This window comes from Sebastes umbrosus, chromosome 19 (assembly GCF_015220745.1).
Source record: "Sebastes umbrosus isolate fSebUmb1 chromosome 19, fSebUmb1.pri, whole genome shotgun sequence".
Lineage (NCBI taxonomy): Eukaryota > Metazoa > Chordata > Actinopteri > Perciformes > Sebastidae > Sebastes > Sebastes umbrosus.
Genome location: NC_051287.1, coordinates 13,105,395 through 13,157,877, shown reverse-complemented (window position 1 = coordinate 13,157,877; position 52,483 = coordinate 13,105,395). Strand labels below are relative to the sequence as shown.

The following is a 52,483-nucleotide window of genomic DNA, read 5'->3' as shown; positions in this document are numbered from 1 at the left end:
AACATTAGAGAGCTGGGATGTGCAGCTCAGTGACTGTGGTGCTTCTTGTTGTTGAGGAACAGTGTTGAAAAACTTCAGTCTGCTTTGGTTTTAATTCCACAATTTATATTTTTTCACATACTGTACATAACAATCCTGTCTATTCTAGCCTTGTTGTCCTTGTTCCTATAGCTGTTATTTCTGTGTAAGTACACTGAGAGAGGTGCATAAAACCAAATTCCTTGTAATTGTGGCGAATAAATCTGATTCTGATTCTAAGATAAAAAAGCACGTAGTTGCAGTGAGACTTTAAGGACCAGCAGAGGGTGATAAAGAAGAGTAAACCCGCAGTTGGCTGAAGCCTCCAACCCACTTTCCCTCTCTTTCCGTGGGACGGCAGGTAGAGAGGCGCAGTGCGGCGGGGCTGCAGCACTCTCACACAGGAGTTAACCTGTTGGACTGCTGCTGCTGCTGCTGCTGCTAATCCACTACTCCCACTCTCTGTCTGCCAACAGCTGGCTCTCCTCCTCTCTCTCTGGATTTTGTACACTCTTCTCACAGTTTTTATGAGTTGGAATGACATTCTCCTGAACTGAGGCTGCTGTAATGAGATGTGAGTATTGTTGCTGGTGTTGTCTGCTGTGTTTTTACCTCTCTGATCCTGAACATAAAACTGATTTTGAAACTGTTTTTGTTGAAGCCTCTGTCCTAGGATCAGTGTGTGCTCTGCTCTTGCTGTTGCGGGAGCCTGCATGCCGGGGTGATGAGGTTACCTCCAACACAGGTAGGTGAGAGGTCACTGGGATGTTGTTATGCCTGCATTGTAATAGCTGTTTGCTGCCACGGGTCAGATGAGGGGAACATATATGAAGAAGGATGTGTTTTTCTTCTCCCTGTGGCTTTTTATCAAGGCTTCCTCTTTACTGCAGCCTTCTAGACATTCCCGTAACCCTGATAACAAAGGCAGGCCCTGGCAAGTCTGCTCCTGGCACAAAAGCAGGATGCATCCATGAGAAGAGGCAATACAAAGAAAGATGATTTAGCGTCATGATTTACAACTTCTCAAGTAAATTATAATGAGGACAAAGTAGCAGCAAGAGGCCTAATTATGATTTTTCCCCTGAATCATATCAACTTGTTGCAGTGAGATCATTTTATTTATCTAATAAAAGGAGTATTTGATCTTTTAGTTCCCTAAAAGATACAATTTCAAGACTCAGCGCCTATCAGATTCATGAAATTGGATGCATGCCTTCCTAGCAGTGAAGCCCCCAGACAGACTTTTCCTGCCAGACCTGTAGAAAACCCAAACATGCAGTCTGACCTGTACGGCTTCACACACCCCCTATACCATCCTGCCCCTTGGGCCAACGTTATCAGCTCTCACACACTGTGAACAAACAGTTTCACCACCTTTTTTTCCTTTCTTTTTCTGAATGAGATGCTGTGTTATTGTGGAAGTAAAGGACCACACAGGACGGGGTTTTTTTTTTTAGACGAATTCAGTCACAGGAGAGTAAACTGTTGACGCAGTGACAGTGATTTATGTAAATCTATGGTTCAATAAGCTGCGTTGCATGTGAGATTTAAACTCACTGTGACCTGTGAAATCAGATAGTGCCTGTGTAGTTTACATAGCAGTCAGATGAGGTTGCTGATATGTTGGTTGTGCAGCTAGGAGACGGAGAAGGATGGGGCTGCGTGGGCAGAAAGAGGCATGTTTGTGCATGTGCAGGGAGAGTTTTGGCTTATAAATGATCTGCAGTAATGGGTTTTTTTTGTCAGTGGAGCCTGCCCTCTACCTGGATGAGTTATCGTCCATCGCACGGTTCAAATATTTGTAATGCTTCACCCTGACATATTTCTATAATATTATGAACTTGTAATAATCCATGCATAAATTTTAGGATGAAGGAATGTGTGATGAAAACAGAGCTGTAATTTAAGAGGATTTAGTTTCTCATATCTTGTCAGTATATCTGTTTAGACATCCTCTCCCATCCTCCTGGTTCTGTGTGTAAGCACAACGGCCTTTTCATGTGGCTCACTTGATTTTTTCCCACACTTATTTGAACTTCATCTCTTTCCCTAAGATTTGTACCAACTTAAATAGTTCTTTCAGGGAGAGTTTTATTAAATAACAGACCTGTAAAACTGTTTTTCTGAGTACGACATTAGGGGGCCTATTACACCACTTTCCAGCTGAAATAAACGTTATTCAAGATGCTGAAAAAATTTGATAAAATTCCTGAAAAACAAGTGCTGCACTGGGAGCAGGCGGGATTCAATTAAATGATCTCACTTTACACGGCAGATGTTTTTTTAATGAAAGTGGGTCCTGGCGGCTCACTCTGACTTCCCGTCCGGCCTAAAAGACAAATGTTTCCAGAAGTGATTAAGCTTGTGCTAACACAGATGTTTTTCTATAAATCACTGTTCAGGAAGTAACGGTGTCAAGTCAATATTTATCTCACAATGTCGCAGCGTCATATATGATCTGCCTGTCTGAGTTTATGTCTAACAGTCTTTGACATGAGTTCTCTTTCTTGTTTCCCCACAGTGAACCCCTGCTGTTATTTCCCCTGTCAGCACCGGGGAGTGTGTGTAAGGTTCGGTGAGGTCAAGTATGAGTGTGACTGCACTAATACCGGCTACAGCGGAGACAACTGCACTGTCCGTGAGTCCAGTTATGTCCTCATATCCTCCCTTAGTATTGCACTTTTTCAAGAATTTGATTTTATTCGTTTGTACACAAAACGGAAAGGATTAGATGTCAGGCTTATGGAAAAGGCTTTTTCATTTTGTTGTTGTTAAATCAGGAAATAGAGCAACATAGCTCCTGGCTCTCAGAATTAGGACTTCTTGTCTAGACCCAAATATTTGGAAACACAGAGACCAGCTGGATCAGAGCTGCTTCTGCTGGTCTCTTTATTGAACCGCCTACTAACTCTGCCTCTCATTAACAAAGACCCATCACATATTGTTGTCCTTAATCAGATGTGATGTGTTTAGATGACAGTTATGCAGTTACATCCCACACACCAGGCATATTAATAATTAACACTTTGATTGTGCAAAGAGAAAAAAGAAAGGAAGAGTGGGAGGAGAAGGAAGGAAAAGTCAAACAGGAAAAGGGGAAATAATGGGATTGAGTGATAACATTTACTTAAAGGTCCCATATTGTGAGATTTTCATGTCTTTTTTTATTATTATTATAAAGCAGGTTTAAGTACTGTATAAATACTCTGAAAGTATTGAAATGCTCAATCCATGGAGAAATGCACACAGCCCGTATTCAGAAACTGTAACTTTGAAACAAGCTGTTAGGATTTCTGTTCATTTGTGATGTCATAAATCTACAATATATAGACATTTCACAGTTTTAAATGTAAACTACAAAAAAAAGTATATTGCCAAGAAGTGTAAGTCAATTGTTCGTTGCATCAGCGCCCAGCAGCAAAGCTACGCTTCCGCCATTTTGGACTGAAAGCGACTACCAGACGGCAGTAAAACGTTTGCCTAAAAAGTGCCGTACAAAAGTAAAACACAATTATTTCTATTCTATTGTCATATTCTACCAAAATGGCCTGTGTTGAACAATAAAATATTATAAATATAATTAGCGTTTTCAGTCCAAAATGGCAGCAGTGGCTGTTGAAAAAAAACCCATTACAGTTTAGTCCCTTTGCTTCTATACTCTTTAGTAAACATGCTAAATGTGTCCTGGTTTATTTCTAGTTGCAGTGTATATGAATGACATCAGCTGACAGGAAGTAAACATGGACCCAAGCTGTTGCCTAGCAATGCATTTCCGTTGAAATGCACTAAAACGGACGCTTCAGATAGAGGGTAACTACAGTATAGGCATATTCAGGCAGACAGTGTGAGGAACATAAAGGGGGTTGTTGAACATTACAGTATATAAACATAGCTTCGTCATCCTGAGTGAATTTCCATTTTGGTTTCCCAGCTGCGCTGACTTCCAGTAAGAACAGATTGTTTTTTCATGTGTTCTCCCATCACAGCGGAGTTCTGGAGCAGAGTGCGCCAGTTCATCAAGCCAAGCCCAGATGTGGCAAATTACATTCTCACCCATTTCCGCATCATCTGGGACATCATCAACTACACCTTCCTACGGGACGTCCTCATGCGGCTGGTTCTAACAGGTGCAGAGTCAGCTGTTCATTCACTCAATGAAATTCATTCATGGCTGCCGCGTATTCAATGTGTCTAATAACTTATTAACTTTTCTGAACAGCGAGGTCCAATTTAATACCCAACCCTCCAACCTTCAACTCAAAGTATGGTTACCTCAGCTGGGAGTCGTACTATAATCTGAGCTACTACACCCGGATTCTGCCCCCAGTGCCAGAGGACTGCCCCACAATTCTGGGGGTCAAAGGTTAGCCACTCATTTATTTTTATTTAGGTATCGATACAAGTATTGTTTTGGTATCCTATTTTTGCGATCAAATTTTATTGGTTTTAAAAATATGCATTGGAAATTATTTTTAAAAATGACATATTTCAAAATAAAACATGAATTAAAAACAATATATAAAATAAATAAACAAAATATTTATAAATAAATGGAATCAAAATAATATTAGAATATTTAAATAATAATAATAATAATAATAATATATCAATAATAATGATAAAAAAATACCCCCAAAATAAATAATAATAATAATGATAATAATAATAATAATAGATATTTCGATATCTGTACCAAAACCCAAGTATTGTATTGGCAGTAACATGTATTAGTACTAAAAACACTCAAATACTACCCAGCCCTACCTTTTCATAGTAATGATACATATGCACAATATATGTTGTATATTATTAGGCAGTTTAAACTAGTTTAATAGATCAATCTGTATTTTATAAGATGATCTTATGTTTTGGATAAAAAATCGTTGATTGAAATAATAATAATAATAATAATAATAATAATAATAATAATAATAATAATAAATAATATTAAAATAAATCGAATAAACATATTAGCTGTGTGGACAAAAACGTAAAACGTACAATATTTCCTTCTTCTTAAAATGTCGTACAGTAGAAGCAGCATAAAATAGAAATACTCAGGTAAACTATGAATACCTTAAAATTAGATTGATATACAGTACTTGAGTAAATGTAGTTACATTCCGCCACTGCATAATTTTGGTATTTCACTATGAGGTGCAAATGTGTGACGGCATCAGTAATATCTAATGCAGAAAATGTACTTTGCGCACCACAGCACGATATGCATGCAGATTACTGACCTTGGATGGATCAGAAGTGCAGTGTGTTGTGTTCACTGACGCACTGTTTCAGTGTTATGACTAGAGGCGTGGTGTATCTGTGTTGTGTTTGACGTCGTGGTGTTTCTGTGCAGGCGAGGCTGGGCTGCCTGACCCTGAACTTCTGTTTGAGAGGCTGCTGAAGAGAAGAACGTTCAGACCCGACCCCCAGGGCTCCAACCTCATGTTCGCCTTCTTCGCACAGCACTTCACCCACCAGTTCTTTAAGACCTACAATCGTATGGGTGTTGGCTTCACTAAGGCTCTAGCGCACGGGGTCAGTCCCTTTACAGCTTCTGTTCTTTTAGTAATCACAAACTTTATTTGGATAGAACTCTTCTCGCTTGTGCTTTCCTTGAATTTAACTTTGGGGTTATGGTTGGTCTGGGGAATTTATATTTTTAAGGGGAGGCTATGTGGTCAAGAGCTTTGCATTCATGCTTTGAATGAATGAATAAATTAATGTCTTTATTTATTTCCTCTCATTCTCTCACTTGCAGGTGGATGCAGGGCACATTTATGGAGACAACCTGCAACGTCAGCTCCATCTCAGGCTTCACAAAGACGGAAAACTCAAGTATCAGGTGAAAGAATCAAAACTGTGAATTGAGGAAACATAATGCATAAAGATGTATCTCGACACGGAACAAGGGCAGAGTGAGAGTGTCTTCAGCCAAATGTTACTCACTAACAGTGCTGTCCATATTTTATCATTTCATTGAATCTGCTTGTGTTGTCTTCATCATTAAAGGGACAGTGTGTAGGATTTAGTGGCATCTAGTGGTTTGGTTGCAGATTGCAACCAACCGAGTACCTCTCCGCTCACTCCTCCCTTTCCAAGACCGCGGTAACATGAGCCGCCGAGTTTAAAACTGTGGTAACGCCGTCCAACTCGCTCAGATTTGGCGGCATCTAGTGGTGTGGCTAAAGTGACTAACTATAGTGGATTTGATACCAAAAATAAAGTGATGCCAAGGGGCGTGATAAAGCGGCGTTATGTGACGAATTGGGATGAGAACATGTTGCGCTCAGAGGCCATCCTTACCTTAATAACACTACTTTAGGAGCAACGGAAGTCAAACAGCGGCTGGCGTTACCACGGTTTTACACTCTGCGCTTCATGTTACCGTAGTTTCACAAGCATGTCGGAGAATTACAGTGGCTTTCAAGTCACGTAAAAAACGTGAAAGTCTCTCTCTAGAGCCATAATCGGGTGATTATACACTAATGAAAACATAGTTTTGAATATTATATTCCATTTCTGCATATAGATCCCCCCAAATGTTACACACTGTGAGAAGCATCTGCCAAATATCATATTCCTGTTGCTGCAGGAATATGGAGTACTCTGTACTATACTGTCAGATAAAGTGAAGATGGTTGGGAAAGACAGATTGTGCATTGAGTTGTAATGTATTATCATTATTACTTTTCAGTTAGTTGACGGCGAGATGTACCCTCCCCCTGTAGTTGATGCACCCATTAAGATGAGCTACCCACCTGGGATCCCTCCGGAGGGTCAGATGGCTATTGGTCAGGAACATTTTGGACTCCTCCCTGGTTTGGGAATGTACGCCACGCTGTGGCTGAGGGAGCATAACCGAGTGTGTGACATCCTGAAGGCCGAGCATCCCACCTGGGATGATGAGCAGCTTTTCCAGACCACACGCTTCATCATCATTGGTGAGCTGGACAGAATTATGAAGGAATAGTTAAACATGTTGAGAAATACTTCCTGTTCCTTAACTATTATTAATACGTCGAACTATTCCTTTAATGCATTTATAATTTTAACTTTTTAATTGTGTTTGTCTAGTGCTGGTGTACTTTTTAACAACAGTTCTAAGCTCATGGATGATCATTTTATTTGAGTCATCTTGAGTTTGAACCTGTTGAGTCATGACTTAATACCTTAATAAATCTATCTGCCGTCTTTGTGTCTGTGCATGTTTCTCTCAGGTGAGACAATAAGAATAGTGATAGAGGAGTACGTGCAGCACCTCAGTGGATACCTGCTGCAGTTGAAGTTTGATCCCACCCTGCTCTTTAACACCAACTTCCAGTATGGCAACCGTATCGCTCTGGAGTTCAGCCAGCTCTACCACTGGCACCCGTTGATGCCAGACAGTTTCTTCATTAACGGAGATGAACTGTCGTACCCGCAGTTTATCTTCAACACATCTGTTCTCACAAACTACGGCATTGAGAAGCTGGTGGACGCCTTCTCCCGGCAAGCTGCTGGCCGGGTAACAATCCAAAGAACATCATAAATTTGCAGCGATAAATACATTTGTTTTTTCTAATGTACAGTTGTTTGTAATTTGGAATGGTATAATCTGCTACCTTCAAATATCCATGTAAAGTATTTTTTGGCATTCGTACTTCACGTCTTCCTGTTTTGCTGGATTTGTATCCTGTAAGTGACAATTACTGAGGGTAATGTTTTGGTACAGTTGTGTGACTAACTGAGGGTGGTTGGGAGTTTTATATTTATATTAACGCTTTATCTTGGCCTCAACCCAAAGTACACCTTTTAAAAAGGAGGGAAGACAATGTGATAACCGTTGTAGCTACAAGATTTATATGCTTAACAGAAACAAACATTGTTTTTGGTTGCCTGCCACATAAGGAGATGACTGTACCAGCCCGTTCTCATTCCCATGGCGTCAAATACCAATGTTTTGTCACGGCCATTGGCATTCGATACCATCCGACGCTTAAGAAGACACCCTTTAGCAGCAGTATGTTTTTTTCCTAAACCTAACTAAGTGGTTTTGATGCATAAACCTAAGCAACTGTTTTTGTTAAATTCATAACATTAAGCATGTGTTTACTGCGACCGAAAAGTGGCGCTGAGGGGTCTGACAAAGTGTCAGTATGTGACGAGTTGGAATGAGAATAGGTTAGTGTGTACTGGCTGAAAAAAAAGTTTGTTAATAGCTTCACCCGATTTGACTGTTATCGGCTCATTAAATGCGCATTATCAGTCGTTATAAACCTCATAGATGTGGGTCAGTAGGGGCCTGCTACACCTTCTACGCTGTAAAAGTGAAAACGGATCTTAAAAGCAATGTGGCCTTCTTTAGTTTTAGGCAACAACACCACTTAGTTAACTTTAGGGAAAAAGATTATGTTTTGGTTTTGCTGTCGACTTTCAGTGATCGCCCATGTGAATCGATGACAAAACCTACTAGTCAGTGTAGTAGGCCCCTTTTGACCCACATCTATGAGGCTTATACCGACTGATAACGCCTATTTAATGACCTAATAACAGTCTAACCGGCTGGTAAAATTACAGTCTTCACATAGATCATTACATTTACTAGCCTACATTAGCATACACTTTTGACATTTAATCACAGGTAATCACATACAACCGAGCCGCCTCCAGAAAAATAACAGCACATCCACATGAGCTGCTTAGCACTTTATATAACGTAAAGATGTTGTCTTTTTTTTTTTAAATATTAGATGCTTTATTCTCAAACTTTTGTCCTACAGATCGGCGGTGGCCATAACATCAATGCTGTGGTAACCAAAGTGGCTGTTGGGGCCATAAAGGAGTCCCGCCAACTGCGCATGCAGCCCTTCAACCAGTACAGGAAGTTTTTTAACCTCAAGCCGTACTCATCGTTCCAACAATTCACTGGTAAGAAAAACAGCTCTGTGTGCAGACCACGCAACACAAAGTGCAACCTTCAGAGCATGTGATATTTCACTTTTACAACTCCGTGAGAGCAGCCGAGCACACATTCTTGAAATAAACGGCATCCACTCCCTTCGAAGGCATTTTCTTAAAGACTATTCCCAATTGCTATCATTGTCTATTGTCTGCAAAGTTATAGATGATGCATTGTATTGTAGATATTTTATTAACTGTGCAATACTTGATTACCATTTTGCAGATAATGAGGAGATAGCCCGCGAGCTTGAGGAATTCTACGGTGACATTGATGCTGTTGAATTTTACCCTGGTTTACTGTTGGAGGGAACACGACAGGGGGCCATATTTGGAGAGAGCATGATAGAGATGGGCGCCCCCTTCTCTCTTAAAGGCCTCCTGGGAAACCCTATATGTTCTCCAGATTACTGGAAGCCCAGCACCTTTGGAGGCAAAGTCGGCTTTGACATAGTGAAATCTGCCACGCTGAAGAAGCTGGTCTGTCTGAACACCAGGACGTGTCCCTATGTGGCGTTCAGAGTACCAACAGAGGAGCAATCACAAAGTGGGAATGATGACAGTAAAGTAAGGACTGATGAGCTGTGACTCTTTGCAGACAGCAGAAGGTTATGGTTTGAGATGAATATAAACAAGATGTTTGTGTGTGGAGAATGTACAGTAATGGTTGTTTGAACAGCACTGGAGAATCATACAGGACTCAGAGCTCAGTATGAGAACTCACCTCTTCCTTAACTTGCTCACACTCATAAACAAACACATCAGTGACAACATAAACATGTACATTTTGCTAAATGCTTTGTGCCTGAAGACTGAAATACCATCATGTTTACACTGTCCAGTAATAAAGGTCTGTTAGATTTATTTTAAAGGAAATGATTGCACTGCAATATTAACATTCATTGAAATAAAACTATGGACACAACGTGGATTATTGTTCCATTCACTTAAAATGTGTAGTGATTAAAATCTTTGTCTTGACTATCCATTGTTTTGTACCTCTCATGAGACACTATTCCCACCCACTGCTTCTTGTGAATCCTGTGTTTCTTTTGGCTTGAGGCTGAATACTGATGGGAACATGAGAAGGACTCACAGGGTGTAAATTGCACAGAGAGGTTTAAAAAACACATAAGATTTAAGCACGGTTACATTGACTCTTAGAACATTTAGGTAGATTAGGATACATGTGAGATTATTCATGTCAGGGATCAGCCAGAAAATAAATCCACACACATTAGATTCACATGTGCTATCTGTCTTTTTAAATATTTAAATTCTGTAGTGATTTGTATTAACAAAAGGGAGAGTGAACCTATAATTATACTATTGGATTCATGCTACCTTTTGTGGAAATGTTTTTTTGTAATTTGTCATTTTTATTTAATTTCATTTGAAAATTGATTTTTAACATGTAAAATACAAAAAAAAAAAAAAAGAAAGAAAAAAATGATCATACCAACAAGTGGACAGTCAGAAACAAGTAGTATTTTATATACAATGAAAAGCATAAGAAAAATAAATTGTCAAACACTTGATGCCTTGATTTACATTTTCGAAAAGGAGTGAGAAGAAGTAGAAAAACTTATTTAATCCCACCCCTTCTCCATAAATCAATTATTATTTATTAACCAGCTTCCTTATTGAGCCATACATATACTCTAATAAAATTTTCCTAAATTTGTTTAACTATAATTATTATTATTTATAATTATTCTAACTATAATTATTACCTTTAATCTGTGTCATACAGAAATATAAATTACTGATATAATTATCCTTATTATCAATCCAGAATACCAATGAATTACTTAATAGTAATAGCAGTAGTAGTAGTAGTAGAAGTAGTATATACTGTATATTATTATATTTTATAGCCATACTGCCCTCTAGTTGTGAATTTGTGAACTACATAACACTTCCAGCATCTTCCAACATGTCTACGTCATTGGGATAAACCATGGTAGCGTGTTACCTTTACGTGCTCTCAGTAAAACTCGAAACTTATGGTACAATCACTTCAGAATGTGACCCAATTAAATATCATACTTTGAAACACAACTTTGAATGGCAATAATAATAGTAATATAATAATAATAATAATGAACTGTGAAGCTCAACACTTTTGAGTGGCTGTGTCTGTAAATTGAGTTATTTGATAGGCCTACTAACTAAAAAGTGCAAATATGTGCATTTGGAGCAATATTTGTGTCTACAATGTTTAAAAAAGCATCAAAGATTGAGCCATAATAATTATTGACGCGGTTTCTGGTATGTCTACCTCATTAATATAGTAAATATAGTATATATATTAATATATCTTAACCCTTGTCGCTAAATATCGCTTGGTTTATTATGATTACGATATTTTTGGTGAACTGTGAAGGCATCATACTCTGGGAGGCTAGTGTTTTGCGGCAGCAGCTAAACTAAACTGGCAGATTAGCTGGAGCTGTGAGCAGTGGGAGATATTTTACTAACAGTTGCTGGTCTTAAAATCAAGGTAAGACTAAAACCAATCATTCACAAGTACTGTGACTTTCTTTATGTGGTGTATAATGTTGGAGAGATTCATCTACACTCGGTTTATGGCGAGCTAATGTGTACGATTGTCACAGGAAGTCAGTGTAAGAAATGCTAGCACTAATGCTAGCTCACTTTCACAAACCTTGTCCTACTTCATGAACGAGATAATAGGATTGTCTCTATCCTCTCTGCAGCAGCGTTTAGATACCTGAGGAAACGGCAATAACAGTTTGATGACCTTATAAGTAGTTAACTGTTATTGTTTTAGCTGTCACACCTCTATAGGGATTCACAGGCACTTCAGGTGTTGGCTGTAGGCCTTAGATCTTACAATAGCAACAATATTAGATAAAAGAGATGTAGTTAGGCTGATTTCCTCTCTAGGGAGGGAAGGGACAAAGGAGGACGGTCTGCAGGACAGATAATAATGCAAACTGCACTTTCATAGACTAAACTACTGGAGTTACCCTGCACTACATTCACTTTTAACAGTCTCTTCTGCACTACATTCACTTTTAACAGTCTCTTCTGCACTATATTCACCTTTTAACAGTCTCTTCTGCACTACATTCACTTTTAACAGTCTCTTCTGCACTATATTCACCTTTTAACAGTCTCTTCTGCACTATATTCACCTTTTAACAGTCTCTTCTGCACTACATTCACCTTTTAACAGTCTATTCTGCACTATATTCACCTTTTAACAGCCTCTTCTGCACTATATTCACCTTTTAACAGTCTCTTCTGCACTATATTCACCTTTTAACAGTCTCTTCTGCACTACATTCACCTTTTAACAGTCTCTTCTGCACTATATTCACCTTTTAACAGTCTCTTCTGCACTACATTCACCTTTTAACAGTCTCTTCTGCACTATATTCACATTTTAACAGCCTCTTCTGCACTACATTCACCTTTTAACAGTCTCTTCTGCACTATATTCACCTTTTAACAGTCTCTTCTGCACTATATTCACCTTTTAACAGTCTCTTCTGCACTATATTCACATTTTAACAGTCTCTTCTGCACTATATTCACCTTTTAACAGTCTCTTCTGCACTACATTCACCTTTTAACAGTCTCTTCTGCACTATATTCACATTTTAACAGTCTCTTCTGCACTATATTCACATTTTTTAATAGTCCTGTATCACAGCTGTTACCCTGCACTATATTCAGTTTTAACAGTTTTCTTCATCTACTTGTATCTTTACTGGTATATTTTTGTACTTTGTACTTTGAACTACTAATTTTTTACTGTCTTTTTACTAACATGTTTTGCACTATGGAACTGTGATGCTGGAAACTTGAATTTCCCTCGGGATCAATAAAGTTACTATCTATCTATCTATCTATCTATCTATCTATCTAATATTATCTTCTATTTTAACCACTGTCAAATGGGTGGGATTTATCAGCCTGGGTCTCTCTCCATCTGTGCACATTAGTTGGCTTACATACAGTTCAGTGCATCACTAAAGGCCTCTCAGCCCAGGTTTTTGTTGACACACTTACTTAGTATAAGCTCTGTACAGTGTAGATGTCCCATTTTTTTTTTTTTAAATAAACCCTTTCTATCCGACCTACGGCAGCTTGAATGGCTGTCAATCTGGATTATTATGCTCCACTGATTATAGTGCTTCTGCCATACTATTGTGTGATAAAACTGTTGTTAATCTGTAGAGGTTTTATCTATTAAACATAAAGCAGTATTGTCTCACTGTCAACTGCAATGCAAATTATTTGTCAACTTACCCAACAAAATGCAGGTCGGCGTGCTTATTTAAACACAAGCTGTGTGTGAATTTAAGCTATAAGTGTACTAGATTACTTCATATTGATGTTGTTCAATACGGACTTCCTTCTACGTGCAGTACAAAGATGAAGAATGAGCTCTCAGTCATGTTAATAAGAAGAATAAACAGAAACATAATGATACCATTGCATGTGAAAGCATTAAGCGTAGCGTTGTGTCCTGTACAAAGCTGTAGTAGTGAGTTGCATTTGTATCTTAACAAATTGATAACTGCTGCCCTCAGGTGAGCCGTTGTCATGACGACTCTGGATGACAGAATTCTGGGAGAGAAGCTGCAGTACTACTACAGCAGTAGTGAGGATGAAGGCAGCGAAAACGAGGATGAGGATGGGGAGAACAAGACCATCCGGGACGGTACCGTCAATGAGCCTGAGATAGACTACAGCGCTGATGGAAGTGCTGTCAACACAGGTATTAATACAAACACACACACACACACACACACACAATCCTAATAAGACCACTATGCATATATGAAGTACAGGGATAGTGACTCGGGCTATTCTGTCTCAGGACCAAAGGGTGTCATCAATGACTGGAGGAAGTTCAAACAGCTGGAGGTGGAGCAGAAACAAGAGCAGAAGAGAGAGATGGAAAGACTGATCAAGAAGCTGTCGATGACCTGCCGCTCTGACCTTGACCTGGAAAAAGACAAAGAGAAACAGAAAGAGCTGGCTGACAAAATCAAAGGCAAAGTAAGTAGGATGAGGACAAAATACATACATGGTGAAAGAAGCGCTTGTAAAATCTTGTTCCTCACTCCATCCTGTCAGTACCTGGGTGACTCCCTCTTGAAACTGTGCCACACTTGCTAATGGGACACTTGCTGTGGGAAAAGGCTTAATACAGGCAAGATGTTAATTAAGGACAACCTGATTAACATCGTGGAATCCCTGCACCTTCATCCTCTAATTTGTGACTAATTATAGATCAGTAAACTTAGTGACATACTTGGTTTCACTGCCTACAATTTGAGATATAAACGTATCTTATGTCCTGAGAAACACGTTTATCCTTGTCATTGAGTGAATTTAACAGTCCAGAGTAAAAATTGGATTCATCGGAGCAGGGGCTTAAATACAAACATAAGTAAATATAAAATAGTAATGTAAATGTAGATTTGTAATTTAGTTGAAGACAGTATTTCAGATGGGAAAACTGAATGTAAACAGGATGTAGTATGTATATGCAGGATGAGAAGTACTATATGTACACATAGGTGTAAACAGGAATGTAGTGTGTAATAATGAGAAGTACTAAAAATATATATACAGAGGTGTAAACGTGAATGTAGTATGTATAGAGAAGTAATAAAGGTAAATTCACCATCTCATGGGGTGGCTATGTATTGGACTATTTTTTGGCTGGGACCTGTAACTTCCTGGACTATCTGCTGGTTGCCTGGCAACTAGTCCTGGCCAGGAATTATAATTTAATTCTCAGCAAGAAAGCATATTTCTGTTCCTTTTACTAACTGTATGTGTTTTTCTTCTTCGTTTACCCTACAGATGACCATGCAAGAGTACAACATGCTCCAGGAAGAAGAGGACGACGAAGACTTCCTCCAGCATTACCGTATGCAGCGCATCGAAGAGATGCGGCGCCAGTTCTGCCGCGGCAAACGCTTTGCGCAGGTCTACGAGCTTAGCAGCGGAGAGGACTTCCTGGAGGCTTTGGACAAGGAGGACCAAAGCACACTGGTCATGATCCACATCTACGAGGCCGACATCCCGGGCTGCGAGGCCATGAGCGGCAGCCTGATGTGTCTGGCTCAGGAATACCCGCTGGTCAAGTTCTGCAGCGTGCGCAGCTCGGCCATCAGCACCAGCGCACTGTTCAGAGACAGTGCTCTGCCCGCTCTGCTGGTTTACAAAGGAGGGGATCTGATCGGCAACTTCGTGCGGGTCACAGACCAGCTCGGGGAAGATTTCTTTGCCGTAGACGTGGAGGCGCTGCTGCAGGAGTACGGCCTGCTGCCGGACAAGGCCCCCATCGTCTCGAAGACGATTCGCAACGGAGCCATCGTACAGAACACTGTGAGCGATGATGACTCTGACCTTGATATCGACTAGAGCCATAATATCTAACATGCATTATATTGCTTGGGAATCACAGTCTGCATGGACTTTAGATAATTTTTATGTATGTGGACCCCCCGTAGTGATGACGGACTGAGCCAGGATTGCCATGTTACTACTCTCACAGCATCATAAGACCAGCATTGAAGCAGAACCAAAAGTAAATGCACACAAAAAACATCACGGCCCAGTGAGTTTCATCATGACATCAATCCATGGTAAACATAAGTTATAATTAATAATTAAAGTACATTTTTGTTACATTAATATCGAGGAGTGAAAATGATGTAGATTGTTAGTTTAAATGTTTTATTTGAGCTGTGATTGTCAACTATTTATTTGTTGTGTTAAAAAAACACATTCCCTTGTTTTGTTTCATGTGCATCGTCATTGAATTTAATGCGTCTCACTCTGTAGAATATGAATCCTGCAGCCCGAAACTGACTTTTAGTTAATTTTATAACTTTTATATGTGCTGTACCATTTCAAATAGTGAGAAAGAATAAACACATGTTTCGTCTCACTGTTGTCTGCCTGTTCTATTTTTATTTATTAGAGTTGTCCAAGGTAGGGATGATGGATAATAAAACAAAAAGGACTGATTATGGGTAGTGTATAAGGCTTGTAGTAACGAACCCACAGATAACTGTCACCCAACTCTGCATTTCCCTTCAGCTCCACAGGACATTTTAACGTCTTTAGGCTCAGGTGATTTTGGTTTTCCAACCCACAAAATCTGCTCTCATCAACGTCATTTCTAGCAGAGTTTTCAGGAAAAAAAACCTCTGATAAACCCGTTGTATGCTACCTGCTCAGCACCAAACAGAAAAGAGACACAGTTAGAAACTAGCTGGTGAACATAGTGGAAGAGCCAGATATTTTATCTATTTAATCTTTATTAAACCACACAAGTCAATTAAGAACAAATTCTTATTTACAATGGAGGTCTGGATATTTACCTCAGGAGTTGATAAGACACCAAAACAAAGCTAAAACGGAATTATTTAATTTAAGTTGATGCTAATGTTGCTCCTTATGTTGGATGTTTAAATATAACTTTTTGCCAACATGTTAAAAAAAACAAACTTTTATAAGGTGATGATTGTCAGTGTTGTGTTTACAGCTTCTTCTGTCCCCAAGCAGCCAAAGAAAGTTGGTCAAAGTTAATAAGATCACAGATCAGCTCAGACGAATAGTACTTGCAGACGTTCTGACTCGTCAAACACAGGTGTAATTAATGCTGTTAATTTGCTGGAACAGAGCCAGCGTTAATGTTATTAGTTCCACCTGTGCTTTTCCTGCTAGAGCAAGTTGAAATGTCTGCTGTGGAAAAAAAGGTCTAACCCATGATTATTCCTCCAGGAATCCAAACTACTTGATGTTTCTCAGTATTTATAGCTGAACAGTTGAAATAAGTCTGAATTACGTGGAAAAATAACAATAAACGTCACAGTTTTGTTAACATCTTTTTAGCCAAAAGTTGAGTTTTTTATGTAATAATCCTATGGACATTTTGACTTGTCAGAGTAGGAAAAGCACAGGTGAAATTGATAACATTAACGATGGCTCCCAATAAGCTATTCCAGTGGATGCACAATATCAGGGCCTCCCCTGTGCTATCTACTATGACATGTCAAAATGTCTGCTGGGAAAAAGGTATTTGAGCTTCCTCTGTGGTAATACACAAGCATCAACAGGCTGCTTTCCACTCCAGTAAATTCCTCAGAGGTGATTTGTCTAACACAGACTGTGGATAGGGTAACTCATCCAATCCTTTCCACTCAATATGCCCGTTTCACAGCATGTCACTGCAGGGTAAACACAGGTGTAATTAATAACATTCATCCATTGAGTTGGGCCAGGTTCCCTAGTATTGTTCGTGCTGGCTCACTGGAATCGCTGTGACACACCAAATAGAACAATTAATGTCATTAATGACACCTGTGTAATTTACCTTGTTTACCCTGCAATGACGTGTGAAAATGGGCTGCTGTGAAAAGGGCATATAATCACTCTGAACATGAAGAGCCAAGGCCAGAGCTAATCCCTGCAACCATATCAAAACTCACTATTCAATTATTTAAAAAAATTACAGTTTGCACTTATCCCCATTGGCCACAAGATAACAACTTGTATGACAATTGAGCGACACAGACAACAGCTCAAGTTTGTGTGTAGCTCTTCAGTGGACACCCAGGCTAATGTATCCTCATCATCATCATCAGCAGCAGGGTGAGGCAGGGTAACGCCAGCAGCAGGAGGGCTGTTCCTTCATGGAGGGGAGCCGCTGAACCGTGCAGGTCATGTCCACAAAAGGCATGCTCCAACAAGAGATGGGTGTCTGCACTGATGCCTGCCAGGAAGGGAGAAATACTGTCACTTACATAATATGCATGCAACATATACTGTCCTGCTAGAAGGCTCATTTGTGTGCAGAGTTGATTAACATTTCATTATCCCTCTGGTGCTTACATGACCCCGTAAGGCTAACTGCAGCCTACATGACCGTGAAATCAATGCCAACTAATACTATGGGCTCTGCCACAACAACACGCTCAATGCAGTGAATCTGCTGGAAGCTTTGAAGTGTTGTAGTTAGCCTTAAGAGATCAGGGTGTTGTGATACACACCGTGTTCTGACCATTCGTCCCACAGATGCCGGGCATCCTCGTTGTGATGGTCACGGTGTTCATGATGATCTGGGTCTGAATTAATCACAAAACACACACACAAAAAAAGTCATGAATAAATGTCCTCTTGGCGAGGTCAAACAACAAAAAAAGAGAAAGCTGTATAAGAACATGAATGAATGGAGACAGCATGGAAAGGATTAAAAGAAAACAAACAGGAGATGAGAGTAAGGGAAAGAGCAGGCAGCTGTTTTAAAAACACAACATTTCTAAAGACTAATATGCATTTCAGTAGACGTCCCACAATGTAGTAGTATACACTCTGTGTCTTGAGATTAAACTTCAATTCAAAGGTTTTATTTGCATATACACAAGACATATGTGTACTAGTGTGCAATGGATCATAATATCAAGAGTAAAATGATAATTAGAAAAAAAAATAATAAATAAATATAAAGGAGGAAATTCCAAAGTTCTTTTTAAATCTGAAATATTTTCTTTTGCCATTTCATGTGTGGATGAACCTGTCAAAGAATATTAAATACAACATGTTGTAATAATAATAATAATAATAATAATAATACATTTTATATGATTTACACAAAACTAATAACTTCTTTTTAAATTTAAATTTGGTCGAGCCTCATATTCTTTAAGTTTGTTTTCTATAAATATGGTGAGTCTTGAGGAATCCTCTGAATATTTTTTATTTTAATTTCTTTTTCATAAATAGTTTCTTTTGCCATTTCATGTGTGGATGAACCTGTCTAAGAATATTAAATACAACATGTAATAATAATAATAAATGCATTTGATTTACACAAAACCAATAAGTCTAAGCCAATGAGTCTTGAGGAATCTTCTGAATATTTCTTATTTACATTTTTAATATTATTAAAATATTACTCTGAATACTGTTGAATATCTCAGTTTCTAAGTGGGCTCTATGTTGCACCCTTAAAAAACTTTCCACTATAATTATTGTTCTGTTAAAGCTTCTTTTACTCATATTTGTATTTATACTGTATGCATAGGTGGTAAAGGACTCGGTACCATTTGAGTGATGCAAGAGCATCCGTTTGAGTTCCCTGAGGGCTTGTGTGAGGTTTTCCAGCTGGTCATGAAGGTGGATGTTCTCCTCTATCAGTGCATGAATTGTATCCTGTAGTTCAAAGCTCCGACTTTGCAAGACCAGCAGAGCCAAGGGCATGAAGAAAAGCACCGGCCTTAGTCCCCTCATAGCGACCGCGGCCTCTATCACATCCTCACAGACGCCAAGCCATCCCTCTCATAGGTACGTTCCAGTCCTCTGTGGAAGAGATTCACTGCACAAATGATTGCTGCAGTATAGTTGTATCAGCTTTAACTCAAGGGGAGGTGACAACCGTTTATTTCTTTCCACAGCCATGGATGGAAAGCTGCCAGTGGGCTGCTTTCAAATCTATCCAATGTTTTACACATCAGTGCTCACTGTGACAAAAGTAACAGGGACCCCGTTTGCGTCAGGACAACCTACTGCAAATGAAATTTCATGTTGTAAACATATGCTGTGTAAACAAATATGTGTTCAATTCTGCAGGAATTTACGTAAGATACAAAAACGTGGGTAAAAAGGGAAGCAATGTGCCAGCTGGGTGCACAGATAATCAATGCATTGCAGACAGACAGACAGACACTCTCCTGGTGTTTGATTAGTTGCAGCTCATTTCTGTCACAGCATGCACATAATCACTGGGACATCAGATCAGTGAGGTCAAGAGGACAGTACACAGAAAAACATTGTTGCCATTACAGTATATTCCCTCAATGCAGGTTGGTCTGGTGCTGAGATAATTTAGTAGAGGGTTCAACAAACAAAAGTCAGTAAAACGAAGTGCCCACTTACTGACCTATTTCTAGCCACAGCAGCTAAACTATTTACATCAGGTTTGGGCATGTTTAGTGCACAGGAAATAGCACATGCCTCAAAATGAAGTCAACAAAATTACTAGTAACATTTACCAGCTTTCCTGTTTTTGTAAGACCTATTGCTTACAAAGGCATTTACTTTCTGCTCAAATGCTGTACTTTTCTACTTTATATCCAACAACTGCACAATTAAATTACCATGTTTGAGAAAAACAAGCTGGAGGTAAAAAAATCCCTCAGCCTCCTTGGTATGCATCCTTTTCTCAGTTGGACTAATTATGAATCTATATTTGTTTAACGCTGACTTAATCCTTTATTGATCAGATTGTGGTTGCTTTTGCCAGGAAGTTTTGCTCATTTACACTCTCCCAATGACAATTATGCATTAAAAAATACTTTGGAATAATTTGATTCTTACCATACCAAATGACAGATATCTGCAAAACCCTGCGTATTAGAAACCACAGGTGTAATTGAGATCCAGGGGCAACTTAAGACACAAGACAATGTGGTGATTTTTTCCAAACAAAAACTTTTATTTAGTCATCATGTGTATCAGTTTATGCTGTCTTGGCAGCCCTGGTGCGCTTCTTCTTGACCACAACAGGCTTCTGGCTCTTCAGAATGGCACTGGCACGACGCAGGGCAGCCTGCGGAAACAAATGAGACTCAAAATATATTCCTGAAAGCTTTGTAATACAAACTACAAATATAAAGGTACCATCATACAAACCAACGTGGTAATACATTTGAGATTTTGCAGTAAAAAAATCACAAGTTAAACTCACCATGCGCAGGTCCTTCCTGTACTTGTTCTTGCGAATGATGTGCCTCAGGCTGTTGAGGGTTGCGCGAGAGTTCTTGTTGATGGTGATCTTCTCGTAAGAGCTGGCAGGCTTGTGCTGGCCTGTTACACAAAAAAACAAAGTAGACATTCTAATGTTACCACATCGGATGTAAAAATACAAAATCAATAAAAAACCTGAGACTGCAAAAACTCTGAGGTTTTGTAATCCTGCTCTACATCTGTGCTAATCTGCATCACGTTTCTTGTCCTTACAGTTCAGTGCTTGTTAGCTGATTCCAGGAATCCAATGCGAGTGTGGACAAAGCTATTTGACAGAAATGTTTACCTGCACGCTTCTTCAGCACGACGACGACTCCCTTGCCATCGGCAGCGGGCTGCACACCTACAGTCTTCTTGTGCACCAAACCATTGAAGCGGAAGGAGTTCCTTGACTTCAGGTTGTTGGGCTCCTGTCACATAAATGGAATTTAATCAGAAAACCCCACAGGACAGCTTGCGTTGGTAATGTCAAAGATGAACATTTGCACATTTGTTTCACCACAAAGAACAGTCCCATCATATCCTGTTAGCTATTGAATTCAGTTTATTTTTTATATAGCATCAAATCATAACAGACGTTAATCTTGAGACGCTTTTCATACAGGGCAGGTCTAGACCGTACTCTATAGACTACTCTAGTTACGGGGTCCACACTAGGGCTGCAACAAACGATTACTTTCACTGTCAATTTGTCAATTATTTTCTCAATTAATCAATTCATGTTTGGTCTATAAAATGTCAGAAGATGGTGAAAAAATGTCTATCAGTGTTTCCCCAAAGCCCAAGATGATGTCTTCAAATGTCTCGTTTTGCCCACAACTCAAAGATATTGAGTTTACTGTCATAGAGGAGTAAAGAAACCAGAAAATATTCACATTTAAGAAGCTGGAATCGCATAACTTTTACTCAAACCGCTTAATCGATTATCAAAATAGTTGGTGACTAATTTAATAGTGGACAACTAATCGATTCATTGCTGCAGCTCTAGTCCGTACAGCCCTTACAGTGTACTGACAGTATTACAGTAGTAGGCTTTGCTTATGTATGTCTGCTTATTAGTATGCAAGAAATCAAAGTACATGTAGGAAATTATGCAAAATTGTGACTTTGGAATACCACTGCCAATTAAAGTTCAAAGTTGTCCCACAGATTTAATATTTATTTATTGTTTATAAAATCTTCCTTGAGCTGTTTTACGGCTGTGCACCTTACCTCCACTACCTTTTGTATTGCACTGTTGGGCCATACTATACATCACACTCAAAAATGGCTTTTAGTATTTGTACATAGTTTTTGAGAACCCCCAATTTTGTCACTTTTCGAGTGTAATCACATCACATCCTTTGCTGTCAGGGCTCCCAAACTGTGGACTGCACTTCCTATAGAGATACAATCATCTAACTCTTTATCCACTTTTAAAAACACATTTTTTTAGGATAGCATTTCTATAAGGAGAAGGGTATAAATATATGTATGTATACATCCGTTTCTGGACGCATGTGTACATTTATACACATTTATGTATATATACTGTATATTTGTTTTATCAACTTGTCCTACCTTTTTACCACTTCTATTATTATTGATATGTTCCGTGATGTTCTGTTTTAGCAGTTACCATATTTGTTTTACTTTATTTATCTGCTTTTATTGTCTTATGAAGCACTTTGTAACATCTGTTTTGAGAAGTGCTATATAAATAAATGCATTATTATTATTATAAAAACCCTGGTTAAAACTCATGATAAGTTGGGGACACAGGTGTGGACAGTCAGGTGGTCTGAGCAGAGACAGGTAGTGTGTGGACAGTCAGGTGGTCTGAGCAGAGACAGGTAGTGTGTGGACAGTCAGGTGGTCTGAGCAGAGACAGGTAGTGTGTGGACGGTCAGGTGTGGTCTGAGCAGAGACAGGTAGTGTGTGGACAGTCAGGTGGTCTGAGCAGAGACAGGTAGTGTGTGGACAGTCAGGTGTGGTCTGAGCAGAGACAGGTAGTGTGTGGACGGTCAGGTGGTCTGAGCATAGACAGGTAGTGTGTGGACAGTCAGGTGGTCTGAGCAGAGACAGGTAGTGTGTGGACAGTCAGGTGGTCTGAGCAGAGACAGGTAGTGTGTGGACAGTCAGGTGGTCTGAGCAGAGACAGGTAGTGTGTGGACAGTCAGGTGTGGTCTGAGCAGAGACAGGTAGTATGTGGACGGTCAGGTGGTCTGAGCAGAGACAGGTAGTGTGTGGACGGTCAGGTGGTCTGAGCAGAGACAGGTAGTGTGTGGACAGTCAGGTGTGGTCTGAGCAGAGAGACAGGTACAGGTGTACTCACAGTGCTGTAGGTCTGTCCGTTCCTCTTGATGAGGAAGCTGGAGCAGTTCCTGATGACCATCCACTGTAAATGGGCAGACATGATGAACCTGAACAAAAAACAAGACACATGGGGAGTGTTACTGAAATAACTCATGAGCAGCTGAAGGCAACTTTAAACAGCAGTTATTTGTTGATTTGATTTATTATTACTCTCGTATTTTTTTATTATTATTATTATTTTTAACTCTATTCTTTCTTTTTGTCATTATTTCTTTTAATTTTATTTAAATTTTGAATGTTGGGGTTGTTTTCTCTAGTGTATTTGATGGGTTGTCTGTAAGCTCATCTACTTAAAAGTTGGTTTATAGACTATTTAATTATAATTACTAACAGTGGATTGCATATATGAAAACAGCCTTGAAAAAAAGAAAAAAACAAAGTATAAATTTAACGTTTACACTGAAAACACAGCATTGGTTGCACTGAAGCTCAGTTAGCTAAAGCTAAAGCCAGCTCAGCTCCACGACGAGGCCTAACACAGACGACGTATTCACACATATATCTCTCCATTCCTACACTATAAAGAGACTTTTCTTGTCACATAGGTTGTATAACAAACCCCACAACCATAATACCTTACTTTTTTAGACTAAATACAAGCAGGGAGACACAATAAAGACGTTTTAGTGAGCTGCTATTAGGTTGCCGAAGCGACCACGTTACCTTTTAGCGGAGGAAGAGGACCGGAGAGACCGGAAACCGCTTTACACTATCTCTGTCACAGATCACTCCGCAACTACAGATACTTTTTTATAAACAATCTATCATCAAAAACACATTTTAAAACATTTAAAAAAAAACACTGAGTCATAATTAACGTAACAGTTGTGGTTTTATTTGTATTATAACGTTATATTATATATTTTGAAAGTGGTATTATTGAGTACTAATTATCCACGAGCCCCGGCGGAGGAACACGTCCCCGTTGGGAGTGCGCTAAGTAAAAGTATGACGTCATTGATGCGCGCCTTGTGTTTACAGACAGCCGTCAAAATATTCAATTTCCACAAATGTCAGCTGTTTTTAGCCTTAAACATGGGAGTAATATGTTAGATTATAACATGAGTGCATGTGTGGGGCACGCACAGAGTAAATGATACGAATCTTTTAGTAAAAATCTGCATTTTTGGACACAGATTTAGTGTATTAGTGTTTGAATGTAAGCTGTGAACCAAAACAAAAGTTGTCAGAGGTCAAAGTCTTCTGTAAAGACTGCTCGTTACAGTGTGGTGTTAACATGGCACCTGTAGGAAGTGTCTTAATGTGAGAAGTCAACCATGGGTGAAGCAGAAGATCTGGAGACACTTGGTGAGAAACTGTACTCTCTGATTTACCCCAAACACAGAGAGCATGCTGGGAAACTCACAGGTGAGCACAGGTGACCTGCATGGTGCTTTGTTTGTTTTGTGACATTATACGATAATACTTTATCGTCAGACAGGTCTGAAATGTGTTTTGCATCACAGCAGCTCCATTTGCAACATCACAAAAAGGACAAAGACAAGAACAGAAGACGATATTCACGTTTTGAACACAAACAAAAAGGTTTCTTTAGGTTTAGGCAACAAAACTACAACTTGTTTAGGTTTAGGCAACAAAACTACAACTTGTTTAGGATTAGGCAATAAAACTACAACAACTTGTTTAGGTTCAGGCAACACAACTACAACTTGTTTAGGTTTAGGCAACAAAACTACGACTTGTTTAGGTTTAGGCAATAAAACTACAACAACTTGTTTAGGTTTAGGCAACAAAACTACAACTTGTTTAGGTTTAGGCAACACAACTACAACTTGTTTAGGTTTAGGCAACAAAACTACAACTTGTTTAGGTTTAGGCAAAAAAACTACAACAACTTGTTTAGGTTTAGGCAACAAAACTACAACTTGTTTAGGTTTAGGCAATAAAACTACAACTTGTTTAGGTTTAGGCAACAAAACTACAACTTGTTTAGGTTTAGGCAATAAAACTACAACAACTTGTTTAGGTTTAGGCAACAAAACTACAACTTGTTTAGGTTTAGGCAACACAACTACAACTTGTTTAGGTTTAGGCAACAAAACTACAACTTGTTTAGGTTTAGGCAATAAAACTACAACAACTTGTTTAGGTTCAGGCAACAAAACTACAACTTCTTCAACGTACATTTGATCTGGGATTAGACTCCATATTTAGTTTTAGGATTGACTGGTGTACAAAAGACTGCTTCAGTCTAACCTTATTAAATCTTGGAACCCTGTATCTCTGATTTGATGGTAACAATTCATATTCACTGTTCAAAACATGGTTGGGGTCAGAGACCCCAGACCTCATTATAATAAACGTGTTGGTGTGTGTTGGTATAACAGCAACTTCTACATAAAACCAAAGTTCCCAAGCCTGTCTGCCTGCCTGTGTGTTGCAGGTATGCTGCTGGAGCTGCCAGGTCCTGTCCTGAGTCAGATGCTGCAGGACAAGGCCACGCTGACTGCAGCCGTGGAGAAAGCCCTGCGAGCCCTGCAGCTGGCACAGGAGCCCAGGTATCCAGTCCATCATCCTGAACAGGCTGGTCTTAGACTGTACGTGGCTACTCATAAGTCATCTCTGAGCCAGATGTTTCCTAGGAGAGGAGTGGGGTAGTGTTTAGATGCAGAAGGGCTCATTCACACTGCAGGAACTCTGTTCTGGTTTTAGGTTCCTCGTCCTGTTCAGCGTTGTTGTCTCCAGAGAGACCTATGAGACCATTTAGAGCGTCAGTAAGGGTGTTTTCACATATAGTCCTTTTTAAATGAACCAAAATCAGTCCTCAGTGGACGAAAAAGGGGACCAACAGAAAAGGGACTCGGTTCTTCTTGCATTCACATTGTCAGTTCATATGAAAGAGGTCTCAGTTCTGTTTCTTGTCCACTTCAGCTCTAATGGGGCCTCAGTCCTCTTGCTGTTCACACTATAGTTTCTCTGGAGCTCAGACCCACATATTTTTTTTTCTCGGACGCGACACTTGCCGCGCGGTCCAAATGAAATCAATTCATTAAGCCCATAAACATCGGAGTGGTGTATATGGAAAATTCAGCGCTTTCGTCAAGTGTAAGTAATGTAACGGAGACTATTCTACTATTAAATAGTGTGAGCAAATCTCAAGTCATCATCAGCTATTTACAACCAAGTTTAGGTGTATTATTTTGGGAACAGTTAATAGATGTGTGAATTTATGTGAGTGTCAAAAACCTTTCAAAGTGTGCATTTTCATGTCACTGCACCTCTTTGCAGCAAGGTATCAAGTAAGGACGAGGATGACGTGTCTGTGTCCTCTGACTCTCTGGGGGAGCAGCTGTTTGAACTGGTGGATGTTTACAACACCGGCCACTCACAGAAAATCACAGGTAAGCAACCAGTCCTGTGACTCAACACACATCTGATATTTTGCAGTAAGATACCACTTTCAGACACGAAGCAACATCAGCATGTTAGCATGGTCATTGTGAGCATGGTGCCATGCTAATGTCGGCATTTAATGCTGCTCAAAGCGTCGCTGTGCTGTACCCAAGTACAGCCTCACACAGCTGCTAGCATGGCTGTGGACTCTTAGTTTCTGTCATTTATATGCAAATACATTTATGAGTAACTATTGTGTAATGCATTAATATACTTAGTTTTTTTATGGCATGTTATGACATACTATACTATGACTTTTTTTTAATATACCATTTTATGACCTTTTTTTACATACTATACTATGTTTTTTTTACTCTTTAATGACACACTATACTATATTTTTTTAAATATTTTTTATGACATTTTTAAGACATACTATTCTGTGACTTTTTTACTTTTTAATAACATACTATACTATGCCTTTTTTTTTTTTTACTTTTTAATGGCAAACTGTACTATGATATATTTTTTATGATATTTTATGACAATATACTGTGACTTTTTTAACTTTGTAATGACATACTGTACTAAGATATTTTTAATTTTTTTATGATATTTTATGACACACTATACTGTAACTTTTTTAAATTTTTAATGACATAATGTACTATGATATTTTTAATGATTTTTTGTTTTTAGACCTACTGTAATATGATTTGCTGTTCTTCAACAGGAATGCTTCTGGAGCAGCATAAAAAAGCAGTTTTAAACCTTCTGTCAGATCCCAAACTGCTGGAAGAGCAGGTGAACTTCGCCCTGAAGACACTTAAGGAGTATGTGACTTATTATTATTACTCGGAGTTCAAGTCTACAAAATAAAACATAAAAAAATAACAAATAAGCCCATTTCACATCAGCCATTTTGACATGTAAATGCAGGCTGAGCAGAGGTGTAATTGATAAAAATTAATTATGGTCCCGTTATACTTGGTGCGTCATAGCCAGTCCAGTGAGCCAGCATGGACAAGGGGCCTATATTCATTGATAAATTACAGTAAAACCACTTCTTTGAAATAATGCTCCTGCTGCCTCCCTTCAGGCAGAACATGGAGGAGACGGACATTAGTGACACGTCGGACGCTGACGACACAGAGAGGCTGGGAGAGAAGATCTTCTCACTGGTGGAAGAGCTGGATCCACTTCATGCAAACGACATCACAGGTGACCTGATACTCTGTCTGTCTCTCTCTTCCACATGTACTATCTTCTTTATCATTTTTGTTATGGTATAAGGCTATTAAGTTGTAGATAGAGACTAAATGTTTATAGCACTAATGATATCTTGGTTATGTTCTTGTGCATCTCTTTGTGCAGGTATGCTGCTGGAGATGGAGGCAGCTGCTCTCCAACAGCTGCTCAGTGACCACACCATGCTGGAGGTCGCTGTTCAGAAAGCACAAGCAGCACTGGACTCTCAGAATCGAACTCTCTCTACCTAATCAGAAGAGGACATTTTTACACACACAGAATGACATTATAAATGAACTCAGATAATATAATGCTGGGAAGAGCTGGCACTTCTCTCCAGGAGATCATGGTAAAACAGGTTACCAGTATACGCAGCTATTTTTGTTTTATACTGATTGTCGGGTGGACTGTGGAGAGTCTCTGTTTGACTGGACTTACTGTAAATAATTGAAGAGTCTATTAAGCCCAGACTGATATTGCCCCTTTCTACTACGGGTGCTCACTTTGCTAGCACGTGATTGTCTTTCTCAGATTTATGGACAGAGCACAAGTGTCTAATGAAAAACATTTATCCATCAATATTGCTGAACTTCCACAACAAGACATCCGAATCATTGTTGCTTGATGAAAATGTTTACAGTTAAGAGAGGATCTAAGTGTTGCCAACAGTCATGCTATGACAATTTAATTTTGTTTTTGTACTGTACATAATGATGTAAGTGGAAGTTTGTAAAAATGTCTTTGCTAACAGAAAATACAGCAGATTATATATAAGCAAAATACTAACTTCAAAAATCTCAACAGGGTCACATACATTTGCATGCATATTAGGTAGAAATGAAATGCAAACCTATAAATCCCCTCCATCAGCATCCTCCAGGTCACAACATCATCGATTACATGATATCTGAATTTGCAATACACTGAGGGGAAAATGTTTGTGCTTGGATTTCCTCACTGGCACCATAGATTTTTCTTGATTTGGCTCTCCCACACACAACTGTAATTTAATATTTTGTTATATATCTGTCAGCTTTGATGTTATTTATTTATGATCATATTGGAGCTATTTCCCAACATATCTGTATTACTAGTTGTGTTCAGCTCCACACATACGCTGGCAGGTAGATGTTCCTCCTCAGGTATACATGCTTGCCATTCGAGATTTAACACATTTCTAATATTTAATTTAATGTCACTTTATTTTAAAACACAAATAATAATGTAATGAATAAAACCAATAGACATGTCTTTTCAAAGTGCTACAGAGCGCAAAAAATAACTTTATTACTTTTTCACCTTTTGTATTTACGTTTTTTTATGTAAAGAATTTTACATGAAGAATCCTAAAACATTGGGGGGGGAAAACAATTCTTTCACTGAAACAAAAGGGGACCTTTTAAAATCATAACCGGATGTCTAAAAAAAAAAAAATCATTGAAACATTTGGGATGACAAAATTCAAAATCAAATCAGTAAATTAAAATGACAAGAAACATATTTTGAGTACAATTAACTTAACAATTCAGATAAAGATTTATTTGTCTGCAGAAGCGGCCGATACAAACGATCAGAAAGTGAATCCACGTCATCTCTGGTGAATCATAAATGCAATTCTTCAAAGCTAATCAGAAAAAATTAGTTGCTCTCCACACACACACACACGCACACACACACACCTGTATGCCTACAGCTCATAAATACAATCAATCTGATATACAAATATTTGGATAGATTTATTTTTAGCGACATTTAAAACAGTTTTAATCCCAATTCCTGCTGTTCTGAAGACCGCCCCTCGTTTCAGTGATATTGTCACGTTTCTCAAGAGGAGAAACTGAAGCCTAACTTGGACGAAAGACCCCGACACGTCTTTTAAAGTCAAGAGTTGTTGATGGGCAGGAGGACATTGAAATAAATATCTGAAACGAGCAGCGTCCTAACACTGCAGACTCTCTCCAACTCTCAGGTTGTGAAGCCGGTACGAGTCTCTTTCCTTTACTGGAGGGCGACAAGAGGAAAAGCAAACAACACAGCAGACGATGCACTATTGACACGATTCATTCTCACACAAAAATGCCGTCTCCAGTTGACAGAAGAACACTGAAGACAAGTCCACAGTATGAAATTAAAAAGGTGCCACTTTCTTTCTATCCATCACACATACATTCAACCAATCAAACTTGGACATTTGGACTTTAGACACAAAGGGAAACTTAAAACAGGACCTGGGATGATCATTCTGTTAACAGTGTTAGATCTGAAGCTGGACAGCTTAGAGGAGCAACATATTTATTGTACATGAACACAGTTCGTGTATGAATTCATCCGCGGATAAACGTTTACGTGCATGTGTGTTAAAACCCATTACACAACTGTCTGTTTTTCTGTTTTGGATGCAGGAAAAAAGCCCTTCAAGAAAACGCCGTGCCTGTTTAAAAATACACCATTAGTGAACCGAAAGAAAAAGATGGAAGAGTGGTTAAGCTGTGGGACAAAGACCAACATGATGATGATGGAGACGGTGATTATGCTCTTCTCAGGTGCGGGTAAAAAGAAGGGTCCTTTAGGCAGAGAGCAGTATGTCCATGTGCTTCGTTTACTTCCAGGTAGGATATATCCAACAAGTCTGTTTACACAATCTCTCTGCAAGATGATGTTTTATTTCAACACTGGGTACTGGCGCTGACCGCCAAGACGTCCAGAGCGGTGTCCGCCTCCCGATGGTGCACTCGTCTGGGAAAAGGGGTAAAAACAAGGAACGATTATGAAGTGAAAAAGAAGACAAATGAGTGAGCTCTCTTTTTTTAAAGGGGCTCCATTATGCTTTTGTGTTTTTCCCCTTTCCTTTAGCGTGTTATATAGTTTTTTTGTGAATGTAAAATGTCTGCAGAGTTACAAAGTCCAGACCAAAGGGAGTTACTCTCCCCCACAGAAACTTTGCTCCTGAACTGCCTGAAATGCCTTGATTAAAGTACTGCCTTTTCTTCTGTAACGTGGTGATGTCACCACGTAACACATTTGCATAACATGCCGTCAAACAAAGCTAGTTAGAGCAGAGCTGAAGTGGAGTCCAAAGAGTTTGATTTGGTTGATCAATCATAACAGCGGGCCAGCTGACCAATCAGAGCAAACTGGGCTTTTTGGGATGTGGGGTGGCAGGAGCCAAAACAGAACGTTTCAGTCAGAGGGTGAAAAGAGCTGCTGTGAGAAAAGTAAAGCATTTTTTTTAAACATTAAAGCATGTAAACATGTTCTAGTAGAAACCCAAAATACAAGTATGCACCTGAAAATAAGCATCATAGGTCCTCTTTAAATCCTCACCTGTGCAAACTGTGCAGGGTTATAAAAGGTGACGCCTCCAGCAGGTGCAGGTGCAGGTGCAGTTACCTGGGCAGGATGACTCTGCAGAGAACAAACAAGAGTTACTACAGTGTGTGCAGCGTCAATATCCCATTACTTCTATGGGCGCAGGTGGTGAGGAAGACGCACTACTCCCAGTGGCACACTGTGGTTTGACAACATTATAACAGAAGCCAAGGAAAAGTGGAAAAGTAATGGCAAAGAGGAGGACTGGCGTCAGTCACAGTGAGGCGGCATTACAAACCACGGTTTCACTTGTTTTTAGTAACCATGCAAGCTTTATGACGGGTTATTGAAGCTGTGCGTTGTCATGACAACAAGCAAGGGGCGATCCTGTCTCCAGCATGCTCCACTCTGATCTATGCTAGAACCAGACACAAAGTACAGCTGAGGCTGATGGGAAGGAATATACTGTATGTGATATTTTCTAACCAAAGTGTTTAACTTTTTTGACCTTATGGTGGCGCTAGATGCAAAGTGAAGGGATCACTGGAGTTTTTGTTAAAATTTCATGGCAATCCTTCAGATAGTTGATGTAATATTTCAGTCTGGAGCGACAGACTGACGATCAGTCATGCTGCTAGCGTGGCTAAAAATAAGGAACTTCAGTGTGTTGATCATTTGCCGGGTTTGGTTGTTCATAACAGATACAGAGTGAAGGTAGAAACGCTAGAGACAGCAGGCAGGTGAGCAGGCAGACGTCCTGGGTTAGATGGGCGGTGGGTGAATGTGAATGGTGAAGCGTGCTACTAGTGATGCGGTGAGCGAGGCGAGGTGGGTGAGTGGCAGGCGGTGGGTGAGAGTGGACCAGTCGAGGTCCAGCTAGAGGTACCTGGTTTAAATGCTGACTCACTTCGCGTGATAAAGAACTCATTGAGCTAGAACGTGAGAGCTAAAGACAGCAGAAGGGAAATAAACAGTAGACAACAAAAAATCCCATATTAATAATCTCCCATGCATTTGGAATAACTCTGTTCCCACTATCCACCAGTTCAGAATGAAAATAAATAAACTCAGCGGTATAACAGACATGGAGAGAATTAGATTAAAACAGCAAATGGAACACAGATTTTTTACATTTTTATCAAGGCTGCGCATTTAGCATGATTATGGGGAAAGATTTTTAAATTGACATGCATGCATTCCCATGTTCTTTCACCCTCACACTTTAACTTCATACAAATAAGCACACTGCACGCACTGGCTGTTAGGGTGTCGAGCATCATGGTTCAGTGGTGGCATGATGGTACTATGGTGGCTACAGTAGCAGCTGAAAGGTGAAGTTAGTCTTACCTCCCCGGACTGTGAGCCATCAGGCACGGCAGGACCTTCTGGCGCCGGTGGTAACAACGTTGGGTTGAACATCTGAACAGATTCATTACAGTGAAACAAGGGAATGTGGATGAGTAGAGCTTCACTGGCTAAAGAAACTCTAATCTGCCATCTTGACATGTTATAAAAGCTCTACAACAGAGCTCCTTATAGAAAGTTGAGCATTTTGGGAAATACCATGTTAAAATACAATTTTTTAAAGATTATTGTTTGTTTGTTTTTTGCCTTTAATGATAGTGACAGTGTTATGTCATAGCTATGGAAGGGAGAGAGAGGGGATGACATGCAGCAAAGGGCCACGGTCGGATAGGATTCAAACCCCAGGCTGCTGCGGTAAAGACTCAGCCTTTGTACATGGGGCGCCCGCTCTACCAGGTGAGCTACCGGTATGCCCCCAAAATACCATTTTAAATTAAATATTGTGGTGCTGCAGAAATGTCCTGGCCTACACATCATATTCTACAGACTTAAGAAAACATCTTTGTTTTGTACAGATCCCTGAAAAAAATCACACTATAATTATTTTAATATGTTTTTTGGTGAAAATGAGAATGATGATGTAAAAATGATCAATCCCTCTGAAATTGTAAATCAAATCACAATTGCAACATTATGCAGCCCGAACATAAATTCAGGTTCACCAGTAAAGAGAAATAGCTACCTGTGGAGCAGCGCTGGTGTTTGGTGAATTTTGCTCCTGATTTCCTCCTCCGCTGCCCTCTAGAGGCTGTTGATCGTCAGGAGCTAAACCAGGGAGGAGAAAAATATTTCATTACTTCAATCCTTAAATTGCACAGTGGCTCCTCCTTCCAAAAACAAACATCTGCATCCATCCTGCACCATCATGGGCACCTCGCTTGTGAATGTACTGATACACATATAAACTAAAAGGTTATTTTACAATCATCATTTTAATTCATTTTGCAACATGACGCACCTGAACTAGGCACAAATAGGTTAGCGGGCATGGGCATTGGTGCCAAAGGAGCGAAGAGGTCTGCAGGAGCCGGGGCTAGTCCGCCCGGTTTAGCCATTCTGCTGGGGTTCAGAACATCCACGTATCTGCTCTTCGTCTTCGTGCCTGAGGAGAAAGAAACACATCAGAGTGGCCAGAAACAGAGCAAACAGGTGTGTGAGCTAATTAGTTAGACAATCATATGTGGTGTCTCCTTGACTGATTTCTCAACAACGTGTAAATCAACTGTCAAAAGTCTCATCTCACCTGCCCTCCTGGAGAACATGTTGACAGGAGGACCACCACCACTCGGGGGTCCGGCGGGCCCTCCGGGGCCAGGCATCTGAGGCATCATGGAGAAGCCAGGAGGAGGTGGCGGAAGGGGCTTACGCTAAAGAAAATACAGCACAATATCAACTGGATGATCTATAAAGCATTTCACGAAGCCAGTCTGTTTAAAAAATATGAATCTGTCTTGTAGGCCAATTTCTCAACATTACGCACCTCCTCTTCAGGCTCGTTCAAGTCGATCCACTTCTGCTTCTTTTCATCCCACACAATCTGACAATAAAGAACACAGGGCTCTTATTAGCACTGGTCATATGTAGTACATGTACATAAACAAAGCCGTGCAATAATGTGAAACTGAATACAGAAGAATGCTAAAATAAGATCTGCACACATAACAGCTAAAACTTACAGATTTGTTTTTGTCATCTGGCAAGTGAGCCTCATTCTTCCCCTTCCTATAGAGCCAGTTTAGCCAGCCACCACCTCCTCCACCACCACCACCCTGCGTGAAAGAAAGGAAAGAGCACTGGTGATCACTAATGGACGCTGTAGGAGCACCGGCTGAAGATACGAACGGTTATTACGTCTGAATATGAACCTTTTTCGGGGAGTCTTTCTTGACTTTCTTGGCCTCTTCTTTGCGGGGCTGTTCGGGAATCGAAGGCGGAGGCGGGGAGGCCTGCATCGCGGTCGAGTTGCTTCGCTCTCGTCCGATAGAGTGAGTGGAAGATTCAGAGGTGGTGCGAGAGCGACGTCCTGGAGTCTGTAGACCAGAAAATACTGCTCAGAATAATATATATAATACTGTATACCTACAAGCCCTAGACAGGTTAAAGCAGCAGTTTATACGTGACACACAAACGCACCATATGCATTGAAGATTGTGAAGTAGTCCTTGATCTCCTCCCAGGACCCTGCAGTGCCAGAAAAGAAAATGTAGTGACTATTTTCTATAAAATTTACACGACACAAAAGCACCTTCTAAGGACAAAGAATTGTGACATTGCTGAAAGAAAGAAGGATCATTTCTTTAAGATATTCAGATATACTGACCATGTGAGCCATGTGGTCATAGAAGTCCATCTGTGGTGTGAAGGAGCTCCTGGGTGGGGAGGCTGATGTGGGCTGAGCAGGGTGCATCTCTGGTGGGGCGTGGGACATGTGCTCTACAGGTGGCATGTGCCCGGGAGAAGGGGGCATATGATGGGGCATGTGATGGGGCATGTGCTGAGGCATCTGGGGTGGCGGGTGGTTCACCTGTACGGGTGAATGCGGCACCTGAGGGGCGGGCATGTGTGGCGACATTTGGCCCATTTGAGGAGGTGGAGGACCCGGCTGCTGATGGGCTCCCGGGTACATCTCCGTTTGCTCAAGTTGAGGTTGGAAGGGAGGAGGTTGGAAGGGAGGAGGGGCGAAGGGATGAGGGGCGAAGCCAGGATCCTGAGGAGGGTAGCCGGAAACGGGCATCTGGCCTTGTGGTCCACTGGGGGGAACTGGGTAGAACTGGGGAACATCACTGGAGGGTAAAGGCTGAGGAGGGGCCATCCCGTCTTGGAGGATAGAGGTGGGCGCTGAGAGAAAGTAGAAAACATGATGCATTTTGAATCTGGCTCTTAGTAAAGAGAGGTTAAAGGTGCTAAATGCGAGATTGGGAGCATTTCTATTGCCTCCGGACGGCTCTCAACATGTCTTCGTATCTAAGAGTGCTAACAAAGCTAACAGTGAAAAAAAAGGCAACACTGCTGACAGAGCTAACAGTATAAACCGGGGGGGAACCGCTACGCTTCCGCGACGACGGCGTTATCAGCTGAAACCGTTGAATAAGCACAGTGCAGGGCAGTGGCCGTGAGCTAGCCAGTGGGGCACGCTTACATCCACTAACATGCACTAAAAGGCACGTACAGCCGGCCCGCCTATGTCAGTAAAGCATGGAAAAGCTGGATTACAACACACACAGAGGGAGAGGGACTTCATTCTCTGCTCAGGTAGACATTACTCCTCTATATCTTTACAAAGCAAATAGTTGTTTGATGCTATATTAAAGCTCTGGATATCGTATAGAGCACCTTTAAAAAGGAGACCACAAGAAACACAACACAAACACATTTACACACACCTGGAGGCATCAGCTGTACTGCCTGTGGTGGAGGCCCGGGCAGTAATGAGCTCATCAGTGGGTTGTCAGGGGCGGGGCCATCCATCTCCACAGGCATGCTGTAAGGTTCAGGTGGACTGGGCTGGTCCAGGTCAGAGCTGGGGCTGCTGCAGTCGTACTGAGTAGGAGTCACTCTGTCTTCATTGTATGTAATCACCCCCGTCTAAAATAAATAAATAAATAAAAACATCAAACATTTGTTACATGGGAACAAATTACAGAATTACAGAAAATGATTCAAATACCAGAAATGTAAGTTTCAATTCTACAACATAAAATAAAATATCGGAATTTTCAAATACAACCATCTACGAAACCAGATTAAAGAGGACCTGTTTTGCTTATTTTCAGGTGCGTACTTGTATTTAGGGTTTCACCTAGAACATGTTTACATGCTTTAATGTTCAAAAGCCCAGTCTGCTGTGATTGGTCAGCTGGCCTACTGTTGTGATTGGTTAACCGAAACAAACTCTTTGGACTCCGTTTCAGTTCCACTCTAACTAGCTTTGCTTGAGGGCGTGCCAAACTATCCGTTATGCAAATATGTTACTTGGTGACATCACCATGTTACAAAAGAAAAGGCGGGATTTCAAAGCAAGGTGTTTCAGGAGCAGTGTTTCTGTGGGGGAGAGTAACTCCCTTTGGCGTGGACTTTGGGTTTTGTAACTTTGCAGACCTTTTACATGCACAAGAAAACTATTGACACACTGAAGGAAAGGGGAAAAACACAAAAGCATAATAGGTCCCCTTTAATTCCTAGTCTTCAACTATGGTTACAATCAAGTCCAATTTGCACATTGGAAATGCCTATAATCCAAAATCCTAATTCCTCCTACTCACCCTCATCTGTCCATCCAGCTGTCTGAGGTGGATCAGCCATTCAGGCTCATTGAACAACTCCTGCTCTGGCTTCTCCTTCAGTTGTGGATCAAAGAATCGCAGCTTTTCCGACATCTGTGAACAAACAAGCATCAAATTACATGTATTTAGATAAACTGGTGTGTATCTGAAGATCTGAGGTACAGAGGGGAAAGACAAAGAGGAGAGTGAGTGCATACCTGTATAATTTGGCTTATGAAAACAGGAGAGTAATAGGAGGGTTGCATGAGGACATTCCTAGAAATAACTTCACAGTAGTGGAAGGCCTGAGCACTCAGACCTGCTTCAGCCAAGCGGCATGCATAGATCAACTTGAACACCTAATAAGAGACAATAAAGAGCAGAGAACTGTGTTATTCCTCAGTAGTATCATTTCAAAATCATGTGCTATGTCATACAGTTAGGGAAATGTGACCACTTCTTTTGTAGTCTGCACAGACCTATTTAATATAGGACAATCAATGATTACGTTTTTAGGACACCTCTGTAAAGACACAACCTGTGTGTTATTCATTTATCTGTAAATACCAAAAGATGTACCTGGAAATTGGGTAGCGAGATCGACTGGGAGCCCAGAGATTGAGCATACTCGTAGGCCTCAGTCCTCTGGATAGCTTCATTAGTCGCACATTGGTAAAAGGACAAACTGAAGTGAAGAGACAAAGATAAGGTTATTCATGTGTGGCATATTATGTGCAAACTGTATTGTGGTCTAAAAAGGTGCCTTACTAAAGGTGTGTGTGTGCCTCTGTCTCTCTCACCTGTGGTTGGAGCCGATCAGAACCATCTTGGCGCTCTTCTTCGTGAAAACTCCCAGACCGACTTGGGCCATCAAGTAGCAGAAGTGTGCGGCATCGATCAGCCCCTTGGAAGCTGCAGACAGAATGTGATGTAATGTGTTTGTTGTGGTGAAGAATGAAAACCCTTGTTAATTCAGTTTAATGAAAGACTTTTTGATGCAGTCCTACCGAGAGTGTCGCCCATGGTGGTGATTGTGCGAGTGTCCAGGTCCAGGGTGTGTGTGAGGTTAGACAGCACCATGGCCAGGTGAGGGCGCCAGTCACCCCACTTCTCCTCTCCGCAGCACTGTTTGAATACAACAAATATCTCAACTGAAGTGGCGGTAAAGTCACACTGGAAAAACACAGTCTATGTAAGAAATACTTACAGTGGCTGATGCAGGCATCCTCCCTGACATCAGCTGGTACACTGTCTGCAGAGGGTCATTGATAGGCAAACTGTTGGCAAACCTAAACAACAAAGAGACAAAATAAATATTACATCTTTCACAATCCATAATCCGTTTGGCTAGTCCGAATCAGAGTGAAACTTTTTCGTTTTCTATTCAGTGTGCTTCGGTTTCAAGTTTAGGGTTCACTGGTGCTTTACCTTGTCATGACACGTGCATGCGTCCTGTTGTCCATCTTACTGGCCAACAGCAGGGCGTGGCCCCAGAGTCCTCCCTTCATAGCTGCTTCTAGGGCGTCCTATTCCACAGACAAAGTGGAACTTCAGATTTCACAATATACGAGTTAAATGACTATAATGCAGTTAAAGAGAGGATTTTTTTTTTACCTTCTTGCGGCCGAACAGCAGCAGCTCCCTAAAGCGTTCTGTCTCCTTGCCGAGGTTCTCTGGGACAGTCATGAAGGTGTCAGACAGGAGGGAGAGCGGTCCAGCTCCTGGTTCTTCCTCAGCTCGTGCCAGCGGTTCGTTGTTAAAATCAATCAGGTTGGCTTCATTAGGACTTTTTCCCGGCAGCCAGACGGAGCGATGCTCCTTCAGCAAGAGGTCAGCGATGTCCGTGCCGACCACAGTCTTAAGAAACACGAGTGTGACAGTGAGAAAATACACAAAGTCACATCCCTACTTTGACATACTCTCAGTTGCGCAGTCTTACCCCGTTCTGTCTACAGAGCAGCATGATGAATTCCCAGAGCAGGCGGGCAGAATCCCGGTCCAAGAGGTTGTTGTCACGAGAACTCTCCAGCGCTTTGTTCTGGGAGAACTTTATCACATCCACCTTATGGGTCTCCTCCCTGATGGACAGGATGCAAGATGTGAGATGGGTTAGCAGCACAACACAAGATTTAAATTGGTGCTTTTGTGTGATTCTTTGTGGAGAAACTCAGCTTCACAGATCTGTCGCTTCAATCAATTAATCATTTAGTCAACAAAATCGTATGAGTGTTAGTCGACTAAGAATTCCTTTGGCCGAGGACAGCTCTACTTATCAAAAAATCCCATGAAAAGACCGAACCCAACAATGAATTGAATGTTAAAAGTATTGTCTGTGTAGCCAAAGCACCAACAAATACACGATCTGCTCAGGTTTGCTAATACTTAAAAAATAAGAAAAGATACTATATAGTCTCAACCTGATTTTTAAGATTCATGCTTTCAGGAGGAGCCAATGGACTTTGTGCAGAGAGACGCAGACAGACGAGGGAAGTCAGAAAATATCAACTAATGCATTGTTGCTTTTAGTCTTTTCATGGGATTTGTTGACAATCACAAAAATATAGAACTTTGCCAGCCTTGTCCTTTAAAGGTCAGTGACTGAAAGCCATTTGTGATGGATGAAAAGGGCAGAATGCACTTACTTAACAAGAGGTCCGGGGAAAGCTCGTAGTTCTGCCTGATCCGGGGTGTCCTGCAGCATGGTCTGCAAATACAGAAAAATACTACTTTATACGACCTTAACATTGTGTAACTGTCATGTGCATGTTCTCTAACAAAAAAGAACGAAACGCACAAGGAAAGCTGCCATATTCTGTCTTTTTCCAGTTCGGTTGAGGAACATATTGAACATATTCTCAAGAGCTAAATTTGACTGATAAGTTTATGGGTTACAGGTTTTTTTTTTAGAACTTTTCTTTCTTTAAAGAAAAGCACTAGAGTGTATCTGAGAAAACGGTCGAAACAGTAACATTACCACCCTATGCTTAAATCCCTTCCTGCTGTCACTAGCTCTTCCCAGAGTAAACACAATGGACCAAAACTTCCCACAGTAAGGTGCTGAAATACAATCTGTTAAAAAAAATACCTCCATGTTGTAGATGTCAACGAGAGCAGGCTGTCCAGCTGAGGGCAGATTGGGCAAAACTTGGACCAGATGACCACCGGGTCCGAAGCGGGCACAGCGGTGGGGTATGCTGAACTTCTCTGGGGTTGCAGGACGAGGAGGAGCTGGAGGGAAAACATCAATCAGACTAAGAGCAGGTGGACTAAAGAAGGAAATCTAGTGGTTTAATTAGTATTCAGCTGAACTCTGGTTCAGGTTAAAGCATTACCATTCTCCAAACGCCAGCTTCTTTTGAGTCAAAGGACTCTGTACTTACGTTGCTCGGGGGCGATCCAGGTGCTGTCTGCGGTGTACTCAGAGGGATAAAGGTACCCGCTGTAGTTCTGGGTAGCATCAGTCTGGTTCGGGTACTGTCCATAGGAGTAGTCCACAGCCAGAGTGGATGATGTGTTGTCATAGACTGCTGACACCAAGTCAGGCTGGCTTCTGTATACCTGGCTCTGCAGGGCGTGATGACAAACAGAGTTAATTATCAAACAGGAAGAGAAATGAAAACACCCACACACTGTAAGCTGTACACATTTTAAAGAACAACAACAAACAGTTAATAAGCTTAAAAACTAATTTAAAACTAATACTGCCCAGTCAGTATTCACATCTTAAGCCCGAAAGTTACCGGGATGATGCTGAGAACATTATGCAAGTCACAATAGTGTGAGTGCGGAGTAAAAAGTACAGCCCTGTTAAGCATTTAGAGTGAGAGTGGAAGGAAGTTTGCACACACTTTTCACTCAAGGTGTCATGAGCCTTACACAATAGAAAACAAGTGATGTAACCATTATCAGCTATCCTGCTTTCCTACATATAAGCTACAGGTTTCTACATTGTAAAATGTCAAGAAATTGTTGAATGAAGGAGCTAAGAACCAGGAATGATCATGAGACTGCTTAAAAGCAAATAGTGAAGAGAAGATACTACAGGGGAAGTCATGGGAAAGCAACAACTAGCGACATGTTGGCTGCACTGTTTAGAAGTGATGGTAAAACAGTAGAGCCCCACTGAAAGCAATATTTCCACATTTTGGAAAATACACTTATTCGCTTTCTTGCTGAGGGATAGATAAGAAGATCAATATCACTCTGATGTCTATGATTATGAATATATGAAGATGTTTCCAGTCTTTCTGCTAAGCGAAGCTAACCAGCTGCTCCCTGTAGCTTTGCATTTAGCGATTCAATCTTCTCACTCTCCAATTCTCTGCAAGAAAGTGAATAATCGTACAGTACTTTAGGAAAAGAAGTGTCTGAATTGCTCTTGTCGCTTGTAGAAATGAACATTAAAATAATAAACCAAGAGAAAATGAAGAGCTTGTTATGACTTTAGGAGCCACATACTGAATGTTAAACACATTCCCACTTTCTTTCCAGATCATTTTTGATGTTTAGAAACACAAGTACAGCTCACAGATTGAGCCACTCATCCTTTGAATCCCTGTATTGTATAATAGCATCAGGTAAAAACACAGATGCATACAAGAAAAAATCTGCACATTTACCTGTTGTGATCGTGAGCTGAAGCTGCTTCGTCTGCTGTGGTGGCTGTGAGAGCTGTGCACGCTGTGTGCCGACTGCTCGCTGTGGACGCTGCGTCGGTCAAAGTCATCGCCGTACGGTTCTCCGCGCCGGCGGTAATCGTCGTCGAAGCTGGCATCGTAACCGGGATAGTACCGCCACTGATCGTCATAGCCCTCTTTCCTGTGAGTAGAGTGTGTGTTTGTCTTTCATCTGACAGATTGCACTGTAATGCATTAATCAATAGCAACACATGTACACAAATGGTTTTCTACCTGGCAGGAGGAGGATACGGCTGTTGCGGCTGTTGATTATAGTAGTTAGGGTCTCTGGCTCTGTAGCTGTCATCATAATTAGCCCAGTAGGCCTGATCATAGTAGCCTCTGTAGCGCGGGTCATACTGTCCATAGTTGTATCCTTCCCACAGAAAATATGGAGAGGGGGAGCGTGAGATTTATACAAAAAAAACCCATTATATACACAGAACAATTTTGAGAATTAATAATTTTACAATAAATTCAGTGAACAAGAAGGGGAAAATGCATTCATACTCATACTAGTAAGTAATCACAGCTTTCAACTCTGCGACTCGTACCTGCGTAATCATAGTGCTTGGCGTAATCTGCATAATATTCAGGATAGGCACTTTGGTTTGCTCTGTGGTAATCTTCAGGGTTAGCATAGCCTTGCCTATGGGAGAAATGGGAGATTTACAGGTCAAGTGCGAGAACCATCTAAATATACTCAAACTAACCATGAGGGATTCCTTACCTAGATCTCAATATTCTAACAAACTGACTGTACTGACTTGAAAATGATGGTGTAGGACAGAGAAGCAGTTTCACAGACCTGGATGAGGGCCTGTCAGAGTACTGACTAGTTCTGGAGCTGGGTCGTTCTGGCTGAGGCTCTCTGTACGGGTAGTTTGGATCACGATACGCCGGGGTCTGTCCATCATATTGGCCATACCAAGGATCTGTTCTGCCCCTGTATGGACCCTCCTGAAAGATAAAGGCAATAATTCCTGTTACAATATTTACATTCCATGGCAGCTGTTGTTCTTCTTGTGCATTTTTGCAATGTACATCTTTACAAAAGCGTGGCACAAGCTAGAATACAAAAAAAAAAAAAAGGACTTCCCACATACTTGATAATATTGCTGTGCTCTAGGATCCCCAGGTGGAGGTGGAGGCGGGTACTGGCCAGGAGGATATGGTGCTCTGCTATTTGGGTATTCTCCATAATTACCATAATAGCCACCATACATCTGTCCCGGCGCTGGAGGAGTGGGCCCGTAGCCTTGCTGGCTGCCTGCAGAGGAGGGTGGTCGAGGGGGTTGTTGAAGAGCTCCTGGAGGTACTGGTCCTTGAGGCCCAGGAGGGTATGCAGGAGCAGCAGCAGGAGGAGGAAGAGGAGCAGTCCCCGCAGCAGGAGGCCCCGGTGCTGGAGGTGGATACTGGTCACGGGAGGGTTGTGCTCCACTCACCGGAACAGAAGGAGCATTATTTTGTCCCTGCGGTGCAGCCTGAGAATCGAATGTCTTAGGAGGTTCCGCTAGCGGTGGCTGGATGTTTGCGGCTGCTTGGGAGGCTGCTGGTGGTACCTGTGGGATAGACGAAGAGGCCGGGGTCGGGACGGGGACATTCCCTCTCGCTCTCACCCCCTGCTGAGCATCTTTGGTGACCTGTAGGTAAAATCCATTACTAGACTGTGGAGACTCGTGCAGAGAGGAAGGATGGCCAGATGCTTGGCTTTGGGCTTGTGATTGGTGCATAGAAAAATCAAGCAGTTCATAATTTGATGGCTGATTGTGATTAGAGACAGGAGCGGTTGCGAGAGAAGAAGCCTGTGGAATCACTTGGAGAGCAGAGTGGCTGTCTCCACCCATTGATTGGCCCCTTGAAAGAGGAGGGCGGACCGGCTGAGACTGCGGCGGAGATGTGATAGCTGATGTTGCCGCTTCTGCGCTGTCTCGGGTCAGATTGAGCGGGCCCTGGCTAGAGGGTGAAGAACTGAAGCTTATAGGTCCAGGAGCAAACGCTGGATTCTGATTAGAGGTTACTGGAGGTGGTTGGGAGGTACTGGCACCCTGACCCTGTGCGAGTGGTCTCACAGGGGGGGTAGTTTCCCTAAGGCTACTTTGACTGGGTGCTTGAGCAGGGAAACTGGGGGGAATCACACTGTAATTGGACACTGGCGGGGCAATCAAAACAGGCTGGTGGAGCGAGTCGGACACAAGGAGAGACGCATAGCCCAGGTTGCCTTGAGGGTCAGTCGGCTCGGCCTCACTCACCTTTGGTGGGTTCTCTAGGTTCTCTGAGTGTTGCTGTGGCTGGATTCTCTGGGAGGGCTGCAGGTCCAGTGGGCCATCCTCTGGAGGTTGGATGATGTCAGCCCTGGGCTGTCGTAAAGGGGCAAGAACTGTCGGGGCAGCGGGGGCTAGGAGGATGTTAGCGCCCAAGCTCGTAGGGTCATGCTGAGCCCACAGAGTAGTGGCGGGGCTCTCACAGGGACGACTGGCCCCAAAAGCACGGGACGAAGGTCGGGAGTGAGAGTGAACCACTGGGTGTGGCAGATGAGGAACACCACCTCCAGCCCCAGCAGGCAGCAGGTGTCCCGCGCCATAAATATTTTCCATATTATCTGGCGGCTGCTCCAGGTTGCCAGGTGCAGAATCTGTACCCCCTTCCGCTACCATTTTAGCCCTGTCCACTTCAGCAGGACGCACTCCAACCCCATGTGAGCGCACTGGTTCAAAAGAGCTGTTAGCACTGGCCTGAAAGATACCAGTCGGTTTGGGAGGGCTAGGCGTGGGAGGCCACATCTGCTCCAGGGAGCTCTGTTGGGCACCCATATCTCCAGCTGGAGAAGTGTCAATCTGCTCAAAGTAGCCTCCAGTGGCAGCAGACAGGTTAGCATCATCGGTGAGACGCGGACTTTCCTGCTGAATAAAGGTACCCACTACTCCTTGATGCCGACGAGCGCCACTTCCACTTCCGTGGCTCATATTGCTATAGTTGGATGACACACTGGCAGATCTAATTGGTCTTGGAACAGAATCGGGAGTCTCTAGGTTAGGCCCGGTTTCAAACTGGTCTGCTCCGTGGGCTGCAGGTGCAGCAGGACTGCCGTGAATGTCACTGGGTAATACTTCCTGGTTCGGGACACACTCCAAATTCTCCACATGGTCGTAGTGGGAATCAGGGGGCTTCTGGGGACTTGCCTGTGGTGCGTGGTTGCCATCGTTCATGTATGGTAGGTGTGAATGATCTTGCAGAGAAGGTCCTTGGTAATCCAAAGGAGCATCACCATGGCCACTGTGGGCTAGCGGGTTGCTGTGATGCTGAAAGGATCCAGGAATACCATTCACTGCTTTATTTCTCTCACCAGCCAGTGTTTCTTCATTTTCCACATCATTGTCTTTAAAGAACATTGAGAGTGTACCAGACTCCTGAGCATATGGGACTGGGGCAGAGGCAGAACTAGGTCCAGGCCCAGGACCAGTGTTGGACGCATGTTGCGATCCAGCAGAGTCAGGCCGGGGCTGAGGATGGGCTAGGCCAGTCCCCATTTGGTGGTAGCCTGAGTCCTGTGGGGGCATGTTGAACCACGAGTCCTGGGGAGCAGAGCTCTGACTGAAGTAGCTCTGAGTTTGGAAGTGGGAATTATGCTGCTGGGGTGCATTTGGGTCGGGCCATTGTGAACTGGGGGCATTTACAGGGTTCTGGGGAGGAAGAGGAGCCTGAACTGGGGGATGTCCAGGTTGTGATGGAGGGGTGGGGGTGTTGTGATGGGGCGATGGGGTGTGGGAGGGGTACATCTGGGTCTGCGGCGGTAAATTAAAAGGCTGTGACGGAGGGTCACTAGTAGGCTGGAAATAGTTCTGAACTGATGGAGGGCGACTTCCATGATCAGGGGCCCACTGGGAATAGGAGGCGGCGGGAGGCACAGGCTGGAAGGACATGGGCTGAGGAGGAGGATGTCCTTGAAATTCCTGGTTAAAAGGTGTCTGACCCGGTGCTGAGGCTGAGGCCACAGGTGGTGGCTCTGTGGCCATGGATGGCGTCTGTTCTGTTGAGTTAAAATAGCCCTGTTCACTATTAGAGGATGCATATCCTGCGGGACCGGGTGCTGGGTAACCACCAGGGGATGCTGCACCGTGAGGGTTGAACAGTGTCACCCCTGGTAGAGAGGATGGCGGGGGACCAGAGAGAACAGCTGGGACATCCTCCAGTGTCTGTGGTTGTGGAGGCAGCCCTGAGCCAGCTTGAGAGTACATGGCGTTAGGCGGGGCTTGCATTGGTGGAGGGTTGCTGTTGGGTATTGTTGGGAGACCACCTGCAGCCATAGGAGGAGGAGGAGCTCTAACAAAAGCAAAAGGGTCCGTCATGGGTTGGGTAGCGGGCGGCATTGCGGCAGCAGCCGCTGCTGTATGCTTGTGAGGCCTGGCCCTGCGGAACATATTGGGCCCGGAAGGAGGTGGGCCAGAGGCTCCCAGAGGTCCGGTCCGAGGAGGGGGCTGCATGGCTGCAGAGCTAACAGGTCCGAGGACCGGGTCACTCTAGTAGATGTCACTGAAGAGAGTGAAGTCAGGCAAAGCTGGGTAAAGACAAGGAAAGAGGGAGTGGTTAACCAAAAAGCTACACATGCCTCTCTGATGGACTTAACCACACCTTTATTTATGTCCTGGTCCGTGATCTTATTTAAACAAACGGTACAACGTGGCAGTTTCTACATCAGCTCTAAGATGTTATGACGAATAATACAGCGCTCTATTGAGTAAAACACAATTGACTGATGGTTATGAATGCCAACTTTGATTACATCATGCACTCTGAGTATAATGGTTTTACTTCTAGAGCTTGGTGCTTATCTTACTCAAACAGTTTTAAGAAGCACGATCATAGAAAACAGATGCAAACATTTATTTTATTCGGTAGGGGAATAGGTATAAAACTAGGAGTGTAAGAAAATATTGAAGAAATTAAATATCGTGATATTATGTTTTGCGATACTGTATTGATTTTCAAAAACACTGTATTGATTTTTAATTAATAGTTTAAACGCAAAGATTAACTCTGTCAATACTTTATTTAATTTGCAAAAAGATGCGTCCTCTCAGTGTGTGTGCCCTCTCAAAGTAGTGCTATGATGATGGATGTTACAGAGACTGTGATATATGCAAATCCCACTGTGCTGATTGAATAAAAAGTTAACTTTAATCAGATTTTATCCATATGGTGGTGTGTTCTTTATGCTATGACAGTTTTCCTAATATATCACCTTGCTTACTGTATCGCAATATACTGAATCGTAACCTCTGTATCGTGACACGTATCATATTGCCAGATTCTTGCAAATACACAGCCCTATATAAAACTGTAATGAATCACATATGAGAAGAAAAAATCTGTTATATGAAAATTAAACGTCAATTAAGGCAACAGCACTGAAACAAGTGAAGCTACTTAGCAAGGTCATTTTTCAATAGCAGAGGAAAATAAGCACCGGCTTTTGGAATCACAGACAGCTTTTTGTCAGAAGGTCAAATCTGGTGGCTTCTGACAAACTATTGACATGTAACATAGTAGCCATTGTAATTATAGTCATTCACTGGGATTTGGAAATGATGAAAACAGCTGACTAACCTGTTAAAATAAAGAGGAAACTGATGTTAGGATTGAACTTTCTAAACAGGAACTCACTGATGTAGCTAGTAGTGTCACAAATAACTCCTGCAGCTTTATTGCTTTTGTTGGTAACGCTAGTTGTTGCCCTGATGAGGATATTATATCTCGTTTCAAATATGTTTATTAGGAAGCATGTGCATGTCAGTGATACAGACTTCTGTGGGGTGTTTATCATGCCTCATTTTTGATATAGATCAACAAAAACAGACAACACAAGGAACTAAGGGCAAACAAAAAATGGAGACAAGCAAATACAAAGAACATAAGTAGTTAAAGGAAAACAATAAATAAATAAATAAACCACAGACAACACCCTAAGGCACACAAATCAGGGAGACTATCATATCATATCATATCTATCAGCTATCATATAGTACACAGTGCATCTGTCAGTGGGAAGTTCAGAGGAGCTAGCACAGACTGACATTGAGCATTTGAAATGATAGTGCAGCTTTATTGCTTTTGTTGGCAACACTAGTTGTTGGTTAATAAAGATGCCACAAATACAAAACATAAGACCGACTGAACTATGCCCTGATGAGACTATCACATCTATCAGATATCACATAGTACACAGTGCATCTGTCAGTGGGGAGTCCAGGGCAGCTAGCACAGACTGACATTGAGCATTTTTTATCATAAATGATAGAAATGGGAGATGATCAACAACAGAAAGAGCTAGGAAACTGATCTTGGCCAGATGATCTCCACACCCCAGATCTCTCTCTCTCAAGTGACCCGGGTTATACATTCACCTAGAACCGTTAAGCTAAGCTAATGTTAGCTTGCCAGACTAGACAGTCAACATGGAACAAAACAAAGTTATCTATTGAGATAAACACTATCAACTCCTGATTATCAGCCACTCTTGTTGAGCTCTAACCAGGTAGCTCACACTTTAATTGACGACACTAATTGACACATTAAGCTGCCTACTCTGACTGCTCAGCTAGCATTAGCATAGTTAGCTTGCTAACTAGCCTATGCTAACTCTCAGATGGTCTAACAGTTTGACGCCTTGTTGTTTAGATACACCAGTTCAGAGTAAAGCAGTGTTAACGATGGTATGTATTCACTCTTACCCGATGTCGGACATGTGTACAAATAGAAATGTATTCTTACAAATGTGCAGGAGAGTGAGTCTGACACACCGCCACCATCTTCAGTGAACACATCCTACTAGGCTACGTGTACATGCAGCGTCACAGGCCAAACAACCGTGACGTCACCACGGGGGGCGGGGCTTGTTTAAAGGTAAATTCTGTATGTTATTTATTATCTGAATTTATCTGCATCCAAGAATTGATTTATGTGAATGTAATTCCAGTACATTAGCACATGTACAGCAACAAATGATTTTGTCCCAGTTAGCCAGACAAACTGGAATCTGAATTAATAATAATAATAATAATAATAATAATAATAATCATCTTTATTTGTATATCACCTTTAAAACCCTCCTGTTACCTTCAAATTTACTAACATCTTTTATCCTTGGGGTCAATTTGACCCCAGCAATTTAAACCTCCAGAAAATGATAATAATTAAAATTGTTACCCAAGTTTATGTGTCAGGTACTTTATGTTTGTTTGTTGACTACCTAAATAGCCCTTTAAATAAAATCAATATCTTCACGGGAACCATATTTTTGCCGCCCCCAAAGTGTGGGGAAATATCAAAGTTCTCGCGAGAATGATGTTTCCCCTTCCCCATGTCGTGTGAACTATCAGTGGTTCTCGCACTACTACAGTTATGGTTATGTTAGGTCAGGGCCCTAAAGCTTTTTGAAGATTATAAAGTTGCATGTTATAGTGACCTCAATATCATCCAAAACAAATGTGTGTAAAATTTTGATATTTCTTATATGTTTTATACAGCTAAAACAGCCTGGGGTCAAATTGACCACAAAGAACACCGATGCGTACAGCATGTGTACAGGACATTGAAAACATATCATCATTTTAATTTTATGTTTACCCAGTTGTCCCCATTAAATTAGGAAAAGTCATTAAATATGAAGCAAAAAAAATGATGTCAGTCATTTATTTAGAGACGTTAAACATTGAATGGGGTCAAATTGACCCCAAAGATAATAGGAGGGTTAAGAACTTTAAACATGCACTATCTGAAACCATCTTGGACTTTAACCACTGGCGCACTTTACACTTACTTTACACTATACAATCCTATATGCCACTTTATAGACTGCACATTTGTACATATTACATTTATTTATTGTACATACTACATTTATTTATTGACGGACTGTACACACTATGTTCACCCATTCACTCTGTATCTTTTATATCTCTATTATTGTTTTTATAATTTTTGTATACCTTTACCTCTCCTGTGTTTCATTCTGTTTGCTGATGTTGCTGCTTTGACACCTGAATTTCCCTCCGGGGATTAATAAAGGTTCATCTTATCTTATTTTATCTTATCTTATAGTTTCAAAGTGCTTGCACAGATACAATGAAATAGAGACAAAATAAAAACAACAATAAAAAAACAAAACATAAAGACCAAATAATGAGAAAACTAAAACATAAAATAATATGAATACAATAAAAACAAATAACTACAAATATATTATTAATATATGATATTTTTATGAGATAACAGTATACAACAAAACAAAATTCAAAAGTATTTATAAAAGAACAGTACAAATAACATAATTTTACATTATAAGCCAATATGCATGTGTATGTGCAACAATAGATTATAGTATACTACTTATGCAATGCATATAGTCATAAAAATAAGCCAAAAGTCAAAGAACCAGAAGCATTTAGAGAGCAGGAAATGTGGACTTAGCATTCATCCACTAGGTGGTGCTCTGATTACATCTACATATTAAACACTATTCAGTGAAGGTAAACCCTGTTAACCACATTGGGGAAAAATATTTAGACAACTAAGCACTGGATAGAATGTAGCAGTGTATTAAAATACTACCTGTCCCCCTTTCCATCAAATAATTTAATGTTTTGTAAAATTTAAACTAGAAACTCTTTGGCTATGTTTCACTGATAAAGATTAAAGCAACATGCTTATTTCAATGTATCAGCAAGAAATGCATTTTTCTTGAATGTATGACTAAATATAAAACTAAAACTAAATTATAGTTATAAATACAGATGTTTGGGAGCCTTAATCGATACTGATAAGTTATAATATTTCATTCTAATTATATGCATGTCAAAATGACTGATTCTTTAAGTATGTAGCCAACAACTATGCTCAGAAATCTTTTAAACATTCACTGATAATAAATACATGTTCCACCTTAGTAATATTTATCAATGTTTCCATGCAACCACCAGACCTGTCATGAGCAATCTACATGAGAAAATTCCTGAAAGTCATCCCCTGTTTCAAAGGAAATGTAAAAGTCCACCTGGAAAAGTTATAGTCAAATAGCACAAATGATAGAAACCACACACTCTCACTGCAGAGTTCAAACACCCACGATAAACACTGATTCATGTCTTGTTCACACACCCCCTTTTCCTCTACTTTCGCTCAGACTTGTTAACCGAAACCTGCCCTCCCACCAGACTGTGTCTGGAGACTACGGGGCCCAGGCAGGTTGGAACAGACCCTCACGTTAAAAAACCCCTGGCATGGTCCTCTCTGTGCAGGATGAGTGTGTGTTGAGTAATCTGTGTGAAGCCTAGTAGCTGGTGATAATAGTGTCTCTCATGATAATAGGTCAGACATGTAATGAATCCTGTTGATGCATTACTAAATTCATTGTTTCATGTTATTTCAGCTAAAGTTGAACATCATTTTAACACAGGATTTATTGATAACTGCACTATACTGTATAATGACTGTGCAATATCATTCTCATTATTACTACTCAGGTGTAATTCATACTGTGCAATATTTTCAGGTGGAATTTCATTTCATTCTCACTGTGCAATATCATTTTCTACTTGTGCAATTTTGTTAATAGTCTGTTTATTGTCAATACTGTATATACTGCTCCTAATTTTATACTTCTATTTAAATGGTTCATATTTTGTAACACTTTGTTTAGCTCTTTTTTTTACTGTGTTAGCTGATGCATCTTGTTTCTTGCACTATCCCCTTTGCTGCTGTACACTGCAAATTTCCCACTGCGGGACTAATAAAGGAATATCTTATCTTATCTTATCTTAATAATAAGACATACAGTCACAATTATAACACACTATAATGAACGTGACATAATTGCTGACAACAAACCCTTAAAATGTCGTTATATCTGCTACATTATAGTGTATTATGAACATCTATTAAATGTTTGCATAGTGCTTATAAAATGCTAAAGGGGGGATAAAGTGAAGTAAAAGGTATAGCCACATAACTCAGGATATATTGCTGTAAAGGAAGTTGCGTTTTAGGTTTTACATGCAGGCTCAGTATGTACACACTCCCACCCACTCACTCATCTGCACCCCCGCCTATAGATGCACACCATAACCACACACAATTTGCAACACTTCAGTACAGTCGTCCACGGCCAATCAGCGATGTCTGTGGCCTACATCACTTCCTGTGGGTGCACAGTGTATGTGACCCTGACAGTGTTTGTCCTCAGAGACTCTGTGTACCCTGTCATTAAGGTTGTCGTGTTTATATGAAAGCCAGGAGAGTGGTTAATGTTTGGTTAACCACTGTCTAAACTCCTGATAAGCCCCTGCATATCAACCCTGGGCCCTGTGGTTTCTTAATGGCACAGAGGGTTCTCTGAACAATATCCCCAGAGTGAGTCCATCCTCGCTGAGGCACGTATATGCTCGTAATCAGCGGTCACGTTTGGCAGGTGTTTGATGACTGAGATAGGAGCTCAGCACAGAGATAATGTTTTTGAATAGTCAGAGAAGGGAATAACAAATATTTAGGTCCCATCCTCTTTGTCTTTCTCACACACAGTTGTGGTTAATAGAGTGATGGAAAAGATTGCGTGGGCAGGTGTGGGCCTGGTTTCACACCACAGGATGCAAAGATTAGAGTGACGGTAGTCGAACATCTCCTATCAGAGAATCTCTCACATCCCCTTCATGATAAACCGGTCAAGTTGCTGCCATGAGAAACCCACCCTGCCGTCGTACTGCTGCGTTATTGTCTGCACGGATGCAGTCTTTTAAAAGGAAGCAGAATGAAACAGAATTATTGAAGGTATCCCAGTTGCCTTAAAATATCTTATACATAGTACTTAACACATATTTGCACATTCATTTTAAGTGTGGCTACTTAACCCTTGAAAAGCAGTGGTGGAAGAAGTATTTGTTTTTTCCCACACAACAAGCACTGTATAAAAAAAAAAATACTCCATTACAAGTAAGTTTATCTTGACATTAAAGATCATTCTGATTCTGATTGTAGTGGCAAGGAAAACACAGCTGTCACTAATAACATTTCAGGAAGCCAGTGTGAGCCAGCATGTACAAGGAACTGGCACACCTAAATCCAATGCAGTCATTACTGAGACGATTAAATACACCTGTG

The 52,483-nt window shown here is 41.1% G+C and overlaps 4 protein-coding genes across 13 annotated transcripts; 2 read left to right on the top strand and 2 right to left on the bottom strand.

The window, feature by feature from the left end:
- Window positions 1–377: 377 nt before the first annotated feature.
- pdcl (phosducin-like) lies at window positions 378–15,902 on the top strand. The gene is made up of 14 exons (XM_037753414.1): window positions 378–592; window positions 680–763; window positions 2,540–2,656; window positions 4,005–4,145; window positions 4,238–4,381; window positions 5,375–5,556; window positions 5,780–5,863; window positions 6,716–6,962; window positions 7,239–7,525; window positions 8,781–8,928; window positions 9,185–9,542; window positions 13,527–13,711; window positions 13,814–13,995; window positions 14,809–15,902. Exons 1-14 carry the CDS (start codon window positions 586–588, stop codon window positions 15,370–15,372), a joined length of 2,730 nt encoding a protein of 909 aa, XP_037609342.1. The 5' UTR covers window positions 378–585; the 3' UTR covers window positions 15,373–15,902.
- Window positions 15,903–20,428: 4,526 nt separating this feature from the next.
- On the bottom strand, window positions 20,429–23,806 carry rpl28 (ribosomal protein L28). Of its 2 annotated transcripts, none has more exons than XM_037752112.1 (5): window positions 23,782–23,806; window positions 23,078–23,165; window positions 21,050–21,173; window positions 20,705–20,823; window positions 20,429–20,566 (listed from the first exon to the last, which is right to left on the bottom strand). In XM_037752112.1, exons 2-5 carry the CDS (start codon window positions 23,156–23,158, stop codon window positions 20,477–20,479), a joined length of 414 nt encoding a protein of 137 aa, XP_037608040.1. In that variant the 5' UTR covers window positions 23,159–23,165; window positions 23,782–23,806; the 3' UTR covers window positions 20,429–20,476. The 2 variants fall into 2 exon arrangements, with proteins under 2 accessions (XP_037608040.1, XP_037608039.1); XM_037752111.1 differs by lacking the exon at window positions 23,782–23,806 and adding an exon at window positions 23,699–23,740.
- Window positions 23,807–24,058: 252 nt separating this feature from the next.
- On the top strand, window positions 24,059–29,206 carry LOC119477896. 2 transcript variants are annotated; one of them, XM_037752109.1, is made up of 6 exons: window positions 24,059–24,486; window positions 25,523–25,676; window positions 26,368–26,480; window positions 27,206–27,305; window positions 27,572–27,693; window positions 27,847–29,206. In XM_037752109.1, exons 1-6 carry the CDS (start codon window positions 24,396–24,398, stop codon window positions 27,969–27,971), a joined length of 705 nt encoding a protein of 234 aa, XP_037608037.1. In that variant the 5' UTR covers window positions 24,059–24,395; the 3' UTR covers window positions 27,972–29,206. The 2 variants fall into 2 exon arrangements, with proteins under 2 accessions (XP_037608037.1, XP_037608038.1); XM_037752110.1 differs by having other exon boundaries at window positions 24,061–24,486; window positions 25,523–25,637.
- Window positions 28,977–48,200, bottom strand: sec16a (SEC16 homolog A, endoplasmic reticulum export factor). 8 transcript variants are annotated; one of them, XM_037752108.1, is made up of 32 exons: window positions 48,104–48,200; window positions 43,585–45,890; window positions 42,439–42,975; window positions 42,141–42,292; window positions 41,887–41,981; window positions 41,567–41,708; window positions 41,276–41,474; window positions 40,037–40,220; window positions 39,742–39,884; window positions 39,299–39,360; window positions 38,596–38,734; window positions 38,271–38,513; window positions 38,085–38,182; window positions 37,864–37,945; window positions 37,664–37,781; window positions 37,457–37,568; window positions 37,236–37,341; window positions 36,875–37,015; window positions 36,657–36,770; window positions 35,778–35,979; window positions 34,715–35,232; window positions 34,528–34,584; window positions 34,260–34,424; window positions 34,071–34,163; window positions 33,875–33,931; window positions 33,638–33,761; window positions 33,353–33,496; window positions 33,077–33,159; window positions 32,377–32,448; window positions 31,916–31,975; window positions 31,045–31,125; window positions 28,977–30,456 (listed from the first exon to the last, which is right to left on the bottom strand). In XM_037752108.1, exons 2-32 carry the CDS (start codon window positions 45,814–45,816, stop codon window positions 30,382–30,384), a joined length of 6,630 nt encoding a protein of 2,209 aa, XP_037608036.1. In that variant the 5' UTR covers window positions 45,817–45,890; window positions 48,104–48,200; the 3' UTR covers window positions 28,977–30,381. The 8 variants fall into 8 exon arrangements, with proteins under 8 accessions (XP_037608036.1, XP_037608028.1, XP_037608033.1 ...); XM_037752100.1 differs by having other exon boundaries at window positions 42,439–45,890; XM_037752105.1 differs by having other exon boundaries at window positions 31,937–31,975; window positions 42,439–45,890.
- Between the last annotated feature and the right edge of the window lie 4,283 nt (window positions 48,201–52,483).

What these genes read in the sequence shown, in the direction of transcription:
- pdcl (XM_037753414.1), top strand. An exon ending in CGGAGACAACTGCACTGTCC is followed by an intron (nt 2,657 to 4,004) that starts GTGAGTCCAGTT and finishes CTCCCATCACAG; the next exon opens with CGGAGTTCTGGAGCAGAGTG. An exon ending in AAAGTAAGGACTGATGAGCT is followed by an intron (nt 9,543 to 13,526) that starts GTGACTCTTTGC and finishes TGCCCTCAGGTG; the next exon opens with AGCCGTTGTCATGACGACTC.
- rpl28 (XM_037752112.1), bottom strand. Translation starts at nt 23,158, where the DNA reads ATGTCTGCCCATTTACAGTGGATGGTCATCAGGAACTGCTCCAGCTTC. An exon ending in CGTGCTGAAGAAGCGTGCAG is followed by an intron (nt 20,824 to 21,049) that starts GTAAACATTTCT and finishes TTTGTGTAACAG; the next exon opens with GCCAGCACAAGCCTGCCAGC. An exon ending in ACAGGAAGGACCTGCGCATG is followed by an intron (nt 20,567 to 20,704) that starts GTGAGTTTAACT and finishes TTGTTTCCGCAG; the next exon opens with GCTGCCCTGCGTCGTGCCAG.
- LOC119477896 (XM_037752109.1), top strand. Translation starts at nt 24,396, where the DNA reads ATGGGTGAAGCAGAAGATCTGGAGACACTTGGTGAGAAACTGTACTCT. An exon ending in CCACTCACAGAAAATCACAG is followed by an intron (nt 26,481 to 27,205) that starts GTAAGCAACCAG and finishes GTTCTTCAACAG; the next exon opens with GAATGCTTCTGGAGCAGCAT. An exon ending in TCATGCAAACGACATCACAG is followed by an intron (nt 27,694 to 27,846) that starts GTGACCTGATAC and finishes CTCTTTGTGCAG; the next exon opens with GTATGCTGCTGGAGATGGAG.
- sec16a (XM_037752100.1), bottom strand. Translation starts at nt 45,816, where the DNA reads ATGCAGCCCCCTCCTCGGACCGGACCTCTGGGAGCCTCTGGCCCACCT. An exon ending in TCAGCTCACGATCACAACAG is followed by an intron (nt 40,221 to 41,275) that starts GTAAATGTGCAG and finishes CACGCCCTGCAG; the next exon opens with AGCCAGGTATACAGAAGCCA. An exon ending in CAGATGACAAAAACAAATCT is followed by an intron (nt 33,932 to 34,070) that starts GTAAGTTTTAGC and finishes CTTTATTGTCAG; the next exon opens with ATTGTGTGGGATGAAAAGAA.